The sequence below is a fragment of the Mesocricetus auratus genome, unplaced genomic scaffold (genome assembly GCF_017639785.1).
Source record: "Mesocricetus auratus isolate SY011 unplaced genomic scaffold, BCM_Maur_2.0 Super-Scaffold_100025, whole genome shotgun sequence".
Lineage (NCBI taxonomy): Eukaryota > Metazoa > Chordata > Mammalia > Rodentia > Cricetidae > Mesocricetus > Mesocricetus auratus.
Window position 1 is genome coordinate 6,901,726 of NW_024429206.1, and position 71,204 is coordinate 6,972,929.

At 44.1% G+C, this 71,204-nt stretch overlaps 3 protein-coding genes, 1 long non-coding RNA gene and 1 pseudogene across 12 annotated transcripts in view; 2 read left to right on the forward strand and 3 right to left on the reverse strand.

Moving 5' to 3' along the window:
• Positions 1–751: 751 nt before the first annotated feature.
• LOC106021845 lies at positions 752–15,856 on the reverse strand (annotated as a pseudogene).
• On the forward strand, positions 1,563–7,739 carry LOC101826466 (phospholipase A2, minor isoenzyme-like). The gene is made up of 4 exons (XM_040731625.1): positions 1,563–1,609; positions 5,146–5,343; positions 6,136–6,260; positions 7,536–7,739. Exons 1-4 carry the CDS (start codon positions 1,563–1,565, stop codon positions 7,640–7,642), a joined length of 477 nt encoding a protein of 158 aa, XP_040587559.1. The 3' UTR covers positions 7,643–7,739.
• On the forward strand, positions 3,374–59,500 carry LOC121134044 (phospholipase A2-like). Of its 7 annotated transcripts, XM_040731620.1 has the most exons (7): positions 3,374–3,519; positions 48,431–48,513; positions 53,428–53,858; positions 55,433–55,653; positions 56,634–56,793; positions 57,909–58,036; positions 59,302–59,500. In XM_040731620.1, exons 4-7 carry the CDS (start codon positions 55,620–55,622, stop codon positions 59,406–59,408), a joined length of 429 nt encoding a protein of 142 aa, XP_040587554.1. In that variant the 5' UTR covers positions 3,374–3,519; positions 48,431–48,513; positions 53,428–53,858; positions 55,433–55,619; the 3' UTR covers positions 59,409–59,500. The 7 variants fall into 7 exon arrangements, with proteins under 7 accessions (XP_040587554.1, XP_040587555.1, XP_040587558.1 ...); XM_040731621.1 differs by lacking the exons at positions 3,374–3,519; positions 48,431–48,513 and adding an exon at positions 46,213–46,429; XM_040731624.1 differs by lacking the exon at positions 3,374–3,519 and having other exon boundaries at positions 48,150–48,513; positions 56,637–56,793.
• On the reverse strand, positions 22,795–31,832 carry LOC121134045. 2 transcript variants are annotated; one of them, XR_005871056.1, is made up of 4 exons: positions 31,737–31,832; positions 31,067–31,220; positions 25,590–25,712; positions 22,795–23,298 (listed from the first exon to the last, which is right to left on the reverse strand). It is a non-coding gene; the product is annotated as an uncharacterized LOC121134045 (long non-coding RNA). The 2 variants fall into 2 exon arrangements; XR_005871055.1 differs by having other exon boundaries at positions 31,067–31,202; positions 31,737–31,806.
• Positions 59,501–71,002: 11,502 nt separating the features above from the next.
• Sirt4 (sirtuin 4) overlaps positions 71,003–71,204 on the reverse strand; it is a 7,036-nt gene continuing 6,834 nt past the window's right edge. For both annotated transcript variants that reach the window (XM_040731527.1, XM_040731528.1), the window contains exon 5: positions 71,003–71,204. This exon is cut by the window's right edge and continues 22 nt beyond it. The gene's annotated coding sequence lies outside the window, so the exon portion shown is untranslated.

Genomic DNA, 71,204 nt, shown 5'->3' on the forward strand with positions numbered 1-71,204 from the left:
GGAAAGGCAGAGGAATGGGCAGCTATTTGGTAAAGGAAAAGAGACCGAGAACCAAGTAGCCTTAAACCAGCCAATAAGAGATTTTATTCCTAAATCTGATAGCAAACCACATATTAACTTGGCTTTAGCAACTGAGTCAGGTAATATACAAAGGTAGAGGAGACGACATGTTCTCTTTTGTTTGTTGTAAAGCTAGGCTGCTGTGAACGTTATCGAGACAATTATCCTGTGGTGTGTGTTTAGACGACCAGGATGAAATCCTGCCTGCAGGTCATTTACCATTGGTCCAGTTTGGTTTCTTGTATCCACTACCTGTGAGGAGCACTACAGCACACAGCAGCCTAACGTTTTACAACAAACAAAACAGAACCTGTCATCTCCCCAACCTTTCTCCTCCATGGGACCACACAAGTGAAGCCAGGTTGATCCCTGGTTCCTTGGTCAACCAGATTTTTGAATAAGATGTCTGATTGGCTGGTTAAAGGCTACCTGACTCTCACTCTCTCTTTTCCTTTAGTTAACAGCTGCCTAGTCCTCTACCTTTCCACCCCCACCCCCATTCCAGCTCCTGCCCAAAGTTCCGGCTTTCCCCCTTCTAAGGTCAGGCCTGATGAGGAACAGGTGCACCTAGAGCCACCTGTGCAGGTGCAGTAACCTGTATGACTTGGTAGTGGCTGGTCAGACTCTGGTTGGAAGGGTAAGAAGATCTTGATCATGGAGACAATCAACTGAACTCACCCCTACATGGTTGTCATCCAAGGAAGGTGAAAAGTGGGGAAAAGTATCTGTGAGGGTGTAAAGTTAGAGGGTACATGTCAGATGGCTAAACACGAGGGGATACGGCATTGGGACAGCAGACATTGTTCAACATCCACAATGTGGTTACTGAGAATTGAAACTCCAGTCCCCAGCAAGAGCAGAAAGTGCTCTTAAGTAATGAGTCATCTCAGTACTTATCCCTAGTGCATGGATGGATTTTGGAAGCCCATTCCCTATGGAGGGACAACCTCTCAGCCTAGATACATGGGGGAGGACCTAGATCCTGCCCCAAATAAAGTGTCAGACTTTAATGATCCCCCATGGAAGGCCTCACACTCCCTGGGGATTAGATGAGGGGAATAGGATGGGGAGGTCAGTGGGAGGGCATAGGAGGACAAGAGGGAGAGGGAAGAGGGATTGATATGTAAAGTAAGATAGTCTTTAAGTAAAAATTTATTTGAAAAAATAAATTGTACAAAGTAGCATGATGGACTCCACTCAACTTCCTTTCTTCTTTCCCTGAAGATAAAATATTGCCTTTGACACCTTCATCTACAACTGTGACCACCAGGATCCCATCTTTTCTCCAAGACTCTATATAACAAAGAGTACAAAGGCATTGACTGTTAGACTTGTCACCTCACTTACTGCCAACACCATCCCTGCCTGCCTGGTTGTGTTCACCACACACTGTGCCCTCTAACAAAGAATGTATTGAAAGAACTGGGCTTTGGTGATTGTATTCTCTGTCTACTAAACATAACTAGATCCTCAGAAAACATCATTCAGTTCAGCCCCAGAAGATGAAGATTAATGGAAAAGACATTGCCACTAGGGGAGCACTTGAAAAGTAAGTGATGAGCCCACCCGTGCCTTTCATGTCACCACTCAGGGATGCAGAGACAGAAGAAAAGCACATCTCTTGAGTTCAAGGCCAATCTGATCTAAAAAGTGAGTTCCAGAACATCCAGGACTATTACACAAGGAAACCCCATTTCAGAAAACAAGCACAGCAAAAGAACTCAGCCTAAGATGCATAGTGTGGTAGAGGCAGACAGAAGGGGAAGGGGAAGGGAGAAATGAGGCAGGGATAGGGACAGAAAAGGTGGGGATGGGTGGGGAGGGAAAGAAAGAGAAGACAGAGAGATAGGAGGAGAGAGAAGAGAAAGAGTTGCTGTGTCACATGGGCACTAAAGGAACATCTTGTCCTTAGAAGCACTGGATTCAGAGTGCTTCTGCTGTGCACTCATCATAGGAGGTGGGATACAGGAAACCAAAGTGGACTGAGGGTTAGTGACCTGAAGGCAGGATTACATCCTGGTGGCCTTTAAGTCTTCACTGTGCCTAAACACACACCACAGGACAATTGATCCTCTGAAGTTCACAGTATCCTAGGTTTTTACAACAAATAAAAGAGAACACATTGTCTCCTCTACCTTTCTCTATCACAGGACACAACACATGAAGCCAAATTAATCTCTGGTTCCCTGGTCCACCAGAGTTAGGAAGGAGGTGTTTCCTTGGCTGGTTTAGGGCTCCGTGGTTCTCAGTCTCTCTTTTCCTTTAGTGAGCAGCTGCCCAGTCCTCCAGCTTTTCACCCCTCCCCATGCCCATTCCTGTCCCATAGCTCCAGCCTTGTCCCTTCCTAGACCAAGTATGATGGGTCACAAGAGGACCTAGAGCCCCATGCACAGGAACAGTGACTGGTAGTAGTGGGCTGTGGTTGTCCAGAGTCCTCCTGCTGGAAGTGTAGAAGGAACTTGAACATGGAGACAACCAGCTCAATTCACCCACTATGAGGTCTTTATCCATGAAAGAGGGTAGAAGTGGAGAAAAGGAGGTTCTGGGGTGCTGGTGGTGGAGGGTACGTGAGAGATGACCAAACACAATGTGAGAGGGCATTGGGCCAGCAGACATTGTTCCCCATCTACCATGTGGGGGCTAAGAATTGAACTCTGGTCCCCCACGAGAGCAGAAAGAGCTCTTAAGTTCTGATCCGTGTCTCCAGCCCCTGTAATGGTTGGTTGTCAGCTTCACACACTGGGGAGGGGGAGCCTTGCCTGAAAGATTGTCTGCATCATATTAGCCTATGGGTACACTGTTGGGCATTTACTGTTCTTTTCCTTAAGAATAATTTTTAATGGAGTCAATTATATAGACCCAAGATCAATTCCTGGAACCCATTTAAAGGAAGAAGGAGAGAAGAGAATCAACATAGTTGTCCTCTGACCTCCAATGTGCACACAAATACTCTCTCAGTCTATCTTTCTTGCTCTCTCTCTCTCTCAAAAGTATACACACTTATTTATTAAATAATTAATTAAAGACTGACTCTGTAACTGCATCTACCTCAAAGGCTGTGTCAGATCTTGGGACAGACCTAGCATTTAGTTTATACAGTTAACATGGAGGATTGTTGGGCCCAGCTACTCTTGCCTGGGACCACATGTCACTATCAGCATCCCTCAGACCCAAACCCAGGAACGATATTCTTATGACCTCAAAGCATCCATTGGACAGGGAATTGGCACTTTGACAGTCACTCTATTTGAGCTGCTATGGGGTGTTGAGCTAGCCCTTTCTCTTTGCCTCTGTCACAGAACTGATTCAGGTTATACCAGCACCTGAAGTCACCTTGCCAACCGGACTGTGTGCTGACTGGACACTGTCAGCACAGCTACAGGACTATAAAGAGAGCAATCACTTGAGTCCTCCCCTCACTCAAGATGAAACTCCTTCTGCTGGTCACTCTGCTCACAGGTAGGACTCTTATCCCCCCTAAGTGTCCCACCATCTGCCTTGTCATCAATGAAGAGATACTTGCTGGTCACACCTGAAGTTCTGGCTTGGGTTTTCCACTGGGGTCTAATAGTCTCAGGGTTGGGGTTCCATGCTCACCCTCATCTGCACAACAGCTGGCACCCTTACCCTCAGATGAGTATTTAGAAAAGCCCACTACATAACCTACCCAAGCAAAGAAAGCCCCTCTGCATCCACCATATTGTACCCATTTCTCTGAACCCAAGCTGCCCTGGCAATTTGATTTTTCTTATCCCTTTGAAAATACCCACTTTCATTTTATGTGTATGAGTGTTTTGGCTCCATGTGTGTCTGTGCACTGTGTGTGAGCAGTGCCTACAGAGGACAGAAGAGGGGTCTGATCTTCCAGAACTGTGAGCAGCCATATGGATGCTGGAACCCAGCCTGGGTCCTACACAAGCTCAACAAGTGGTCCTGACTGCTGAGCTATCTCTCTAGGCATCATCATCATCATCGTCGTCATCATCGTCGTTGTCATTGTTGTTCTTGTTGTTGATGTGATTTATAATGCAGTTGAGGATGCCTCCAAATCAATATTATAGCCCAGACTTGCCTCAACATCCCAAGTGTTAGGATTACATACATGCCTGGCTTGTATGTGCAATTCCGTTTTTTTTTTCCAATTTACAAGACAGGGTTTCTCTGTGTAGCCATATCATGGAACTCACTGCATGGATCAAGCTGGCTTGGAATTCATATATCCACTGGCCTTTGCCTCCAGATAGCTGGGATTAACCAGTGTGTGATCCACTGTACCTGGCTTTTCCTTCATTTTAATGGTAGCCAAGTATCCCACTGCAAACTGAATCCTTGCTTATTTACCTACTCCTCAACTGATGAACAGTTTGTTATGTGAAATGCATGTTACACATGATGATATGACCATTAGCCTTGTATATGAGCTGTACATGAACATAAAACAGATTCCTTTTAATTCTCCAGTGTAAAACAATAAGCATGTGTTGGCTGCTTCTCAGGTTCAAGGTCTCAACTAGAACTGTGATGAATCCCACTGCTGGCTAAGGCTCGGGTTTCACCTAGGATTGAGTAGGAGTGGAGCAGGGTTCACACTCAAGAGATGGTTGGATTTTTGTGTTATTGAACTAAGAGGTCAGTCCATCCCTGGCTGATGACTGGAGAGTGTCCTCAGCTCCTCAACACAGGGACGATAGGGTAACTCACACTGTGGTAGCTGTCTGTCCTAACAGTGAGAAATGAGAAGGTAAGCAAGGCAAAAGGCAACTGTCACAGAACTTAACCTCAGAGAAGGGGCCAGGATCACTAAAGTGGTGCTTACTTATAATCCTACCTCTTGGGAGGCTGAGGCCAGAGGTTTGCTACAGACAGGAGTCTAGCCTGGGATACAGGGCAGCTCTCTGTCTCTAAAAATGGAATAGCATTCTGCTCAGTCCTGGTGACTTAAGTTTAGTCTCCAAGATCTACACAGCAGAGGGAGAAAACCAACTCCTCTGACCGCCTCACACCTCTATTCACTGCTCTCCAGATGCAGCAGCTGGTAGCAGTTAAGGAGGAAGCCAGCGGGCAGGCATCAGACCCCTGGTAAAGCCAAGTGGGACTGGTGGAATGTGCGGTGCTTTCTTGCACAGGCGCTACTGCACACAGCATCAGGCGTCGGGCTCTGTTGCAGTTCAATAATGTAATCAAGTGCATCATCCCTGGGAGTCATCCCTTCAAAGATTACAGCAACTATGGCTGCTACTGTGGCTTTGGAGGCTCAAACACTCCAGTGGATGAGTTAGATAGGTGAGTGATCCATCTGGTGGGAGACTGCAGAGTCTGTGTGGGGTGGGGACTGAGCACAAAGACAACATGTCATAAAGCAAGATCAGGAGATGTGCATGTTCCCCAAACATCATATATTTGTTTTTTATTAATTATTCATTTTTATTTGCTTGTTTCCAGACAGGGGATGTCTGTGTAGCCTAGGTTTCCTGAATCTGTCTCTGGAGACCATTGCTGGCCTCTGCCTCCTGAGTGCTGGAATTAAAGGCCTGCACCACCACACCCTGCCTGCATTTTCCCCTCTTGTCATGTAAAAATATCTGTGCAAGAGGACCCTGTATCTAGTAGTCCTGGAAAACAGAATGTATGATATGTAAATAGTGGACAATGCTGTCCTCAGTTGCCAGACTAGGACACAGCCAATCATCACAGCCACCACCAAAATGTCACACTTGGCTTTGAAAAGTCACCAAAACTTCTGAATACATAATTTCACTGTTCCCGCAACTTGGTTAAAAATCACTTTTTTGAGGCAGGGTCTCACTTCTGTATCCCTGACTGGTCTCAAATTCAGAAATGCACCTTCCTCTGCTTCCCAAGTCCTGGGATTAAAGGCCAGCACCTACCACACTCCACAGAAAATGATTTCAATCAACATATGCTTAATACAGATCTAAGATTCTCAAGCCTGGGGACGATTACTTCTGTAACATTGTGTTTCAGTCATCCTCACATGTTTGAGAAAAACTGCAGGTGAGAACTGACCTCGTGTGTGTCCATGCTCCTCCCTCAGCTGTTCCTTCCTTTCTTCAGGTGCTGTCAGACTCACGACTACTGCTATGATCGGGCCAAGGAGCTGAAAAGCTGCGGATTCCTAGACAACCCCTACATCGCCTTCTACTCGTACTCCTGCTCCAGGAATGAGATCATCTGCAGTGGTAGGGTTACCCTCTGGGGACTCTGGATTCTGCTTGGTCCTAGATGGGTTTGGAAGGGACAGGGAAGTAACAAGGACAGTTACCATGTAGTGGACATTTCCCTGATTTTGTTTGACATCACAACCACATTATCAGGTAGACACAAAAATATAGATGAGGTCACTGATAAGGAAGACATGGAAGGTCCAGCCAGTTGCCCAAGGTCAACCAGCTAAGAATTGAGGGCATTTGGTTCTGGAACAAAGGTCTACATCATCCCAAAACCTCTTTCTTAAAAACGTTTAAAGTGTTTATGCATTTCTGGGGAGGCATGACTATGCCACAGCACAGGTGTGAAGATCTGAGGACAATGTGCAGGAGTCTGTTCTCTCCTTCGACCATGTGAGTCCTGGGGATGAAACTAGGGTTCAGATTTGGCAGCATGTGCCTTTATTCCCTGAGCCATCTTGCCTGACCAAAGTCTCACCAAGTAGCTCCTGTGTTATACTGATTCCATATTTACTAAATGATTGCAAGGTGCATCATTGACTATAAGCAAAACAATAAACTAAATGCATATTCAGGACAAGATTTATCGTTCCCATTTAACAAGTGAGGATTCAGAGGGATGGCAGTATGGCTCAGTTGCTAGAGAGCTTGTCTAAGTGCACAGAGCCCTGGGTTCCACCTCCAGAACCCATGCATTGAGTGTGGTGGTGCACACCTGCCATCCCAGCACTTCCGAGGTGGAGGCAGGAGGATTGTCTTAAAGCATATGATTTTAGAAGTGGTGGTTGATGTTTGTACTTTTCCTGGTTTTAGGGTCAAATACACAGGCTCATTTATTTTTATGTTTAGGAATGAGTCAGCATCCAGTGTCTTCTTCAGTCACTCTCTACCATGTCTTTAGAGGCTGGGTCTTTGACTAAACATGACACTCACCTTTAGCTAACCTGACTGACCAACAAGTTGTGGGGATCTGTCCTCCCCACTTCCCAAAAGAGTTGCAGATGCCCAACCACACCTTGCTTTTCACGTGGACTCTGGGCATCCTAGCTCAGGCCTCGTGATTGCATGGAAACCACTTTACCAACTGTGCCATCTCCCTACCACACAATGATGAATTATTTAATTTTTGTATGTGCCAGCAATTTGGGCAACACAATGTCCTTTTGAGTGGCCTGTTTCTCAACTGTAAGCCTGCACCATTGGACAGGTGAATGGTGTCTTTCGGTTATAAATTGTATAGAGTAGGGTGACGGGCTACAGTCAACTTCCTTTCTTGTTTCTCTGCAGACAAGAACAATGCCTGTAACGCCTTCATCTGCAACTGTGACAAACAAGCAGCCATCTGCTTCTCCAATGCCCCATACAACAAGAAGAATAAAGGCATTCACTGTTAGACTTGTCTCCTCAGTTACTGCCTACACCACCCCTGCCTGCCTGGTTGTGTTCACCATACACTGTACCCTCTAATAAAGCATGTATTTAAAGAGCTGGGCTTTGGTGTCTGTATTCTCTGTCTACAGAACATAACTAGATCCACAGAGAACATCATTCATTTAGCCCTAGAAATTAGGGCTGAGGATTAATGGGAAAGACATTGTCATTAGGGGAGCACCTTAAACAGTAGGTGACGAGACCAGCCTTGCCTTTCATCCCAGCATTCAGCAGAGGCAGAAGAAGGCAAGGCTCTTGAGTTCAAGGCCAGCCTGGTCTACAAATTAGTTCTAGGGCAGGCAGTGCTATTACACAAAGAAAACCTGTTTCAAAAAAAACAATAACAGCAAAAAAACAATTCAGCCTGAGCAGGGGCATGCAGAAGGGGTTGAAAGGGAGAGATGAGGCACGGATACGAACAGAAAAGGAGGGGGAGGAGTGAGAAGGGAAGAAAACACAAGACAGAGAGATAGGAGGAGAGGGAGGAGAGAAAGATGCAGTGTCACATGGACACTACGGGACATTTACCCTAGAAATACTGGACTCAGAGCGCTTCTGCTGTGTGCTCATTATAGGAACGTGGATGCAGGAGACCAAAGTAGAATGAGGGTTAGTGACCTGAAGGCAGGATTACATCCTGGTGGCCTGTGAGTCTTCACTGTGCCTAAACACACACCACAGGATAATTGTTCCGCTAAAATACACACAATCTTAGCTTTTGGCAATAGACAAAAACATCATGTCATAGTCTAAACATTTCTCTATCATAGGATACAACATGTGAAGCCAGATAAACATCTGGTCAACCAGATTTAGGAAGAAGGTGTTTCATTGGCTGGTTTAAGGCTACATGGTTCTCAGTCTCTCTTTCACTTTAGTTAACAGCTGTCCTGTCCTCTGTCTTTCCACTCCCATGCCTGTTCCTGTCCCAAAGTTCTGGCATTGTCCCTCCCTAGGTCGGGTTTGATGAGTCACAGGTGAAGCTATAGCCCCATGCATAGGCACAGTGACTGGTAACAACTGGTTGTGGCTTTCCAGAGTAGCTTGAATATGGAGACAACCAGCTCAACTCACCTCCTAAAAGGTTTTTATCCAGGGAAGAGGGTAAAAGTGGGGGAAAGGAGGTGCTGGGGTGCTAAGGGGGAGGAACATGACAGATATTCAACCTAGAGGCAAGACGGCATTGTGCCAGCTGACATTGTTTGGCAGCCACCATGTTGTTGCTGAGAATTGTACCTTGGTCCCCAGCAAGAGCAGAAAGTGCTCTTAAGAGCTGAGGCATCTATCCAACCCCTGTAATGGTTGACTGTAAGCTTCACACAGGGGAGGGAGAGCCTCAGCTGAAGGATTGCCTGCATCACATTGGCCTGTGGGCACAGCTACTGGGCATTTGCTTTCTTTGTTTCTTTCTTTTGTCTTTTTTGGTTTTTGGTGACAGGGTGCCTTTGTATCCAGAAAGTCACTAGTAGATCAGGCTTGAAGTTGTTTCTTTCTTTCTCTGTCTCTGTCTCTGTATCTCTCTCTCTCCCTCCCTCTCTCTCTCTCTGTCTTTTACTCCTTTGGCTCTTTGGTTTTTGGGGGCCCACCACCAAGCTCCCAAATAAATTATTCTTTCTTATGAATGTCTGACCTTAGCTTGGTTTGTTTCTAGCCAGTCTTGCTTAAATTATGCCATCTACCTTTTTTGCCTCTGGGCTTTCATTTTCCTCTGTTCTATATATGTCTTTACTTCTTACTCCATGGCTTGCTGTGTAACTGGTTGGCTGCCTCCTGGTGTCCTCTCTTTTTCTCATTACCCTATCTAGTCGTTCTATCCCTCTCCTTCCTTGCTATTGGCTATCCAGCTCTTTATTAGACCAATCAGGTGTTTTAGACAGTCACAGTATCACAGCTTCACAGAGTTAAGCAAATGCCACATAAAAGAATGCAACACATCTTTGCATCATTAAACAAATGTTCTACATCATAAACAATGCCACAGGTGTTAAAACAATATTTTACAATATTTCCTCCTTTTGTCTAAATAAAAATGAAAGGTTTTAACTTTAACATACTAAAACTATATACAACAGAAAGAGTTATCAAGTAATAATAACATTTACAATATTCGGTCCATTTGTATTTAGCAAATTCAGAAAAATACTCAATTATCTATCTTATCTTAGTCTCTCCAAAGTTTTGTACCTAATTTACTTTCTATCTTAATTAAAGAAAACTATAACAATAACTATCTAGTCTTCAACTCCAGTCAAGTATCCAGAAGGATATACTGTAACCTGAGTTAACAGGAAGTGAATTGCAAACAAGTTCCACAACTCTTGAAATGACAAACAGCTGACTGTTTTGAAAGTTCTCTGCAATGTTGGGCATCCATCTTCAGCCTACAGGCCTAGAGTATCTGACAGACTTTTCAGTGAAGCAGGAAAATTGAAGGGCTGTCATTCCTTGTTTTGGCAAAGTTCAACAGTCACTTTCCTGTGGGTCCTACATGTCCATTTTATGCAACATACTGCCAAGCAGTCCAGCCAAGGTCAGTTTCTTGCAGATTGACATTTTTACTATGTTGATCCTATCTATCCAAGAGCATGAGAGATCTTTGCATTTTCTGATATCTTTCTAATTTCTTCTTAAGACTTATAGTTCTTGTCATACAGGTCTTTCACTTGTTGGGTTAGGATCATCTCAAGATATTTTGTGTTAACTGGCATTAAGGCTACCTTAAATGCCCTCCCATGATGGGTAGAATGATGATTGCCTTATATGCCATCCTAGAACTCTCATCCAGTGGCTGATGGAGGCAGAGGCAGACACCCACAGCTGTGAACCAAATTGAACTCCTGGAACCCACTTGCAAAAAGGAGTGATGACCAAGGGAATCGGGATCGGGCTGGCAAGACCCACAGAGGCAGCTGCCCTAAACAAGGGGCATCACATGGGCCCCAGACTGATGATTGGGGGGGTCAGCATGGGACTGATCCAGACATCCTCCCACCCAACCTGGGTGACAGAGAGGAGGCCTTGGCAATCTGTGGGACCTTGGAGAGTGAAGCAGTATTTAATCCTGGCAAACAGAGGGACTCTGGGAGCCCATTCCATGTGGAGGGACGCTCTCTCAGCCTGGACACATAGGGAAGAACCTGGGCTGTTCCTGGGATGATGTGACGCACTCTGGAAATCCCTCATGGAGGCCCTTGCCCTCCCTGGGGAGCAGAGGGGGAATAGAGTGGAGGTGAGGGGTTGGGGGAACTGGGGGATGGGGGAGGAGGGGAGGAAGAGGGAACTGAAAGTGACATGCATAAAAAGTTAAATAAAAAATATGGAAAAATAAAAAAAAAGATATTTTGTGTTGTTAGTGCCTTTTGTGAAGGGTGATGTTTCTCTGGTTTCTTTCTCAGCCCATTTATCATCTATATAGAGGAGGGTTACTGATTTTTTTGAGTTAGTCTTGTATCCTGCCACTTTACTGAAGGTGTTTACCAGTTGTAGAAGTTCCTCCAATTCTACCCTCTTCCCTGGATAAAAATGTTGAGTTGGTTGTCTCCATGTTCAAGCTCTTTCTACACTTCCATCAGGTATCGGGACAGCTACAACCACTACACGTATCCCTGCCTCATGCCTCTCCTCCCCTTCCCTTTCTGTCTGCCCCTAAGCCCTATGTATCTCAGGCTGAGTTGTTCTTTTGTTGTAGTTGTTTTTTTTTTTTAAACAGGGTTTCATTGTGTAATAGTCCTGGCTGTCCCAGAACTTGTGTTTTAGACCAGGATGGCATTGAACTCATGAGATCTGCCTTCTGCCTCGGCATTTCTGAGTGCTGGGATGAAAGGCACGGCTGGGCTCATCACCCACTCTTTAAGGTGCTCCCCTATTGAAACGTCTTTCCCATTAATCCTCAGCTTCCAGTGCTAGAGGAAATGATGTTCTCTGAGGATATAGTTATGTTCTGTAGACAGAGAATACAGTCACCAAAGCCCAGCTCTCTCACTAGATGCTTTATTAGAGGGCACAGTATGCAGTGAACATAATCAAGCAGACAGGGGTGGTGTAAGCAGTAACTAAGGTGACAAGGCTAACAGTGAAAGCCTACTTACTTTTTCTTCTTTGGATGCAGATGGCTGCCCGACGGTCACAGTTGCAGATGAAGACCTCACAAGTGTTGTTTTTGTCTGCAGGGAAACAGGAAAGGGAGTTGAGTGGAGCCCAGCACCCGACTCTGTACAATGTAACCAATAACTCTCCCAATGGTGCAAACTTAGGGCTGAAAAACAGAGGACTCAAAAGGATATTGAGTTGCTGAAATTCATGGAATAATAAATTGTGAGGCAGGTGTTATGGCACAGTGGGTAAAATGATTCCTATAAAAGCATGAGGCTCTGAGTGAGGATGCCCAGAGACCATGTTAAAAGCAAGTTGTGGTTGGGGCATCTATGATATTATTAGGAAATGGGGAGCACAGATCCCCAAAACTTGTTGGTCAGTCAGGTTAGCTAAAGGTGAGTGTCATGTTTAGTGAGAGACCCAGCCTCTAAAGACATGGTAGAGAGTGACTGAAGAAGACACTGGTGGCAACTCATTCCTACATACAAAAATAAATAAACCTGTTTATTTAATCCTAAAACCAGGAAAACTACAAACATCAACCACCATTTCTAAAATCATATAATTTATGACAATTCTGCCTCAAACTGCCAAATGCTGGTATAGCAGGTGTGCATTACCACACTAAGTTCTGTAGGAGGGTTCTGTAGGAGGTTCTGTAGGAGGAACCCAGAGCTCTGTGTACTCTAGACAAGCACTCTAGCAACTGAGCAGTATTCCCAGCCCTCTGAATCCTTTCCTGAAAACTGGAAATGATAAATTCTGCCCTGCATAGGTGCTTGGTCCAGTGTTTGGCTTATAGTCAACCATGCAGCTTCCAAAAGTTTAGTACATATGAAATCAGTATAACACAGCGGCTAGTAGGAGAGACTTTGGGCCTGCAGGAGCACAGGAAATAAAGGCACTTGCTGCCAATTGTGAACCTGAGCTCAAACCCCAGGATTCACATCGTCAAAGGAGAAAACAGACTCCTGTACTTTGTTCTCAGAGCTCCACACCTGTGTTGTCTAACTGGCATGCCACCCCAGAAATAAATAAATACTTTAATGGTTTTAAAAAAGTGGCTATGGAATATAGATCTGTGTTACAGAACCAAAAGCCATCACTTCTTAGCTGGGTGACCTTGGGCAAGTGACTGGGCCTTCCTCAGTTTCCTTCCTCATCAGTGACCTCATCTATATTTTAGTGTCTACCTGATAAGGTTGTTGTGAGGTCAAATGAAATCAGCGAAATGACCACTAAGTAGTTAATGTCCTTTTACTTCCCTGACCCTTCCAAAACCATCCAGGACCTAGAATAATCCAGAGCCCCCAGAGGGAAACCCTACCACTTCGGGTGATCTCATTCCCAGGGCACAAGTATGAGTAGGATCTGATGTAGGGGCTGTATATTGGGAATACGCAGTCTTTCAGCTTCTTGATCTGCAGATAGCAGAGGTCGTGAGTCTGACAGCACCTGGAGAGAGGAAGGAACAGATGAGGGAGGACCATGGACACACACCAGGTCAGTTCTCACCTGCAGTTTTTCTCAAACATGTGAGGATGACTGAAACACAATGTTACAGAAGTAATCGTCCCCAGGCTTGAGAATCTTAGATCTGTATTAAGCATATGTTGATTGAAATCATCTTCTGTGGAGTGTGGTAGGTGCTGGCCTTTAATCCCAGTACTTGGGAAGCAGAGGAAGATGCATCTCTGAGTTTGAGACCAGTCAGGGATACAGAAGTGACACCCTGCCTCAAAAAAAAGTGACTTTTAACAAAGCTGCAGGAATAGTGAAATTATATATTCAGAAGTTGTGATGACTTTTCAAAGCCAAGTGTGACACTTTGATTGTGGCTGTGATGACTGACTGTGTCCTAGTCTGGCAACTGAGGACAGCATTGTCCACTATTTACATCTCACACATTCTGCCTTCCAGGACCACTAGATACAGAGTCCTCTTGCACAGATTTTTTACATGACAAGAGGGGGGAAATGCATGATGGGTGTGGTGGTGCAGACCTTTAATTCCAGCACTCAGGATGCAGAGGCTGGAAGATCTCTGAGTTCAAGGCCAGCATGGTCTCCAGAGAGGTTTGAGGAAACCTACGCTACACAGACATCTCCTGTCTAGAAGCAAGAAAATAAAAAATAAAAACTTAATAAACACAAGAAATACATGTTTGGTCAACGTGCACATCTCCTATTCCTGTGCCATGAGATGTGCTGCTTGTATCCTGTCCCCACCCCACACAGATCCTGCAGTCTCTCACGAGATGGATCACTCACCTGTCTAACTCATCCACTGGAGTATATGAGGCATAGAAGCAGCCATAGTTACTGTAATCCTTCCAGGGATGACTCCCTTCATGGTGCACTCCATCACATTACCAAACTGCCACAGAGCCTGACGACTTTCGCTGTGTGCAGCGGCGCCTGCTGCAAGAATGCACAGCACACTCCATCAGTCCCACCTGGCTTTACCAGGGGTCTGATGCCTGCCTGCTGGCTTCCTCCTGGACTCCTACTGACTGCTTCATCTGAAGAGCAGTGAATAGAGGTGTGAGGAGGTCAAAGGATTTGGTTTTCTCCCTCTACTGTGTAGGTATTGGAGACCAAACTCAAGTCACCAGGCCTATTAGAGACAGAGAGTTGCCCTGTAACACAGGCAAGCCTCCAGGTCTGTTGTAAGCCTCTGGGCTCAGCTTCCTGAGTAACAGGATTATAAATGAACACCACTGTAGTGTTCCTGGCTGCCTCTCTGAGATTAGTTCTATAGACATTGTCTTTTTCCTTGCTTGCCTTCTCATTTCTCACTGTCAGGACAGACAGCTGCCACACTGTGAGCTGCTCTGTGGTCCCTGTGTTGAGGAGCTGAGAACACTGCAGTCAGCAGTCAGGGATGGACTGACCTCTTACTTCAATAACCCAACAATCCAACCATCTCCTGAGTGTCAAACCTGCCCCACCCCTACTCAACCCTAGGTGAATCCTAGCCAGCAGCAGGATTCATCACAGTTCTAGCTGAGACCTTGAGCCAGAGAAGCAGTCAACACATGCTTATTGTTTTACACTGGGACAGTTAGAAGGAATCTGTTGTATGGCCATGCAAGACTCATATGCAGGGCTGATGATCAGATCATCTTGACATAACAAACTGTTCATCAGCTGAGGAGTAGGTAAATAAGCCAGGAGTCAGTCTTCTGTGGGATATAAAGTCACCATTAAAATGAAGGAGAGGACAGGTACAGTGGATCACACACTGTGTGATCCCAGCACTCTGGAGGCAGAGGCAGGTAGATATCTGAATTCAAAGCCACCCTGGTTAGAGAGTGTGTTCTAGGACCGCCATGGCTACACAGAAATTCCAGTCTTGTAAAAAAAAATTGCAGACACAGGCCAGATGTGTACATAATCCTAACAATTTGGATGTTGCAGCAAGTCTAGCCTATAATGTTGAGTTTCAGGGCTTCATGAGCTGAATGATAACGTTATATCAATAATAGCAGTAGTAATAATAACAAGAACAACAATACTGAGGCTTGGAGAGATGGCTCTGCAGTCAGCATCACGTGCTGAGCTTGTGTAGGACCCAGGCTCAGCTCCATCACCCACATGGTAGCTCACAACTGTCTATGACCCCGGTTCTGGAAGATCAGACCCCTCTTCTGTCCTCTGTAGGCACTGCTCACACAGTTCACAGACACACATGCAGGCAAAACACTCATACAACATAATATAAAAATCAACTTTTTTAAAAAATGAGAAAAATCAAATTGGAAGGGCACTTTAGGGGCAGGGAAATGGGGGCCAGGACAATGTGGTACAGGGTGAGGGTCTGTCTTTCCTTGTGAAGGTGAATGTGGTGAACTTTTCTAAGGAATCATCTCAGGTTAAAGGCTAAAGATGCCAGATGTTGTGGACATGGGATGAGCAGGGAACCCCAAATCCAGAGGTCATTAGTCTCCAGTGGGAACCTAAAACCAGGACTTCAGGTGTGACCAGCAGGTACTGTGCATTGAAGACAAGGGAGATGGTGGGGCACTCAGAGGGGACAAGGGTCCTACCTGTGAGCAGAGTGACCAGCAGAAGGAGTTTCATCTTGAGTGAGGGGAGGACTCAGGTGTCTTCTCTCTTTATAGTCCTGTGGCTGTGCTCTGACAGTGTCCAGTCAGCACACGGGGCCTGTGACTAATGTGTGTAGCACAGAAGTAGAACGTGTCCACCCTCACTGACAGTTCCAGCTGGCAGAGCTACTGTAGATGGTGGCAGAGCCTGAATCAGTGCTGTCACAGAGACAAAGAGAAAGGGCTGACTCAACACCCCACAGCAGCTCAATTCCAGTGACTGACAAAGTGCCAAGTCCCTCCCCCATGGATGTTTTAAAGTCACTAAAAGAAATATACATTGCCTCTGGGGTTGAGTTTGACAGATCCTGACAGTGATGTGTTTGCCCAGGCAGAAGTCACTGGCCCCAACAATCCTCCGTGTTAACTGTGTGAACAAAGTGCTAAGTTGGCCCCAAGATCAGACACAGCCTTTGAGGTAGATCCAGTTGCAATTTCAATCATTAACTAATAAACTGATTAATTTGTGTGTGAGTAAGAGAGATACATGGATAGACAGAGAGAGAGAGAGAGAGAGAGAGAGAGAGAGAGAGAGAGAGAGAGAGAGAGAGAGAGAACACCATGTGTATGCGGGAAAGAGATGACACCTTGTTGGAGTCAGTTTTCTCTTACTGCCTTTAAATGGGTCCCAGAAATCAAAGTCAGTCTACAGGCTTGCATCATAGGCTACATATTACTGCCTTACAGATTCCATTTTAAAACTGGGAATGTAACCTGATGGTCATGGTGGTGTACTGTTGCTAGAGGTTTTTATTTCCTGCCTGGGCCCCAAATGAACACACAGAGACTTACATTAACTATGAATGGCCAGGGATTCTTATTGGCTAGCTCTGTCTTAATTATTAACCCATTTATATTAATCTATATATTTCCCCATGGTTCTGGCTTACCGGAGAAAGCCTGGAACTGTTACTCCTTTGGCAGCCTACATGGGAACTCTGTCTGCCTACATTTCCCAAAATTATCCTCTTCTCCTAGTCCCACCTATCTACTTGCCTTATAGTCCAACAGTGTTTTATTCATCAACCATTAACAGAAACATATATACATAAGGACTTCCCCTCAACAGTGCCTTTAATGTCAGCACTCAGGAGGCAGAGGCAGTCAAATATCTGAGATTAAGTTCAGCCTGGAATACAGAGTGAATTCCAGAACACCCAGAGACACACACAGATATCCTGCATTGAGAAACCAAAAACCAAAATCTAAAGAAAGACATCAAATTCACAACAGCTGTGCCCACAGGCCAATGTGATACAGGCAATCCTTCAGCTGAGGCTCTCCCTCCCCAGTGTGTGAAGCTGGCAACCATACAAGCATGGAGACATGGCTTGGCAGTTAAGAGCGAGCACTTTCTGCTCTTACTGTTGAACAATGTCTGCTGTTCCAATGCCCTCTTGGTTCTCAGTTTGGGTATCTTTCATGTACCCTCCCCCTTAGCACCTCAGTATCTCCTTTGCTCCACTTCTACCCTCTTCCCTGGATAAAACCATGTAGGGGATGAGTTGAGTTGGTTGTCTCCATGCACAAGATCCCTCTACCCTTCCAGAGGGACTGTGAAAGCCACTGCCAACTATCACTGTCACTGTCACTGTGATTGGTTGGCCTCAGCTTTGGGATTTGAGTGGGGTGGAAAGGAGGAGGACTGGGCAGCTGTTCACTAAAGGAAAAGAGACACTGAGATCCTTGTACCCTTAAACCAGTCAATGAGGCAGCTTCGTCCTAAATCTGGTTGACCAGAGAACCAGGGATTAACCTTACTTCACTTATGGGTTTCTGTGATAGAGAAAGGCAGAGAAGAGATTGTATTCTGTTCTGTTTATTGCTTCTGAGTACTTTCTGGAAAATTATCCTGTGGTGTGTGTTTAGGCACAGTGAAGACTGGAAGGCCACTAGGATGTAATCCTGCCTTCAGGTAATTTACTATCATTCCAGTTTGACTTTCTGTACCCCACTTCCTATAATGAGCACACAACAGAAGCTCTTTGAGTCAGGTGTTTCTAGGGCCAAGATGTTCTTTTAGTGTCCATGTGATGCTGCCTCTTTCTCTCTTCTCTCCCCTCCTACCTCTTTGTTTTCCCTTTCCTTGCCATCCCTCCTCTCCTGTCCCCTCCTTTGCTGTCCTTTAATCTGCCTCATCTCTCCCCTCCCCTTTTCCTCTCAGTCCCCCAAGCCTCCCTATGTAATTCGTATTGGCTCCCCTCCCCCTCCTCTTCTTTTGATTTTTCAAGATAGGGTTTCTCTGTAGCTTTGGAGCCTGTCCTAGAACTTGCTCTGTAGATGAGGCTGGTTTGAGCTAACAAAGATCAACCTTTCTCTGGCTCCCAAGTGCTTGGTAAAAGTATGTGCCTCCAATGCCCCACCTTCTTTTGATGTGGAGAGGATTTAGAAGTAGGGTTTCTTTGTGTAACAGTCCCGGCTGTCCTAGACCTGTATTTTGAGACCATGTTTGCTTTGAACTCAAGTGATCTTCCTGGCTCTGCCTCTGCCTCTCCACCCCAGAGTTCTGGGATGAAAGACATACCTGGGCTCATCACCCACTCATCAAGGAGCTCCCCTAATGGCAATGTCTTTCCCACTAATCCTCGGCTTCCTGGACTGAATGAATGATATTCTCTGAGGATCTATTTATGTTTGATAAACAGAGAATACAGCCACCAAAGCCCAGTTCTTTTAATAGGTGGTTTACTAGAGGACTCAGTGTATAATGAAGCAAGGAGGGATGGTGTAGGTATTAACAGATGTGAGAAAGTCTGATAGTTAAACCCTTGCAGTGCTTGTTGATAGAACCTTGGGGAAGCAGATGGCAGTTTGGCAGTCACAGTTACAGATGAAGTCCTCACAGGCATTGTTTTTGTCTGCAGAAAAGCAAGAAAGGAAGGTGAGTGGAGCCCATGTCTCTATTCCTGACCATTCCTAACCAGAAGAAACTGGTGACCCTCCCTCCATTGCAGATTTAGGGTTGGAAGACAAAGCAAACTTAAGTACATTGGGTTGCCCAAATTACTTGAACATACTAATAATTTAAAAATATTTTTTGTGGTGCTGAGGAGATGTCACAGTTGTTGAAGTGGTTGCCATACAAGCATGAAGACCTCATGTAGGATGTTCAAAACCCATGTAAAAATCAGGGGATAGGGCCGAAGGTTTGGTTCACTGCTAAAAAGCACTGGCTGCTCTTCCAGAGGACCCAGGTTCAATTCCCAGCCCCCACATGGCAGCTTGCAACTGCCTGTAACTCCAGTTCCAGGAGGCTGAAACATTCAGCCCAATATACATAAAATAAAGTTAAATGAATAAATAAAAGCCAGATGTGGGCCGGGCGGTGGTGGCGCACACCTTTAATCCCAGCACTCGGGAGGCAGAGGCAGGCAGATCTCTGTGAGTTCAAGGCCAGGCTGGATCGATAGCTTCCAAAACAATACAGAGAAACCCTGTCTCGAAAAACCAAAAAAAAAGTGAGATGTGGTTTGGATCATCTGTATCTATATTTGGAAGTAGAGAGCACAGATACCCAACACTTGTAAGTCAGTCAGACTAGCCAAATGTGAGTGTCCTATTGAATGAGAGACCTAGCCTCTAAAGATACAGTAGAGAGTGACTGAAGGTTACATGGGATGACAACTCATTCTTATACATAAAAATAAATATGTATATTTAATACTAAAACTAGGAAAACTATAAATATCATAAAATTATATGATTTAAGACAACCCTCCTGCCTCTACTTCCCAAGTGCTAGGATTGCAGGTGTGCACCACCATACTCAATGTATAGGTTCTGGAGGTAGAAAACAGAGTTCTGTGCATTCTAGACAAGCTCTGTAGCGACTGAGCTATATTTGCAGTCCTCTGAACCCTCACCTGTAAAATGGGAATGATAAATCTTGTTCTGCACAGGTGTTTAGTCCAGTATTTGGCTTATAGACAATGATGCAGCTTTCATTTGTTTAGTAAACATGGAATCAGTGTGACATAGCAGCCAATAGGAGAGGCTTTGGGCAGGCAAGATGGCTCAGGGAATAAAGGCACTTTCTGACACGTTTGTACCCAAGTTCCATTCCCAGGACTCATATGGTGGAAGGAGAGAACAGACTCCTGCAGTTTCTCCTCAGACCTCCACACCTGTGTCTTCCCACAGGCATGCCTCCCCCAGAATTACATAAAATCTTTCAATGTTTTTAAACAGAGGCTTTGTAATGATGTAGATCTTTGTTCCAGAATCAAATTCCATCACTCCTAACGTGGTTCACCTTGTGCAAGTGGCCAGGCCTTCCTCATCTTCCTTCCTCATCAGAAATCTTGTTGTGTTTATTCTTTATTCTTTGAAGGCCCACCACCCATCTCCACAATAAGTACATGGATTCTCATTATTACTCTTGAAATCCTAGCTTATCTTGGCTTGTTTACAGCCAGTTTTGTTTAACTTTAATTATCCTGTCTATCTTTTGCCTTCGGGTTTTTTCCTTTCTCTGTGTCTGTATACCTTTTCTTTCCTTCTTACTCTGTGGCTGGGCCCCTGGAGTCCTCCTTCTTTTGCTCCTCTATTTCCCTTCCCAGATTTCTCCTCCTATTTATTCTCTCTGCCTGCCAGCCCCACCTGTCCTTTCTCCTGCCTCACTATTGACTACTTAGCTTTTAAGTAGACCAGTCAGCCAAAGCAGCACAGTTTTACAGAGCTAAATATGTGCAACGTAGAAGAATGGAAGACATCTTTGCATCATTAAACATACATTCTAAGGCATAAACAAGTGTAACACATCTTAAAATAATATTCTACAACTTTTCCCCCCTTTGTCTAAATAAAAATGGAAGGTTTTAACTTTAAAATGTAAAACTATATACAGGCCCCAATGTCAAATTTATTCAGTCATTCCCTGTCATCATGGGGGAAATTCCTCCCCAGAGTAATTAAAGGACCTAAGTCTCTGTACAACAAAGAGTATGAAGTCATCCACTCTTAGACTTGTCACTTCTATTACAGCCTACACCACCCCTGCCTGCCTGGTTGTATTCATCACACACTATGCTCTCTAATAAAGCATCTATTGAAAGAACTGGGCTTTGGTCACTGCATTCTCTGTCCACAGAACACAACTAGATCCTTAGAGAACATCATTCACTCCAACCCCGGAAGATGAAGATTAATGGGAAATACATTGCCATTGGGGGAGCACTTGAAAAGTAAGTGTTGAGTCCAGCCGTGCCTTTCATGTCACCACTCAGGCATGCAGAGACAACAGAAGAAGGCACATTTCTTGAGTACAAGGCCAACCTGGTCTAAAAAGTGAGTCCCAACCAGCCAGGACGATTACAAAAGGAAACCCGGTCTCAAAAAACAAGCTCAACTAAAGAAGAAGAACTCAGCCTGAGATACATAGAGTCATAGGGACAGACAGAACCAGAGGGGGAGGGGAGATAAGAGGCAGGGATGGAGACAGAAAAGTTGGGAAGAGATGGTGAGGGAAGGAAACACAAGACAGAGAGGTAACAGGAGAGAGAAGAGACAAAGAAATAGTGTCACATGGGCACCAAAGGAACATCTTGGTCCTAGAAATACTGGGCTCAGATCGCATTTACTGTGTGCTCATTATAGGAAATGAGATACAGGAAACCAAACAGGAGTGACAAAAAAAATGACTTGAAAGCAGGATTACATCCAGGTGGCTTTCCAGTCTTCAATGTGTCTATACACACACCACAGGATAATTTCCCAGAAAGTACTCAGAAGCAATAAACAGAACAGAACACAATCTCTTCTCTGCCTTTCTCTATCACAGGAACCCACAGGTGAAGTCAGGTTAATCCCTGGTTCTCTGGTCAACCAGATTTAGGAAGAAGGTGTCTCATAGTCTTGTTTAAAGCTACGTGGGTCTCAGTCTCTTTTCCTTTAGTGAACAGCTGCCCAGTCCTCCACCTTTCCACCCACACCCCGTGCCCACTCCTGTCCCAAAGCTCTAGTCTTGTCCCTCTCTAGGTCTTGTGAGCCACAGGTGGACCTAGAGGCCCAATGCACAGGCCCAGTGACTGGCAGTAGCTGGTTGTGGCTGTCCAGAGTCCTGATGGAAGGGTAGAGGGAGCTTGAACATGGAGACAACCAACTCAACTCATCCCCTACATGGTCTTTATCCAGGGAAGAGGGTAGAATTGGGGGAAGGAGGTGTTGGGTGCTAAGGGGGAGGGTACATGAGAGTTTGTTAACTTAGAGGCAAGAGGGCATTGGGCCAGCAGACATTGTTTGATGGGAGTCGTCATTCTGTAAATATGTTTCTCTTATTGGTTAATGAATAAAGTTCTGCTCAGTCAATGAAGCAGAATGATAGGTGGGACTAGGAGACAAGGAGGATTCTGGGAAGTGTAGAGAGCATACGAGTTGCCATGTGGTCCTGGGATGAGATGAGGTGAGTGAGGTATTCTCAGGTAAGAGAAGACCATGTAGGAATACTTAGATTAATAGAAATGGGTTAATAATTAAGACACAGCCAGCCAATAAGAAGCCCTAGTCAATGGTGTGCAATGTGGTCTTCTGCACATGATGTGGCTATCACGCTCATGAACTCACAGTAACTGTAGTTACCTGCAAAACAGTAGCACAAACTAACATAACCAAAACCCTGTCAGAGGAGAGTAGAAGACCTCCAGGGGCCACCCCTTACTGAGAAGTGATTGGCAGTTGATAGCTGCTGAGGAAGGGACAATCACTCCGTTTTGAGGAAGTGACCACTGTAGGCGTCCCATGCTCCTGTGGATGGCCCTGCAGCCCAGGATCATATTTGCAGTGCTAACTAGACTATTAATAAAAACAAAAACATCAATCTGATAGTGAAATGGGTTGGAGGTAGGACATGGGAGAAGGCTGAGGAGAGAAATTGTGGATACATATGATAATATTTTATTATATTCATGTGTGAAATTCTCAAAAATAACAAAACATTAAAAATGAAAATGATATACTGTTAAAAAAAAGAAGCCCTAGTCATCAGCTAACAGTATTCTAATTAATGTACGTGTTCATTTGAGGCAATGCAGATGCCATACCAGGCTGGTGGGAAAGAATGCTCATAACAGTTATTTGGAACCCCATGTGGTTTCTTAGAATTGAACTCCAGTTCTCAGCAATAGCAGAAAGTGTTCTTAAGTGCTGATCCATCTCTCCAGCCCCTGTAGTGGTTGATTGTCAGCTTCACACACTGGGGAGGGGGAGCCTCAGCTGAAGGATTGCCTGCAGCGACAGCTTCTGAGCATTTTCTTTGTTTCTTTCTTTCTTTCTTATTTTATTCTTTTTGGTTTTTGGTGACAGAGTGTCTTTGTGTTCTCTGGTGTCCAAGAAGTCACTAGTAGACCAGGTTTGTAGTTGTTGTTGGGTTTTTTGTCTTTTACTCTGGATATTTGGTCTTTGCGTCCCAACACTAAGCTCCTAAATAAATGAAATGGAGTGTTATTCTTTCATTTTCATGCCTAGACTTAGCTTTGTTTATTTCTAGCCAGCCTTGGTTAAGTTATCTCATCCACCTTTCACCTCAGGGCTTTCATCTTTCTCTGTTCTGTATATCTGTCTTTACTTCTTACTCCATGCTGCTGTGTAGCTGGGTAGCTGTGTTCTAGTGTCCTCTCATTTTCTCAATACCCCCATCTATCCTTTATCCTACCTTGTTATTGGCCATTCAGCTCTTTATTAGACTAATCAGGTGTTTTAGACAGGCACAGAAACACAGCTTCACGGAGTTAAACAAATAGCACATAAAATAATGCAACACATCTTTGTATCTGTAAGCAAATGTTCCACAGCATAAACAAATGTAACACATCTTAAAATAATATTCCACATTTCTCCCTTTTATCTATATAAAAATGAAAGGTTTTAACTTTAACATACTAAAACTACATACAACAAAAACAATTATTACATAAGAATTACATTTACAATATTCAGACCATTTATATTTAGTAAATTCGGGGAAAATACTCAATTATCTTAGTGACTCCAAATTTTATACATCGTTTACTTTCTAACACAATTAAAGAAAACTGCAACTATAACTATCTAGTCTTGAACTCCAGTCAAGACCCTAGAAGGATATAATATTACCACAGTTAACAGGAAGTACATTGTAAACAAGTTTCACAACTCTTGAAATGACAGAGACAGCTGACTGTCAGGACAGCCACCCAAAGTTCTCTGCAATGTTGGGACATCCGTCTTCAGCCTATAGGCCTAGAGTATCTGACAGAATTTTCAGTGAAGCGGGAAAATTGAAGGACTGTCATTCCTTGTTTTGGCAAAGTCCAGCAGTCACTTTATCTGTGTATTCTGCATCTGCATTTTATACAACATACTGTCAAGTAGTCCAGGCAAGGGCAGTTTCTTGCAGATTGTCATTTTTTACTATGTCGATCCTACCTATCTGAGAGCATGAGAGATCTTTCCATTTGCTGTTATCTTCTTTAATTTCTTCCTAAAACTTAAAGTTCTTGCCGTAAAGGTCTTTCACTTGTTTGGTTAGAGTTACTCCAAGATATTTTGTGTTGTTTGTGTCTATGCTGAAGGGTGATATTTCTCTGATTTCTTTCTCAGTCTGTGTGTGTGTGTGTGTGTGTGTGTGTGTGTGTGTGTGTGTGTGTAAGGGCTACCGATTTTTATGAGTTAATCTTGTATCCTGCCACTTTACTAAAGGAGTTTAACAGCTATATGAGTTCCCTGGTAGAATTTTTCGGGTCACTTATGTAAACTATCATGTCATCTGCAAATAGTGAAAGTTTGACTTCTAACTTTTCAATTTGTATCCCCTTGATTTCCATTTGTTGTTTTATTGCTCTAGATACAACTTCAAGTATGATATTGAATAGACATGGGGAGAGAGTAGACAGCCTTGTCTTGTTCCTGATTTTAGAGGTCTTGCATTGAGTTTCTCTCCATTTAGTTTTATATTGGCTGTTGACTTGCTGTATATTTCCTTTATAGTGTTAAGGTATGTTCCTTGTATCCCTGATCTCTCCAAGACCTTTATCATCAAGGGATGTTGAGTTTCACTGAAAGCTTTTTCTGAATCTAACAAGATGATCATGTGGGTTTATTTTTGCAGTTTGTTTATATGGTGGATTACATTGATGGATTTTCATATGTTGAACCATACCTGCATGTCTGGTATGAAGCCTATTTGATCATGGTGGATGATTTTTCTGAATATGTTCTTGGATTCAGTTTGCCAGAAGTTTTTTAAATTGCTTTTATCCTTCTTTATGGATTAATTTAAAATAATGAAAACAATGCTTTATTACATTTAAATATTTAAAAATCCCTTCTTTGAAGTACTTCTATATCCTTCCCACTACATATTTGCCATTTAATTTTTTGTCATCACATTTTAGGAATTAATTTTCTTTTTTAAATTAATTTATTTAAATTAAAAACCATCTTATTTTACATACCAATCCCAGTTCCTACTTCCTCCCATTCTCCCATTGCCTCTATCCCACTACATCCCTCATCCACTCCTCCAGGAGGGTGAGGCCTCCCATGGGGAGGAATCATAAAAGTCTGTCACATCATTTGTTGCAGGACCTAGGACTCCCTCCCCTTGTATCTGGTCTAAGAGAGAATTCCTACATAGGGAATGAGCTCCCAAAGCCCATTTGTGACTAGGAATAAATACTGGCTCCACTGCCAGAGGCCCCATAGACTGTCCAAGCCTCCCCATTGACACCTACATTCAGGAGGCCTGGTTTGATCTTCTGCTGGTTGCCCAGCTGTCAGTCTGGGATCTGTGAACTTCTACTTGCTCAGATCAGTGTTTCACCGGCATTTTCTTGGCCTCTTCAACACCAGAGAAGCTAGAAAACAAAGAGGACATTAAGAGAGACATACATGGACCCCCCTGAGAAGGGGAAGAGGTCAAAAATCTTCTGTAAATTGGTAGCAGGGGGAAGAAAGAAGTAGGAGAAAGAGGAGGGGAGAAGGGGAAGGGGAGGAAAGCATGAGGGATCAGGAAGGGCGAGTTAGGGGGAGAAAAGAGAAGGAGAGCAACGAAAGAGATACCTAGATAGAGGGAGCTGTTACAGGCTAATGAGAAACCTAGCACTAGGGAAATTCCCAGGAATCCACAAGGATGACTCCAACTAACAATCTAAGCAATAGTGGAGAGGCTTCCTTAAATGCCCTTCCCTTATAATGAGATCGATGACTGCCTTAAATTCCATCATAGTGCCTTCATCCAGTAGCTGAAGGAAGGCGAGTTTCTTAGTCAGGTCTTTGTGTAGTTTGGGTATCAAGGTAATTATAACATCATAAAAAGATTGGCAATGACTCTTTTGTTTCTATTGAGGATTACCGTTACTAATTTTTCTTTGAATTTCTGGTAGAATTCAGCACTGAAACCATCTGGCCCTGGGCTTTTTTTGGTTGGTAGACTTTTGATGACTACTTCTATTTCCTTTGGTGTTACAGGTCTATTTAAATTGTGTATCTATTCTTGATTTAATTTTAGTGTGTGGTACCTATCCAGAAAATGTCCATTTCCCTTAACTTTTCCAATTTTGTGGAATATGGGTTTTCAAACCATGACCTGATGATTGTCTGGATTTCCTCAGTGTCTGTTATTATGTCCCCTTTTTCACTTCTTATTTTGTTAATTTTCATATTCTCTCTGCCTTTTGGTTTGATAAGGAAATATAACGTACACTTGATAAGGATATAGCTGACTATTTATTGTAGGAAAGTACTTACAAGAGAAACTAGCAACACAGGCTAGTCTCAGCAGCTTTCTAAGACTAGACTGGAACCCTGAAAATAGAGAGAGCAACTCTCTCCTTATTCTTTTATCCACACCCCATATGCACCTGTAGCCATTCTCAAGATGGGCATGGTTAGTGGTATGGGTACCAGGATCTCTCCCCACAACTTCCCTTTAGGTCTAGAGAAAAGATTTAAACTTGAAACAAAACTAAATTGTGTCAATATACAAAATGCCTCAAACATATATAAAGCATATATACATAGAGGATGATAAGGATAGTTATGTATCAACATCATGAATAGAAATAAGACTTTACACAGTATGACAAATTGCAATAAACAAATTATAAATCACCAGAAGCTACAATAATCTACCTATATCCCATCATAAACATATCTATTCCATCTGAACCCTAAACTTATCAGAGAGATGCTCAAGTCTGAACACCTCCTTCCAATCCCAACCTTAAACAAATGAAAATTAACTCTAAACAGGTGTAAATTATCCTCTAATGTCAATAGTAGGGAAAGGGGGCCGGGCGGTGGTGGCGCACGCCCTTAATCCCAGCACTCGGGAGACAGAGGTAGGCAGATCTCTGTGAGTTCGAGACCAGCCTGGTCTACCGAGCAAGTTCCAGGACTGGCTCCAAAACAATACAGAGAAACCTTGTCTTGAAAAAAACAAAAAAATAGTAGGGAAAGGGGTGTAGTATTCTCAGAATTACTTCCTATTGAAATGAGACAATGATAAACTCATGAATCCTGTAGGAAGAAAATATTAGATTAGTGAACATCTTGAATGGACTATCTACAACAGTTGTACCCAGTCTCTGTTTGGTGGGAGAGGCTTGATTGAAGTTCTTAATTGAAGCTCTTGTCTGAGGCTCTGGCCAGAGTGTAATAGGAAGGTGCACCATCTCAGTTAGGTAATCTGGAGTTGTCTAGAGCAATATAGTCCCAAACCAGTTTCACGGTCGACATGTGCTTCTAGTATTCTCTTTTCTACCTATTCTAATTCTTTTCAGCTTCAGATGATAATATTCATGGACTATTTAAGTCCTTGTCCGCCTTTAAGGCCATTTTTAGATGTTTTAAATCATGTCCTTCTACTCCAATAATTGTCTGTAGTTGAGAAATCTCTCCTAGTAGGTTTTGAAGATCATTAAGAATCTGGTAATGATTTCTCCTAATCTGTACTTTTTGTGGTCTAATTTTTGGTAGGTCTATTTTATAACCCAAATAATAGAATCTCCTCTTGGTATTTTTTCACGAGCAATCTGTAATCCCCAGAGAGGTAAAAGTTCCTCTATTACCTCAAACATCCTTTCAAACATTCCTTCCTTCGAATCAGCCAACTATATATTTCCATATAATGGTAAATTATGGATTGTGGAAATTGTTTGTGAATTATTTCCAAAGATTTTTACACAAAATATTGGCATAGGGTAGGACTATTTAACAATTCCTGGGGCAAAAGTTCCTAATGGTATCTTCTAACTGGCTGAGAATTGTTATAGGTAGGCACCGTGAAGGCAAATTTTTCCCTATCTTTTTCTTGTAAAGGAATAGTGAAGAAGCAATCTTTTATATCACTGACTATAATTGGCCATCCTTTAGGTATCAGAGAAGACAATGAGAGCCCATAGGTTGAATTACTTTATTTATGGCTCTCAGGTCTGAAAACATTCTCCATTTACCAGATTTCTTTTTTATAACAAATATAGGGGAGTTCCACCGATTGGGAGATTCTTCAATATGTCCAGCATTTAACTGTTCCTGAACTTTTCTAAAGCCTCTAGCTTCTCAGAGGTCATAGACCATTGCCCTACATAGACAGGTTCATGTTAGCCATTTTAAGGGTAGGGTTTTTGGTTCCTCTGTAGGCTTGGCACTCGTATTTTGTTTATGTACAGCCTGGATGGTTGGCATCTGTTTTCTGTAGTGCCTTACAATATTTTTTACCACCAAAAGCTTGTTTATTATTCATATCTGATACAGGAGGAATGTTAATCTGTGTGTTCCATTGCTGTAATAGATCATGACCCTAGAGATTTATAACAATATCTGCCACATATGGCCTCAGTCTTTCTCTTTGTCCTTTTGGCTCTATACACTCAAACCATTCCATGCTATGTTTCACTTGAGACAGGGTTCCAATCCCTAAGAATCGAATGTTCATCTTTTGAAGGGGCCATTTTGGAGACCAAGATTCTTGTGTTATGATGGTTACATCAGCACCAGTGTCCCAAAGGTCGACAATCACCTAGTTATTCACCTTAAATTCTAGTTTAGGTCTCTAATCCTGTATAGAAGTTTATCAAAATATAAGTTATTTTTCCTCCAGTTACATTTGATTCATCCTCAGTAGTTAATCTATCATCCAGAGTGGTATTATTCTTTGCAATAGGAAGGGGATCTCCAAATCGTTCTGGGAAAGATTGTCCTCCACAGTAACTGGGAATGACTGCACCACTTTTGACATGGATGCCTTCGAGAGGCCCTCCAAAGAGTTTACCAATTATAAAGGGTTACTTTGTCTGTCTCTGGTCGACCCACATTCATTTGTCCAGTTGGCCTTTGCCACATCTTCTATATAATCCAGAAGTCTGAGGCCTTCTGTTTGAGTCATTCCTAGGAGGTGCACTATTTCTAGGAATGCTTTGCCTACAATTTCTTCTTAGATGTCCTGTGCTACCAGTTAAAACATCTCATATTTCGATGTCTTTTTAAACCTCTGGAGATTGCTTCTCCCACATAAGCTTCTGTATCACCACAGTTAAGGCATCTGGCATCTTGGTGTCTCTTCAAATCTTTCGAGATGGCTTCTCCTACCCGAGTTTCTGTGTCATGATCCTTATACTCAAGGTTAGCTGTATACAGAAACCATTTCTCCAATGGCGTTCATCTGATCTTTAATGGCCAAAGTACCTGTTTGCATTGTGGATTCACATTCTCATGAGCTAGAGATTCTATGAGTATTCTCCTAGATTCTGAATCAATTACCTGTGATTCTGCTGCTCTGGACAATCTTTGTAAGAATTCAGTGAACTGTTCTCTTGGTCTCTGTACCACTTTGGTATAGGGTTCTATTCTGTCTCCTGGTTCATGAACCTTATCCCAAGCATTAAAGGCTGCTGTATGGCATAGATACAAGATGTGTTTATCTTATGCAGCCTGAGTCTGTGAGTCAACATAAAGACCCTCACCAAGAATCTTATCTTGGGGAGCTTCATAATCTTTCTTTAAGCCTTAAAGCTCAAGGGCTTTTTCTTCTTCCCTCCGTAAAGCCCTCCATTGTATTTGAGACAAATTTGCAAGCACCGCCAATATTAGATGGCTCCAATCCTTAGGGGTCACCCTATTTGTGCTTGCCCATGAGTTCAGTAACTCTCTAACATAGGGTGAATGTATACCATAAGAAACAACAGCCTCCTTGATTCCCTTTAAATCCTTTAGCTGTATTGGCTCCCGCTGATATGCGATGAAGACATTTGGGTTTTTCCTTGCTGGTTTTCCAGTCATAGATACTGGTAAAACCATAGGAGAGGGCATAACAACCTTAGGAAGGTCTTCCCAGCGTCTGAGAGGTGTAGGTAAACCTCCTTCATGACCTGTTGCTTGTATCTCTGATTCTGATGTATCAGATTGAAGGTCTTCTAAGGCCTGTAATCTACTCACCATTGTTTCTCTGAGTGTGTGAACATCTTAGGTCAAGTAAATTTATAAGGACTTCATAAAATCGGTCACTTTTTCAGATTCACCATTTATACACAATTCCAAGCATTTAATATTCTCATCCTTAGAAATTATCCGAATGACATGTAAACTGCCTTACAGACACAATGTTCTCTCTGCTAGCTTGTCATTATTCTCAAACATGGAACAAATCCTTTCTGTCAGTATTTCAATCTTGTGTTCCAGTCTTTGTATTTCATTAGTGAAATCATGAGACACAGAACAGGTTTCTTGATTAAGTATTTCAACATGATGTTCCAATTTTCCTATTCTGTCTGTTAAGTCAGTAGATACGGTACACATGTTTCCTGAAAGTAATTCGATGTTATGTTATGTAGATATGGAGCACATTTTTCCTGAAAGTAATTCAATGTTATGTTCTATAGTTTACGTCATGTTTGTCAGGTCTTGGTTAGCATTTTGAATATTCTGAATCTATCTCTCTAATGTATCAATAGTTTGCACAAATCTCTCTAATGTATCAATAGTTTGCACAAATTCCTTGTCCTTTTCTCTATTATAAAGCCCTCTCTTCCAAGATATTATATGGATTATGAAGTTAATCATTAGCATTAGATATAAAAATATTTGGGGCAGGTTATAATCCTCTTCCAGGATGTCATTCATACAAGAAGCAAAAAGATCCCTATCGTTCTGCATCCTAAGATTATCTGCCATTGGTATAGAGTAGCTTAAACTACAGGAATGCAATGCTTACCTTCAGCGATTTTCTAGTCTCAGGCTGAGGTGTGGATTTTTACTTGCAGTAACTATGTTTAGCCGGCAGGTGGCGCAGGTGCACCGCCAAACACCGTTCCATCACAGATGATCAATCATTCTATCCCAAGTAGAATCTGAAAAAGTCTGAATAGCTTTTACAGAAATTTAGTCAGCAGGATTTTGTTTAAAGGGAGGGAAAAGAACCCCGCACAAATCGTGGGGACCTGCGAGGAGGAAAGAGCTGCAGCTGTGGGTGGTACTGGGAACAAGGAATGGCGGGAAAACAAGGTAGAGCAGGGCTGACCCACGCCAGAACAGGAGAACCTGACTGAGTTGGGAAAACCACCCCCAGCAACTCAGGAGGGACTCCAGGAGCATTGGGAAAGGCAATGCAGGAGCCGGCAGTTACTCAGCCGTGAGTCGGAAGCGGGGAGTCGGACACGCTAGAGGGGAGCAGGGACTCAGCGCCTCTAGGGCGTGGCGTTGGAGCCGTCAATGACTGCAGCAGTGAGTGCTTATCTCACCAGGCTCAATTGTGTGGGGCTGGGTGAACTTATTTCCCCAAGTCCCGTGGATGTCCCACTTCTAACACACCAGATATAGAGGAAGATTAGCATACATGGGATAGGGATGTGGTATGTTATTTTTATTAGGGAGAAATCACTTACATGAAAACCGAAGGTCAGTGCTCTGATGGTCTCTGCTGCTCTGCGAGACCCGACCAGAACGCCAAGAGAGGGCCAGTTTTCTCCTCAGCACTTTATTCCACGCCTATATGCACCTGTAGCCACGCCCAAAATAGGCGTGGTCAGTGGCACAGGTGCCTAGGTCTCTACCGACAATTATCATTACTTTATATGACCTTACTATGTTGCTCTGGATGTCCTTCAAGTCAAATTATAGCCCAGAGTTGAAACCTTCCTGCCTCAACCCCCCAAATGTTCAGATTACACACATGCATCTCTTGTGTCTCCATTTTTTCCCCCGGTTTTACAAAAAAAGTGTTTTTTCTCAAAGCTATGTCTTCTTAGAACTCACTCTATAGACCAGGCTGACTTTCAACTCAGACATCTGCCTGTTCTGCTTCCAGAGTGCTGTGTGATCCATTGTACCTGGCTTCTCCTTCACTTTATAGCAACCAGGTATATATAACATGGCAGACTGAATCTTGGCTTATTTACCTACTCCTCAGCTGATGAACAGTTTGTTATGTCAAATAGATATTACCCATGATGATCTGACCATTAGCCTTGTACATGAGCCTTGTATGACCATACAACAGATTCTTTCTAATTCTCCCAGTGTAAAACAATAAGCATGTGTTGACTGCTTCTCTGGCTCAAGGTCTCAGATAGAACTGTGATGAGTCCTGCTGCTGACTAAGGCTAGGGTTTCACCTAGGCTTGAGTGGGAGTGGAGCAGCTTTCTCACTCAAGAGACAGTTGGGTTGTTGGGTAATTGAACTAAGAGGTCAGTCTATCCCTGGATGCTGACTGGAGAGTGTTCTCAGAACCCCACTACAGGGACAAAGGGCAGCTCACAGTGTGGCAGCTGTCTGTCCTGACAGTGAGAAATGAGAAGGTAAGCAAGGAAAAAAACAGTGTCTATAGAACTTAATCTCAGACAGACATCCAAGTACCACAGAATAATGCTCATTTACAGGCCTACCTCGTGGAAGGCCGAGACTTGAGAGTTGTTACAAATTATGAGGCTACCCTGGGTTACAGGACAACTTGCTGTCTCAAATAGGTAAATACCTTCCTGCTAAGGCCTAGTACCTTGGGTTTGGTCTCCAAAACCTACAAAGTGGAAGCAAAACAAATTACCTAAAAACTCTCTAAAGAGTGTTGCATGACATTTATGAGTGCTAACAAGTATGTGCTTTCAACCTGTGTTTGGGCAAGCAAGCTCTATCTATCTATCTATCTATCTATCTATATCTCTTTCTCTCTCTGTTCTTCCCATGCAGCAGCTGCTAGCAGGCATTTGACCCCTGGGAAACCCAAATGGGATTGATGGAATGTGTTGTGCATTCTTGCAGCAGGTGCTACAGCCTTCAGCCTGTGTGGCAATTTGACAATGCTTAAAGCACACCTTCCCTTTCATTCAAACTTTCTCAGACTTCAACTACTATGGCTTCTATTTTGGCTACATCATCTGGACCAGCCGACTGGAAATCTTAGACTGGTGAGTGATCCATCTGGTGAGAGATGGGAGTGTCTGGGTTGAGGAGGGGACAGGACACCAGCAGAGCATCTCATGTGACATTAGTAGGAGACAGGCACAGTCACCAAACACCATGCTTTGCCTAGTTCATTTATTATTCATTTTTGTTTGTTTCTGTTTCCAGACAGGGGCTCTCTGTGTAGCCCTATTTTTCCTGGAACTCTCTCTAGAGACCTTGTTGGCCTTAAACCCAGATATCTTCCAGCCTCTGCCTTCTGAGTGCTGAGATTAAAATTGTACATCACCACCCAGCATTATTTTCCCCACTTGTCCTGTAAAGACATTGATCAGAGAGGACCCTGTATCTAGTGGTCCAGGAAAGCAGAATATGTGAGATGTGAATAGTGGACCATGCTGTCCCCAGGCACCAGACTAGGGCACGGCCAACCATCACAGCCACCAACAAAATGTCAGCTTTAGCTTTGAAAAGTCATTGAGTACAAGTTTTCAAAGTATGACCTGGTGATTCTCTGGATTTCCTCAGTGTCCATTGTTATGTCTCCCTTTTTCATTTTTTATTTTGTTGATTAGCATGCTATCCCTCTGCCTTTTGGTTAGTTTGGATAAAGGTTTCTCTGTCTTGTTGATTTTGTTGAAGAAACGACTCTTTGCTTCATTGATTCTTTGTGTTGTTTTCTGTTTCTACTTTATTGATTTCAGCCATCAATTTGATTATTTCCTGGCATCTACTCCTCCAGGTTGAGTGTGCTTCTTTTTGTTCTAGAGCTTTCAGCTGTGCTTATACTTCTCTAGTGTGACTAATCTCCAGTTTCTTCATGTGGGCACTTAGTACTATGAACTTTCCTCTTAGCACTGCTCTCAAAGAGTCCCATAAGTTTGAGTATATTCTGCCTTCATTTTCATTGAATTTTAGGAAGTCTTTAATTTCTTTCTTCATTTCTTCCTTGACCCAGTAGTGGTTCAGTTAAGCATTGTTCAATTTCCATGAGTTTGTGAGCTTTCTGCAATTATTGTTGAATTCTACCTTTAGGCCATGGTGGTCTGATAAGATACAGGGGGTTATTCCCATTTCTTTTCTAATCTGTTGAGGTTTGCTTTGTTGCCAAGTATGTGGTCAATATTAGAGACGGTTCCATGAGGTGCTGAGAAGAAGGTATATTCTTTTGTGTTTAAATGGAATATTCTATAGATGTCTGTTAAACCCAAATGAGTCATAGCTTCTGTTAGTTCCTTTATTTCTTTGTTAAGTTTCTTTCTGGTAGTACTGTCCAGTGGTGAGGGTAGGGTGTTGAAGTCTCCCACTGTAAGTGTGTAGGGTTTTATGTGTGATTTGAATTTTAATAATGTTTCTTTTATGAATGTGGGTACCTTTGTATTTGGGGCATAGATGTTCAGAATTGAGACTTAATCTTGATGGATTTTTCCTGTGATGAGAATGAAATGACCTTCTTCATCCCTTTTGAATAATTTTAGTTAGAAGTCTAAATGTGTTAGATATTAGGATAGCTATACCAGTTTGTTTCTTAGGGCCATTTGATTCGAAAATCTTTTCCCAATCCTTTACTCTGAGGTAATATCTTTGAAGTTGAGCTGTGTTTCTTGTATCCAACAGAAAGATGGATTCTGTCTTCGTATCCATTCTGTTATACTATGTCTTTTTATAGGTGAATTAAGACCATTGATATTAAGGGATATTAATGACCCTTGATTGTTGATTCTTGTTAGTTTTGGATTTGGTGGTGGTGGTGGTACTGTATGTGTGTTTCCCTGGTTTTGGCTTTTGGTAATGTAGGATTGTCTGTTGTCTATGTTTTTGTGAGTATAGCTAACTTCCTTGGGTTGGAGTTTTCCTTCCAGTACTTTCTATAGGGATGGATTTGTGGATATGTATTGTTTAAATCTGGTTTCGTCATGGAATATCTTGTTTTCTCCATCTATAGTGATTGAAAATTTTGCTGGATATACTAGCCACATTATTTGGGGAAGAACCTAGGTCCTCTCCAGGGTATCTAGGCTGAGAGAGTATCCCTCCATAGAGAATGGGCAGACTTTGTATGTGACATACTTTGATGATCCCCCATGGATAGGGGTAGGATGGGGGATGGGGGCATGGGAGAATGGGAGGGAGAGGAAATTGGGATTGGTATGTAAAATAAGATTGTTTTTAATTTTTAAAACTAATTTTAAGTTATTTAAAGAAGTCATTGAAACTTCAGAATATATAATTTCAGTATATTCATGCAACTTTGTTAAAACAAAACTTTTTTCAGACAGGGTCTCACTTACCTATCTCTGGCTGATCTCAAACTCAGAAATATAACTGCCTCTGCCTTCCAAGTACTGGGAATAAGGGAAGACAGCACTACACTCCACAGAAGTTGCTCTCAATAAATATAGGCTTAATAGATACCAGAGATTCTCAGGCTTCAGGACAATGTCTTCTGGAACATTGTGTTTAGATCATTCAGACATGTTTTGAGAATGAGTGCAAGTGAGAACTGACCCCCTGTGTGTCCATGCTCCTCCCTCAGCTGTTCCTTCCTCTCTCCAGGTGCTGCCGGACTCAGGAGCACTGCTATGGTCAGGTCATGGAGCTGGAAAGATGCACATTCTTCAAAGACAAACCCTACTACAGCCCCTACTTGCATGCCTGCTCTGGGAATGAGATCACCTGCAGTGGTAGGGTTACCCTCCGGGACCTCTAGACTCTGGTTGGCCATTGGCAGGTTTAGAAGGGACAAGGAAGTAACAAGGACAGGCACCATTTATCAGTGACTTCTTTGGTCTCATTTGACCTCACAACAACTTTGTCAGGTAGACACTAAAATATAAATGACCTCACTGTTGAGGAAAATGAGAGAGAAAGGGTTTCTCTGTATTGTTTTGGAGCCTGTCATGGAACTCGCTCGGTAGAACAGGCTGGTCTCAAACTCACAGAGTGCTGGGATTAAAGGTGTGTGCCACCTGGCTCTGACTTTTTTAATTTTGGATTTTTGAATTTTGGAGACCTCACTCTGTAGACCAGGCTGGCCTCAAACTCAGATAATACACCTGACTCTGACTCCTGACTGTTGACATTAAAGGCATGCACCACTACCACCATTGTGCTCCATTCCCAGTTTTTAAATGAAGTTTGTGGGCTAGTAAGATGCAGCCTATGAGATATATTATTTATGATTTATTAAGGCTTGCCTGAGGGTACAGACAGCAAAGTTAGCTACAAGCCACAGAGCCAGGCAGTGGTGATTGCACACCCTTAATCCCAGGATTTTGGAGATAGAAGCAGACAGATTTCTGTTAGTTCAAGGCCATGCTGGGCTACACAAAACTGATCCAGTCTAAAAGAGAAACAACTCATACAAAGGAGATCTCAGCACTTACGATACCATGCCTTAAATTCCAGAATTTGAAGGTATAAAAGGAAGAACCAACTGGTCTCATGAGGCAATTAGTCTCCAGCCACTCTGAGGACAGGAAGAGATTTAGTTTCCAGTCAGAGAAGACAGGAGCTCCATTTCAGCCTGGGGTAGAGGTAAGAGCTAGTAACTGACATCTTTGGTTTTCTGATCTTCAGTTTGAAGTTTGAGCCCCAATATCAGTCTTTGGTTTTTATTATTCATGTTGCACACACAGCCTGTTGGCCTGAATTTGGTTCATTTAAAGGTATAAGGACAGAATTGACTCCACAGTTGTCCTCTGACCTCCACATGTGCACACAAGTGCTCTCTCTCTCTCTCTCTCTAGCTCTCTGTCCCTCTCCCCCTCTATCCCTCTGTATTGCTATCTCTCTCCACACACCTATTAATTAATTAATTAATAGATCAAGTTTTGTTTTTTAAAATTAACTTATTTTTTACATTCCATTCCCAGTTCTCCTCCCCCCTCTCCTCCTGCTCCCCCATTTCTTCCCCCCACTCCACCTCTCCTCAGAGAGGGTAAGTCCTCCCATAGGATGGTTACTAAATCTGAATCATCTCACTGAGGCAGGACCAAGGCACCTCTCTCCACCCCCACACCCCTGTGTCTAGACTGAACAAGGTGTCTCTCCATATAGAGTGGACTCCACTAAGTCAGTTTGTGCATTAGAGTTAGATCTTGGACCCACTGCCAGTCACACCACTGTCACCTATACTAAGGGAGTCTAGTTCGGTCTTATGCAGGTTCCCTGTTTGTCAGACCTGAGTCAGTGATCTCTCACTAGCTCAGGTCAGCTGACTCTGCGGGTTTCCCCATCATGGTCTTGACTCCTTTGTTCATATTTTCACTCCTCCCTCACTTTGATTGTACTCCAGGAGCTTGGCCCATTGGTCAGTTGTGGATTTCTGCATCTGCTTCCATCTGTTTCTGGAAGAGGGTTCTAGCTTCTCTGGTGTTGTGGGTTGTAGGCTGCGTATCTTTTGCTTTATTTCTGGTATCCACTTATGAGTGAGTACATGCTATATCTGTCTTTATGATTCTGGGTTACCTCACTCAGGATGCTTTTTTCCAGTTTTGTCCATTTGGCTGCAAATTTTAAAATGTCATTGTTTCTTAGTGCTGAGTAGTACCCCATTGTGCAAATATACCACATTTTCTTTATCCATTCTTCAGTTAAGGTACATCTAGGTTGTTTCCAAGATCTGGTTATTAACAAATAATGTTGCTATGAACATAGTATAGTAAATGTCCTTGTGGTGTGAATGTGCCTCCTTCGAGTATATGCCCAACAGTATTGCAGGATCTTGAGGTAGGTGGATCCCCATTTTCTGAGAAATGGACATACTGATATCCACAGAGGCTGTACAAGTTTGCACTCACACCAGCAATGGAGGAGTGTTCCCCTTACTCCACATCCTCTCCAGCATAAGTTGCCATTGGTGTTTTTAATCTTAGCCATTCTGATTGGTATAACATGGAATCTCAGATGGTTTTGATTTGCATTTTCCTGATGACCAAGAATGTTGAGCATTTCCTTAAGTGTTTTTCCACCATTTGAAATTGTTCTGTTGAGAATTTTCTGTACCCCACTTTTTATTGAATTATTTTGTAGTTTGATGTCTAGTTTCTTGAGTTCTTTGTATATTTTGGAGAGCAGCCCTCTGTCAGATGTGGGGTTGGTGAAGATCTTTTCTCATTCTGTTAGGAGCCGTTTTGTCTTGTTGAGGGTGTTCTTTGTTTTATAGAAACTTCTCGGTTTCAGGGGGTTTCCATTTATTAATTGTTGCTCTCAGTGTCTGTGATACTGGTGTTTTATTTAGGAAGTAGTCTCCTGTGCCTATGCATTCAAACATTTTTGCCACTTTCTCTTTTGTGAGGTTCAGTATGGATGGATTTACATTGAGGTCTTTGATCCATTTGGACTTAAGTTTTGTGCATGGTGGTATGTATGCATATTTGCATTCTTCTTTATGTTGACAGTCAGTTATACCAGCACCATTTGTTGAATATGATTTTTTACATTTTATATTTTTAGATTCTTTGTCAAAAATTAAATGTTTATAGGTGTGTCGGTTGATATAGGGGTCTTTGATTTGATTCCATTCATCCAGCTGTTGGTTTTTATGCCAATACCAAGCTGTTTTCATTACTATACCTCTATAGCAGAACTTGAAGTCAGGGATGGTGATGCACCCAGATGATCCTTTGTTGTACAGGATTGTTTTGGCTATCCTGGGTTTTTTGCTTTTCCTTATGAAGTTGAATATTGTTCTTTCAAGGTCCATGAAGAATTGTACTGGTATTTTGATGGGGATTGCATTGAATTTGTAGATAACTTTTGGTAGGACTGCCATTTTTACTATGTTGATTCTACCTATCAAAGAGCATAGGATATATTTCCATTCTCTGATATCTTCTTTAATTTCTTTCTTTAAAGACTTGAAGTTCTTGTCATACAGTCTTTCACTTGTTTGGTTAGAGTTACCCCAAGATATTTTGTGTTATTTGTGACTACTGTAAAAGGTGATGTTTCTCTGAGTCCCTACTTGACCCATTTATCTTCTGTATTTAGGAGGCCTACTGATTTTTTGAGTTAATCTTGTATCCTGCTACATTACTGAAGGTGTTTATCAGTTGTAGGAGTTCTCTGGTAGAAATTTTAGGGTCACTTATGTAAACTATCATATCATCAGCAAATAGCAAGAGTTTGACTTCTTCTTTTCCAATTTGTATCCCCTTGATGGTTTGTTGTCTAATTACTTTAGCTGGAACTTGGAGTACTATGTTGGATAAATATGGAGAGAGTGAACAGCCTTGTTTTGTTCCTTATTTCAGTGGGATTGCTTTGAGTTTCTCTTCATTTAGTTTGATGTTGGCTGTTGGATTACTGGATATTGCCTTTATTGTGTGTAGGTATGTTCCTTGTATCCCTATGCTCTCCAAGACCTTTATCATGAAGGGATGTTGAATTTTGTTGAAGGCTTTTTCAGCATCTAGTGAGATGATCACGTGATATTTCTTTCAGTTTGTTTATATGGTGGATTACATTGATGGATTTTCATATGTTGAACCATCCCTGCATCACTGGGATGAATCCTACTTGGTCATGGTGGATGATTTTTCTGATGTGCTCTTAGATTCAGTTTACCAGTATTTTATTGAGTATTTTTGCATCCATGTTCATGAGGGAAATTGGTCTATAATTCTCTTTCTTAGTTATGTCTTTGTGTGGTTTGGGTATCAAGGTAACTGTAGCCTCATAAGATGAGTTTGGCAGTGTTCCTTCTGTTTCCCCACTTCTCACCTCTTCCTGGGATAAAAACCATGAGGGTGAGCTGAGTTGGCTGTCTCCATGCTCATGCTCCCCATATCCTATCACCTAGGCCCTGCTCCAAGTGATATGACAGACTTTGAAGATCCCCCCATGGAAGGCCTCACCCTCCCTGGGCAGCAGAAAGGGAATAGGATAGGGAGTTGGTAGGGGGCCGGGGAGGAGGGGAGGGAGAAGGAACTGGGATTTACATGTAAAACAAGCCTGTTTGTAGTTTAAATTTTAAAAAAGAAAAGAAAAGAGATACCTTAATAGAAGGAGTCATCATAGGTTTAAAGAGAAATCTGGCACTAGGGAAATGTCCAGATATCCACAAGGATGACCCCAACTAAGAATCTAAGCAGTCGTGGAGAGACTACCTTAAATGCCCTTCCCCTATAATGAGATTGATGGCTACCTTATATGCCATCCTAGAGCCTTCATCCAGTAGCTGATGGAAGCAGAAGCAGACATCCAGGATAAGCACTGAGCCAAACTCCTGGAATTCAGTTGTAGAGAGGGAGGAGGGACAAGCAAAGGGATCATGACCTTTCTAGAGAAACAGTTGACCTGACACAAGCCCCAGTTGTAAAACTAGGGAACCAGCATTGGACCAAACCAGGCCCCTTGATGTGGGTGTCAGTTAGAAGGCATGGGAAGTCTATGGGACCTCTGACAGTGGAACCAGTATTTATCCCTAGTACACAAATGGATTTTGGGAGCCCATTCCCCATGGAGGGCTCCTCTCTCAGCCTAGATACATGGGGGATGGCCTAGGCTCTCCCCCAAATGATATAACAGACTTTGATGACCCATCATGGAAGGCCTCACCCTCCCTGGGGAGTGAATGGGGGTGGGATGGGGTGGTTAGTGGGAGGCATAGAAGGATAGGAGGCAGAGGGAACTGGAATTGATATGTAAAATAAGATTGTTTCTAAATTTTAAAAAATTAAAAAGAGAGAAAGCTAGCAAATAAGAAGCCTGAGCCATCAGTCAAGCAGTTTATAATTAATATAAGCTTCTGTGTGTTTATTTGGGAGTAAACTGCTACGGGACCAGGTAGGACAGAAACTTCCATTTACAGTCCTCTGCCTTTCCATCCCCACTAACATTACCGCTCCTATCCCAAAGCGCAGGCCTTGCCCCTCCGAATGTCAGGTCTGGTGAGCTACAGGTGCAGCTAGAGTCTTCTACACAGACAAGAGTGTCTGGTAGTAGCTGGTAGGAGCTATCCAGAGTCCCACTGGAAGCGTAGAAGGTGCTTGAACATGGAGACAAACTACTGAATTCACCCCGTACATGATTTATATCCAGGTAAGAGGTGAGAGGTGGGAAATGAGGTCTTAAGTACCAAGGGAGAGAGTGCATGAGAGGTGGCCAAACACAGAGGCCAGAGGACACAGGTCCAGCAGACATTGCTCATCAGTCACCATGTGGTTGCTGAGAATCGAACTCCAGTCCTCAGCAAGAGCAGAAAGTGCTCTTAAGAGCTGAGCCATCTCTCCAGCCCCTGTAATGGTTGATGGTCAGCTTCACACACTGAGGAGGGAGAGGCTCAGTTGAAGGATTGCCTGCATCACATTGGCCTGTGGGCACAGCTGTTGGGCAAGTGCTTTCTGTCTTTCTTTTTAATTCTATCATTTTTTGGTTTTTATTTGAGACAGGGTTGCTTTGTGTATCTCTGACTGTCTTGGAACTCAAATATCTGCCTGTGTCTTTCTCATGAGTGTTTACATTAAATGCATGCACTACCACCATCTACTACATTCCCAGTTTTTAAATGGAGTTTGCAGCCTAGTAACATGCAGCCTATGATGCAAGCCTGAACACCTGGAGCCCATTGAAAGGTAGGAGGAGAGAACTGACTCCACAGAGTTGTCCTCTGTCCTCCACATGTGCACACATGTGCTCTGTCTCTCTCTCTCTCTGTGTCTCTGTCTCATACATACACACTAGTTAGTTAGCTAGTTAGTTAGTTAGTTAGTTTGGGGCAGACTTAGCACTTAGTTTATACAGTTAACCTGGAGGATTGTTAGGGCCTTACTCCTTCCTGGAACCACACTTCACTGTCAGTAACCCTTAAACCCAATCCCAGGAGCACTGTTTCTAATTTAAATTTTAAAAAATCACTTTGTTGAGGCAGTGCCTCACTTATGTATCCCTACCTGATCTCAGACTCAGAGACCCTATTGCCTCTGCCTCTCCGTACTAGTATTAAAGATCAACACCGATCACACTCCACAGGAGTTCCTTTCAATAAATGTGTACTAATAGAAATCACTGATTCTGGAGCCTCAGCACCATTTCTTCTGGAACATTGTGTTTAAATCATCCTCACATGTATGAGGAAGACTGCAGGTGAGAACTGACCTCCTGTGTGTCCATGCTCCTCCCTCAGCTGTTCCTTGCTCTCTCCAGGTGCTGCAGGACTCGGGAAATCTGCTACGCTCAGGTTTATAGCCTAGGAAACTGTGGATTGTTCATAAGAAAGCCCCACACCACCTCCTACTCATACTCCTGCTCTGGGAATGAGGTCACCTGCAGTGGTAGGTTTACCCTCCGGGACCTCTGGACTCTGCTTGTGCCTCTGTAGATTTGGAAGGGGCAGGGAAGTAACAAGGACAGTTACCATTTAGTGGTCATTAGCTTGGTTCCACTTGACATCACAACAGCATTATTAGTTGGATACTAAGATATAGATGTGATCCCTGATTAATAAGATGAGGAAGCCTGGTCCAAATACCCCAGGTCACCCAGTGATGTAACATGGTTCTGGAACAATGATCTACATCATATCAATGTCCTTTTCAAAACAGTTGAAGATTTTATATAATTGTGGGGAAGTTATGCCTATGTGACAACACACCTGTGGATCTCTGAGGACAACTTGCAGGAATCTGTTATCTCCTTGGACCATGTGAGTCCTGGGGATGCAACCTGGGTTCAGACTTCACAGAAAGTGCCTTTATTCCCTGATCCATCTTGCCTACCCAAAGCCTCTCCTGTTGACTGCTAGGTCACACCGATTCCTTGTTTACTAAACAACTGAAAGCTGCATCATTGGCTGTAAGCCAAACACTGAACTAAACACCCATGCAAGTAACATAACTCAGCTGCAAGAGGGCCTGCCTAGCATGCACAGAGCCTTGGGTTCCGCCTCTAGAACACACACATTGTGGTGGTGGACACCTGCAATTCCAGCATTTGGGAGATAGAGGCAGAAGGATTGCCTTAACTCATATAATTTTAGAAGTGGTAGTTGATATTTGCACTTTTCTTGGATTTTAGGACTGAATATCTGTGTTTCTTTATTTTTATGTTTAGGAATGAGTTGGCATCCTGTGTCTTCTTCAGTCACTCTCTACCATGTCTTTAGACTCTGTGTCTCTCACAAAATGGGACACTCATTTTTAGCTAGCCTAACTGACCAACAAGTTTTTGGGATCCATACTCCCCACTTTCCAATAGAGTTACAGATGCCCCAAGCCCACCTTGGTTTTTACATGGTCTCTGGGCATCCTAGCTCAGGCCCTCATGCTTTTATGGCAGCTGGTTCACCAATTGTACCAAATCCCCAGGCCCACAACAAATGATTTTTTATTCTAAGTGTGTTGTAGCAATTTGGGCAACCCCAACATACTTCTGTGTTCTGTCTCTCAATCCGGAGTCTGCACCTATGGGAGAGTCACTGGTATCTTTTGGTTATGAATCATATGAAGCAGAGTCATGGGCTCCACTTAAATTCCTTTCTTGTTTCTCTGCAGAAAAAAAATGAAGCTTGTGAGGCCTTCATTTGCAACTGTGACCATCAGGCCTCCATCTGCTTCTCCAAAGCTCTGCACAAGAACAATATAACCATTCGCTGTTAGACTTGTCACCTCAGTTACTGCCTACACCACCCCTGCCTGCATGGTTTTGTTCACTATACACTGTGCCCTCTAATAAAGAACCTATAGAAAAATCTCAGCTTTGGTGACTGTATTCTCTATCTACCAAACATAACTATATCCTCAGAGAACATCATTTCGACTAACCCTGGAAGCTGAGGATTCATCGGAAAGATGTTTCCAGGAAGCAAGCACCTTGAGGTGTAGATTGTGGGCTTGGCCATGCCTTTCACCCCAGCACTTTGGGATGTAGAGGAAGAGGCAGAGTCAGAGGAAGACAGATCTCTTGAGTTCAAGGCAAACATGGCCTAAAAAGCAAGTTCCAGGACAGCCAGAACTATTAAACAAAGAAACCTTCTCTCAAAGATCTAAAAAAAGAAAAAAGAAGCCAATCTGAGATATACAGTGGGTAGCTGGCACAGAAAGGGGAAGGAGAAGAGGGGAGGGAAGGATATAAAAGATAGAGAGGTAGCTGGGCAGTGGTGGCCCATGCCTTTAATCCCAGCACTCGGGAGGCAGAGGCAGGTGGATCTCTGTGAGTTCGAGGCCAGCCAGGACTACAAACCTACACAGAGAAACCCTGTCTCAAAAATTAAAAAAAAAGATAGAGAGGTAGAAGAGAAGACAGAAAGATGAAGTGTCACATGGGCACAGAGGTAACACCTTGTCCCTAAAAATAGTGAACTCATGGGGGTGCAGGTGGCCCACACTTTTAATCCCAGCACTCTGGACACAGAGTTAGATGGATCTATGCAAGTCTGAGGCCAGCCTGGTCTACAGAGCCAGTTCCAGGATAGGGTCCAAAGATACAAAGAAACATTATCTTGAAAACAGCAACAAAAAGAAACACCGGACACAAATTGCTTCTGCTGTGTGGATCTCACAGGAAATGGAATACAGGAAACCAAACTGGAGTGACAGTAAATGACCTGAAGGCACTTCTTTCATCCTGGTGGCCTTCAGGTTGTCAGAGTGCCTAAACACACAGCACAGGATAGTTGTTCCATTAAAGTACACAGCAGCCTAACTTTTTGCAACAAACAAAAGAGAACACATCATCTCCCTCTACCTTTCTATATTACGTAAACCCGTAGGTAAAGCCATGTTAATCTCTGGTTTCCTGGCCAACCAGATGGGCTGGTTTAAGGCTATGTGGTTCTCAATCTCTCATTTCCTTTAGTGAGCAGCTGCCCAGTCCTCCGCCGTTCCACCCCACTGGTGTCCCAAAGCTGAGGCCTGGCCCCTCCCAAGGTCAGGCCTGGTGAGCAGCAGGTGCAGCTAGAGCAGACTGCACTGTGGTAGTCAGTGGCTGTCCAGAGTCCTGCTGGAAGGCCAGGGGAATCACGAGTGTAGAGACAATCAACTCAACTCACCCCTCCATGGTTTTTATCCAGGGAAGAGGTGAGAAGTGGGAAAAAGGAGGTGCAGGGGTGCTAAGTTAGACAGTACATGAGAGATGGCAAAACTACAGAGGCAACAGGGCATTGGAACAGCAAACATTGTTCACCACACACCATGCGCTTGGTACGACTTGAACTGTGGTCCTCAGCAAGAGCAGAAAGAGCTCTTAAGAACTGAACCATCTCTGCAACCCCTATAACGGTTGATTGTCAACTTCACACACTGGGGAGGGAACGTCTTGGCTGAAGGATTGCCTGCATCACATTGGCCTGTGGGCACAGCTGTTGGGCATTTGCTTTCTTTTTCTTTCTTTTTTTTTTAATGGTTTTTGAAACAGGGCTACTTTATGTATTTCTAGCTGTTCTGGAACTCACTCTGTAGATATTCTGGCCTGGAACTCAGATAGTGGCCTGCCTCTGCCTCCTGAGCACTGACATTAAAGGCAAGCACCAAGAACAACATCTGGCCACATCCCCAGTTTTTAAACGGAGTTTATGGGCTAGTAACATGCAGCCTATGATGCAAGCCTATAGACCTGACTTCAGTTTCTGGAACCCATTTAAAAGTAGAAGGAGAGAACTGACTCCACAGAGTTGTCTTCTGACCTCCACATGTGTGTGCACACACATTAATTAATTAGTTGATTAATTATAGATCAAATTTGTAACTGGATCTACCTCAAAGGCTGTGACAGGTCTTTGAACAGACTTAGCACTTAGTTTATACAGTTAACATGGAAGATTGTTGGGGACAGCTACTCCTGCCTGGGACCACATGTCACTATCAGCATCCCTCAGACCCAACCCCAGGAGCAATATCAATGTCTTCTTATGACCCCAAAGCATCCATGGGGGAGGGACTTGGCACTTTGTCAGTCGCTGCACTTGAGCTGCTGTGGGGTGTTGAGCCAGCCCTTTCTCTTTGTCTCTGTGACAGCACTGATTCAGGCTCTGCCACCATCTATAGTAGCTCTGCCAGCTGGAACTGTCTGTGAGTGTGGACACATTCTACTTCTGTGCTACACACACACAGCAGTCACAGGCCCTGTGTGCTGACTGGACACTGTCAGAGCACAGCTACAGGACTATAAAGAGAGCAGTCACTCGAGTCCTCCCCTCACTCAAGATGAAACTCCTTCTGCTGGTCACTCTGCTCACAGGTAGGACCCTTGTCCCCTCTGAGTGCCCCACCATCCCCCTTGTCTTCAATGCACAGACCCCACTGGTCACACCTGCAGTTCTGGTTTGGGGTCCCATTGATATCTAATAGTCCCTGGGTTGGGGCTCCCTCCTCACCCCCTAACCCCAACAGCTGGTATCTTTATCCCCTAGGTCTGACCTGAGATGATTCCTCAGCAGAGTCCATTACATTCACCACACAAGCGAAGAAAGTCCCTCCACCTCTGCCATATTGCCCTGGCACCCATTTCCCTGGCTCTAAGCTGCCCTGGCAATTTGATTTTTCTTATCCTTTTAAAAACATTTACTCTTGTTTTATTTTATTTTATGTGCATGACTATTTTACCTGCATGCTGTCAGTGAACCATGTGTGAACAGTGCCTACAGAGAATAGAAGTGAGGTTTGAACCTTCAGAATTGGGGTCATAGACAGTTGGGAAATACCACGTGAGCAGGAACAGAGCCTGGGTCCTACACAAGCTCAGCAAGTGCTCCTGACTGCAGAGCATCTCTTCAGCCCTTATTATTATGTTTTGCATGATGTTATTGTATGGCTGAGGATGTCCTCCAACTCAGCATTATAGCTCAGACTTGACTCACCCTCCCAAGAGTTAGTATTACGTGCATGTTTGGCTTGTGTCTGTAATTCTTTTTTCTTCTTCGTCGTCTTCTCCTTCTCCTTCTTCTCCTTCTCCTCCTTCTCCTTCTTCTTCTTTGGTTTTACAAGACAGGGTTTCTCTGTGTAGCCATAGCTGTCCTGGAACTCACTCTATAAACTAGGCTGGCTTTGAACTCAAATATCCACGTGACTCTATCCAGAGTTCTGGGATTAAAATCTGGGAACCTTGAACTTCTGATCCTCTTGACTCAGCATCCACACTGCTGGGATTACACAGTGTGTGTGTGTGTGTGTGTGTGTGTGTGTGTGTGTGTGTAATACACTGTACCTGGCTTCTCCTTCATTTTAATGGCAACCAAGTATCTCACTGCAGACTGAATCCTAGCTTATTTACCTACTCTTCGACTGATGAATAGTTTGTTATGGTAAATTCTGACATTACACATGGTAAGTTGACCATTAACCTTGTATGTTAACTGTGTGTGCCATGCAACAGATTCCAATTCTCCAGTGTAAAACAATAAGCATGTGTTGCCTGCTTCTCTGGCTCAAGGTCTCAGCTAGAACTGTGATGAATCCCACTGCTGGCTAAGGCTAGGGTTTCCCCTAGGCTTGAGTGGGAGTGGAGCAGCTTTCTCACTCAAGAGACAGTTGGGTTGTTGGGTTATTTAACTAAGAAGTCGGTCATCCCTGGCTGCTGACTGGAGAGTGTTCTCAACTCCTCAACACAGGGACCACAGGGCAGCTCACAGTGTGGCCGCTGTCTGTCCTGACAGTGAGAAATGAGAAGGCAAGCAAGGAAAAAAGTAATGTCTATAGAAGTTAATCTCAGAGAGGCAGCCCAGCCTGGCATGGTGTGTTCATTTATAATCCTACCACTTGAGAGGCTGAGGACAGAGGGTTGCCACAGAGTTGGAGGCTAGTCTGGATTACAGGGCAACTCTCTGTCTCAAATAGGTAGACACCTTCCTGCTCAGGCCTGGTGATTTGAGTTTGGTCTCCAAGATCTACATAGTAAGAGGAAAAAACTACCTCACTAAAGCTGTCCTCTGACTTCCTCGTGTGTAGCATGACATTTATGAGTGCTCCCAAGTGTGTGCTTGCTTATTTGCCTGCCAGCAAGCACATGCATGCACGCTCGCGCGCACACACACACACACACACACCTCTATTCGCTGTTCTCCCAATGCAGCAGCTGGTAGGAGTCAAAGAGGAAGCCAGCAGGCAGGCATCAGACCCCTGGTAAAGCCGAGTGGGACTGATGGAGTGTGCAGTGCATTCTTGCATCAGGTGCTACTGCACAGAGCATCAGCCCTCAGCCTGTGAAGCAGTTCCACATTATAATCAAGGGCATCATCCCCAGGAGTCATCCCTTGTTGTTGAACAACGTCTATGCCTGCTACTGTGACATGGGGGCTCAGACACCCCAATGGATGACTTAGACAGGTGAGTGACTCATCTGGTGGGACACTGGAGTGTCTGTGTTGAGGAGGTGACAAGATACAAGCAGAGCATGTCGTGAGGCATGAATAGGAGACAGGCATAGTCACCAAACGGCGTAGCCCTAGTTATCCTGGAATGCTCTCTGGAGACCAGGCTGGCCTTGAACTCAGATCTTCCAGCCTCTGTCTCCAGAGTGCTGACATTAAAGGTGTGCATCACCATGCCCAGGATATATTCACCCCTCTTCTCGTGCAATGAAATCAGTCAGGAGGACTGTGTGTATGAGTAGGTGCTGAAAGCAGAATGTATGAGATAAACACAAGGCAATGATGGCCTCAAGCACCAGAGTAGGGCATGGCTAACCATCACAGTCACCATCCAAGTGTCAGCCTTAGCTTTAAACAGTTACCACACCTTCAGGATGGATAATTTCACCATACTCCTTGATAAGTATTTTGAAAATACCCTGGTTAGTGGGTTTTTCCAGCAATGTAATAAGCCAAATCCAGCCAAATAAAAAAGCCAGGTATAATAAATAGTTAAGCAACTCCTGGGTGACTCTTGGGGAAGGCAGGAGAGAAATCACGCCATGACTCTAGGGGCCAGGTCTTTATTAATGATAGTCAATGCTATAGGAAAACAATATATTCATTTATCAGAGAGAGAGAGTCGCACAAACCAGGAGTTAGAAGCGTGGCTGGCTTCCAGGAGAAAAAAGGGAGCTTCCTTTTCCTTTCACTTCCTTTTATATCTACCTGTGTCAGTTTACATGTCCCCACCCTCATGGGCGGATAGCTTTGTGGGGTTCACTCCTACAGGTCTTAAATACACTTTAGGTGTGGTCTTGAGTGGTTCTGGGGGAGGAGCTAACCCTTAGTGGGCTTTCTGTGGGGTGGGGTCTGGAATAGGAGGAGTGGGACTGGGTCTCCAGGGAACTTCTGGATGGGGTTTGGAATGGGGGAGTGAGACCAGAGAAGAGAATCCCAGCACTCCTGAAACTTTGTTCTTTAAAAAAAATCACTTTTTTGAGACAATGTCCCACTTATGTATCCCTGACTGACCTTAAACTCAGAGATCCATCTGCCTCTGCCTCCCAAGTGTTAGGACTAATGGCAGACAGCACCACACTCCACAGAAGTTGCTTGCAACAAATACATGCTTAATAGATACCAGAGATTCTCAAGCCTCGGGACCATTTCTTCTGGGACATCATCTTTAAATCATCCGGACATGTTTGAGAAAGTGAGAACTGACCTCCTGTGTGTTCATGCTCCTCCCTCAGCTGTTCCTTCCTCTCTCCAGGTGCTGCCAGACTCAGGAGCACTGCTATGATCAGGCCAAAGAGCTGGAAAGATGCAAACTACTCATAAATAACCCCTACACCACCTCCTATTTGTACTCATGCTCTGGGAATGAGATCACCTCCAGGATGTCTGGACTCTGCTTGGCCCTCAGTGGGTTGGGAAGGGGCAGGGAAGTAACAAAGACAGCCACCATTTAGTGGTCATTTCTTGGTCTCATTTGACCTCACAACAACCTTATCACATAAATAGTAATATATAGACAAGGACATTGATAAGGAACATGAGGAAGACTGGACCACTTGCCCAAGGTCACCCAGCTTAGAAGTGATGACATTTGGTTCTGGAACGAAAGATCTACATCATTCCTAAACCTCTTTTTTTTAAGCACTTAAATATTTTATGTATTTCTGGTAGAGGCATGCCTGTGCCATAGCGGATGTGGAGCTCTGAGGACAACATGCCAGAGTCTGTTCTCTCCTTCCACCATGTGAGTCCTGCGGATGGAACTTGGCTTCAGGCTTGGCAGCAAGTGCCTTTATTCCCTGAGTCATCTTGCCTGCCCAAAATCTGTCTTAGTAGCTGCTATATCTACTGATTCCATATTTGCTAAACTATTAGAAGCTGCATCATTAGCTATAAGCCAAACACTTGACTAAACACCTGTGCAGGGAAAGATTTTTCATTCCCATTTTACAGGTGAGGATTCAGAGAGCTGGGATTCAGAGAGTCTCCCGCCCAACTCCACTCACTCCCCACTCTGCTCCCCAGAGAGGGTGAGGCCCTCCCTGGTGGATCTCCAAAGTCTGTCATATCATCCGCAGCAGGGCCTATGCCCCCACAATGTGTCCAGGCTGAGAGAGCATCCTTGCATGTAGAATGGGCTCCCAACGTCCATTCATATGCCAGGGATAAATACTGATCTACTACCCGAGGCCCCATAGATTGCCGAGGCCTCCTCACTAACACCCAGATTTAGGGGATCTGCATAAGTTCTATGCTGGCCTCTCAGCTATCAGTCTGGGGTCCATAAGCTCCCCCTTTTTCAGGTAATTAACAGAATCCCCTCTTTGTATTTTTTCAGGAGCAATTTGTAATCCCCAAGGCAAAATTTTCTTGACTTCTTCAAACATTTTCCTTTAGGTATCTACATTTGAATCAGCTAGTAAGATATCTTTCATATAATGGTAAATTATACATTGAGGAAACTGATTATGAATTATTTCCATAGACTGTCATTTAAAATATTGGCACGGGGTGGAGCTGTTTAACATCCCTTGTGTAAGAACTTTCCTCTGATATCTGTTTGTTTGTTTGTTTGTTTGTTTGTTTGTTTGTTTTTTGGAGACAGGCCTTCTCTGTGTAACAGTCCCGGCTGTCCTGGAACTCACTCTGTAGACCAGGCTGGCCTCGAACTCATAGAGATCCATCTGCCTCTGCCTCCTGAGTGCTGGGATGAAAGGTGTGTGCCACCACTGCCTGGCCCACTGACATCTTTTAATGGACTGAGAATTAGTAGGCACTGTGAAGACAAATTTTTCTCAATCCTGTTCTTGCAAAGGTATACTGAACAGATAACCTTTTAAATCAATCACCATAGTAGATCACCCTTTAGATAATAGAGAAATTTTAGGCTGTAAAGAGCCCATCAGCTAAATTACTTTGTTTATGGCTCTCAAATTTGTTAACATTCTCCATTTTCCAGATTTCTTTTTAATGACAAATACAGGAGAATTCCAAGTACTAGTCTATTCTTCACTACGTCAAGCTTTTAGGTGCTCCTGTACCAGCTGTTCTAAGGTCTGTAAGTTTTCTGGTGTCAAAGGTCACTGTTCCACCAAGACAGGTTTGTTTGTCAACCATTTTAAAGGTAGGTCTGTTGGTACCTTTGAAATATCAGCAGCTGTTCTGCCCTATTTTGTATAGCCTAAGTGGTCACTGAACGTTTTTTATAATACCTTTCATTTTTATTTAGACAAAAAGGGGGAAATTCTGTAGAATATTATTTTAAGATCTGTTACATTTGTTTATGCTGCAGACCATTTGTTTAATGATGCAAAGATGCCTTGTATCCTTTAATGCTGCATTTGTTTAACTCTGTAAAGCTGTGTCGCTTTGCCCATCTAAAATAACTGATTGGTCTAATAAAGAGCTGAGTAGCCAATAGCAAGACATTTGATAGGTGGGGCTGGCAGGCAGACAGAATGAATAGGAGGAGGAATCTGGGAAGAAAAATAGAGGAGCAAAAGGAGGAGGACTCCAGAGGTCAGCCACCCAGCTACACAGCAAGCCACGGAGTAAGAAGTAAAGAAAAGACATACAGACATAGAGAAAGATAAAAGACCAGAGCCAAAAGGTAGATGGGATAATTTAAGAAAAGCCGTATAGAAACAAGCCAAGCTAAGGCTTGACATTCATAAAAAAGAATATGTTTCCATGAATTTATTTGTGAGCTGGGTGGGAGGCCCCACAAAGAGTAAAAAGTCACAAGAACAACAAGTTCACTGATGAGGAAGCCCAAGCCACTTGCCAAAGGTCACCCAGCTTACAAGCGATGGCATTTGGTTCAGGACAAAGATCTACGTCATTCAAAGCCTCTTTTTAAAAACACTTTAAGATTTTATGTATCAGGGCCGGGGGGACTCATGCCCGTGGGACAGTACACCTGCAGAGCTCTGAGGACAACTTGCAGGAGTCCATTGTCTCTTTCCACCATGTGAGTCCTGGGGACGGAACTAGGGTTCAGACTTGGAAGCAAGGGCCCTTGTTCCCTGAGCCATCTTGCCTGCCCAAACCCTCTCTCTCCTATTAACCACTCTGTTTACGGATTCAATATTTACTAAATACTTGTAAGTTACATTATTGGCTATAAGCCAAATAATGGACCAAATGTATACGCAGGGCAAGATTAATCATTCCCATTTTATAGGTGAGGATTCAAAGGGCTGGGAATATAGTTCAGGTTCTAGAGAGCTTAGCTTGTCTTGCATGCTCAGAATCCTGGGTTCCACCTCCAGAACCCGTGACTTAGTGTGGTGGTGAAGACCTACAATCCTAGAATTTGGGAGGTAGAGGCAGGAGCATTGTCTTAAACCAGATGATTATAGAACTGGTAGTTGATGTTTGTAGTTTTCCTGGTTTCGGGATTAAATAGACCTGTTTATTTATTTTTATGTATAGGAATGAGTTGCCATCCTCTTTCTTCTTCAGTCACTCTCTACCATGTCTTTAGAGACTGGATCTCTCACTAAACAGGACACTCACCTTTAGCCAACCTTACTGATTAACAGGTTTTGGGGATCCAAGCTCCCCACTCCCAATAGAAGTACAGATGCCCCAACCACACCTTGCTTTTTACATGATCTCTGGGCATCCTAGCTCAGGCCCTCATGCTTGTATGGCAACAGCTTTACCAACTGTGCCATCTCCAGCCCCACAACAAGCAAATTTAAATAAGTGTGTTGTAGCAATTTGGGCAACCCCATAGACTTTTGTGTGCTTTGGCTCTCAACCCTGATTCTGCACCTATGAGAGGGCTGCCAATTTCTTTTGCTTATGAATCATAAGGAACAAGGGTCATGGTCTCCACTCAACTTCCTTTCTTGTTTCTCTGCAGAAAAGCAAAGCCTGTGAGGACTTCATCTGCAGCTGTGACACCCCAAGCCACCATCTACTTCTCCAAGGCTCCATACAACAAGCAGTACAGAGGCATTCACTGTTAGTCTGTCACCTCAGTTACTGCCTACACCACCCCTGCCTGCCTGGTTGTGTTCACTACACACTGTACCCTCTAATACAGAACCTATAGAAAGAACTGAGCTTTAGTAAATGTATTCTCTGTCTACCAAACATAACTATATCTTCAGAGAACATCTTTCATTTAGCCCTGCAAGCTGAATATTAATAGGAAAGACACTGCCATAAAGAGAGGTCCTTGAAGAGTGGGTGATAAACCCCGCCAAGCCTTTCATGCCAGCACACCGGGGTGGAGAGGAAGAGACCAAGTCAGGCAGATCTCTTGAGTTCAAGGCCAACATGATCTAAAAAGTGAGTTACCGGACAGCTGGGACTATTACAAAAGAAACACTACCAAGAAAACCAAAAGAAAAAACAATAAAACAAACCAAAACCCTGAAGAAGAAGCAGTCAGGCAGAGATACATATGGGGCAGAGACAGAAAGGGAGGGGGAGGGGAGAGACGAGGAAGGGAAAGAGACAGGAAAAGAGGGGAATGGTGGGGTGCAAAAGAAAAAGAGAGGTAGGAGGGAGAAAAGAGAGAAAGAAGTGTCACATGAACACCAAAGGAACATCTTGGACCCAAAAAATACTGGCCTCAAAGAGCTTCTTCCGTGTGCTCATTCTAGTAAAGTGGATACAGGAAACCAAATTGGAGTGACAGTAAATGATCTGCAGGCAGGATTACATCCTGGTGGCCTTTGAGTCTTCACTGTGCCTAAACACAGAACACAGGACAATTGTCCAGCTAAAGTACACAGCAGCCTAACTTTTTCCAACAACCCAAAGAGAACACATTGTCTTCTCTACCTTTCCCTGTAACTGGAACCCACAGGTGAAGCTGGGCTATTCTCTAGTTCCCTCATAAACTGCATTTAAAAATTTGACATCTCTTTGGCTGGTTTAAGGCTACGTGGCTCTCAGTCTCTTTTGCTTTAGTGAACAGCTGCCCAGTCCTCTGCCTTTCCACCCCATGCCCACTCAGGTCCCAAAGCCCAGGCCTCACCCCTCCCAACAGCTGGAGGTAGAGCGCCCTGCACAGGCACAGTGACTGGTAGCACCTGACAGCGGCTGTCCAGAGTCCTGGTGAAAGGATATGGGGAGCATGAGCATGGAGACAGCCAACTCAGCTCACCCCTACAAGGTCTTTTTCCCAGGAATAAGTGAGAAGTGGGGAAAAGGGGTGCTAAGGGGGAGGGTACATGAGAGATGGCCAAAAACAGAGGGGAGAAGATATTAGGCCAGCAGACATTGTTCACCAGCCACTGTGTGGTTACTGAGACTTGAATCTGGTCCTCGGCAAGAGCAGAAAGAGCTCTTAGGTGCTGAACGTTCTCTCCAGCCCCTGTAATGGTTGATTGTCAGCTTCACACACTGGGGAGGGAGAGCCCCAGATGAAGGATTGCCTGCATCATGTTGGCCTGTGGGCACAGCTGGTGGGCATTTGCTTTCTTTTTTCTTTAAAAAAAAAAGCTTAAACGGAGTCAAGCCTCTCTCTTTACTCTCTCTCTCTCTCTCTCTCTCTCTCTTTGTGTGTGTGTGTGTGTGTGTGTGTGTCACACACAGAGCGGGGAGACAGATTAATTAAATAATTAATTAAAGATGGAATTTGTAACTGGATTTGTAACTCAAAGACTGTGCCTGGTCTTGGAACAGACTTAGTGCTAATTTTGTACAGTTAACATAGAGGATTGTTGGGGTCAGCTACTCCTGCCTAGGACCACATGTCAATATCATCATCCCTCAGATCCAACCCCAGGAACAATGTCTATGTCTTCTTATGACCTCAAAGCATCCATGGAAGAGGGATTTGGCACTTTGACCATAACTGTATTCAAGATGGTGTGGGATGTTGAATTGGCCCTTTCTCTTTGTCTCTGTGACAGCACTGATTCAGGCTCTGCCACCATCTACAGTAGTTCCGCCATTTGGAACTGTCTGTGAGTGTGGACACATTCTACTCCTGTGCTACACACACAGTAGTCACAGGCCCCGTGTACTGACTGGACACTGTCAGAGCACAGCTACAGGAGTATAAAAGGAAAAGTCACCTGAGTCCTCCCCTCACTCAAGATGAAACTCCTTCTGCTGGTCACTCTGCTCACAGGTAGGACCCTTGTCCCCTCTGAGTGCCCCATCATCCCCCTTGTCATCAATGTACAGTCCCAACTGGTCACTCGTTAAGTTCTGGTTTGGGGTTCCCATCAGGGTCTAATAGCCTCTGTGTTGCGGTTCCTTACTTACCCCCAGGTCCACAAGAGCTGTCACCTGTAGTCTCTAGGTCTGAACTCAGATGACCCCTTAGAAAAGTCCACTACATTCACCTACCCAAGGGAAAAAGAAGCTCCTCTGCCTCTGCCATATTGCCCTGGCACCATTTCCCTGTCCCTAAGCTGCCCTGGCATTTTGATTTTGCTCATCCCTTTAAAAAGTATTTACACTTATTTTATGTGTGTAAGTGAACTGTGTGAGCAGAGCCTACAGAGGTCAGAAGAGGGGTTTGATCCTACAGAACTGGAGTCATAGACAGTTGTGAGCTGCCATGTGGGTGCTGGAATCCAGCCTGGGTCCTACACAAGCTCAGCACGTGCTGCTGACTGCAGAGACATCTCTCAGCTCTTATTATTTTAGTACATAAACTTATTCTGCGGCTCAGCATGTCCTCCAACTCACCATTATTGCCCAGATGTGAAACCTTCCTGCCTCTACCTTCCAAGTGTTAGGATTGCATACATGCCTGACTTACTTGTGCAATTCATTTCTGTTCTTCTTTTTGTTTTTTGAAATATGGCTTCTCTGTGTAGACATGACTGCCCTAGAACTCAGTCTATAAACCAGGCCAGTTATGAACTCAGATATCCATCTGTCTCTGCCTCCACAGTGCAGGAATCACACAGTGTGTGTGATCCACTGTCCCCGGCTTCTCCTTCATTTTAATGGTGACCAACTATCCTACTGCAGACTGAATCTATTCACTGGTCTCCAGTAGCTGCAGCTGGTAGGAGTCATGGAGGAAGCCAGCAGGCAGGCATCAAGCATCTGGTAAAGCCAAGTGGGACTGATGGAATGTGCTGTGCATTCTTGCAGCAGGCGCTACTGCACACAGCGTCAGCCCTCGGGCTGTGTGGCAGTTCGGCAATGTATTTGTGTGCATCTTTCCTCTGTCTGGTCCCTTCGAGCAGCGCATCAACTATGGCTGTTACTGTAGCTTTTTCAGCCCGGACCTGTTGCTGGAAGACTTAGACAGGTGAGTGATCCAACTGGTGGGAGACTGGAGTGTCTGGGTTGTGGTGGAGACAGAAAATAAGCAGAGCATCTCATGAAGCATGAATAGGAGACAGGCATAGTCACTATACATCATATATCTTGTCTCATTTCTTATTTATTTTTGCTTGTTTAGACATGGATAATCTTGTGCAGCCCTAGTTGTCATGGAGACCACCATGCTAGCCTAGAAATCAGAGATCTTCCACCTCTGTCCCCTGAGTGGTGAGATTTAAAAGTGTGCATCAGCACACCCAGCATGTATTTCCCCCTCTCGTCATGTAAAGAAATTGTCTAAGTGTAGTGGTCCCTGAAAGAAGAATGTGTGAGATTTAAATACTGGGCAGTGCTGCCATCTAGTGCCAGACTAGGGCATGGCGACACATCACAGCCACCATCAAAGTGTCAGCCTTGACTTTGACAAATCATTGAAGTTTTCAAATATATAATTTCACTGTATGCCTGAGGTTTTGTTTTTAAAAATCACTTTTTTATCCGGGCGGTGGTGGCGCACGCCTTTAATCCCAGCACTCGGGAGGCAGAGGCAGGCGGATCTCTGTGAGGCCATGCTGGACCGGCCTCCAAAACAATACAGAGAAACCCTGTCTCATAAAAAACCAAAAAAAACAAAAATCACTTTTTAACACAGAGTCTCATTTATGTATCCATGCTTGATCTCAAACTCAGAGATCCATCTGCCTCTGCTTCCCAAGAACTGGGATTAGAGTCCAGCATCTACCACACTCTACAGACGTTCATTTCAATAAATATATGCCTAATAACAATCGGAGATTTACCGGGCAGTGATGGCACATGCCTTTGATCCCAGCATTCGGGAGGCAGAGGCAGGTGGATGGATCTCTGTGAGTTCGAAACCAGCCTGATCTACAAGTTAGTTCCAGGGCAGACTCCAAATCTCTGCAGGGAAACCCTGTCTCAAAAACCAAAACAAAAAAATCAGAGATTCTCAAGCCTCAGAACCATTTCTGCTAGAACATCATGTTTAAATCATCCTGGCATGTTTAATACAGACAGTAGGTAAGAACTGACCTCCTGTGGGTCCACTCTTCTCCCTCTGCTGTTCCTCCTTCTCTCCAGGTGCTGCAGGGCTCGGGACAAGTGCCTCGCTCAGGTAGATTATCTGGGAAACTGTGGAATGCTCATAAGAAACCCCTACACCACCTCCTACTCATACTCCTGCTCTGGGACTGCGGTCACCTGCAGTGGTAGGTTTATCCTCCAGAACCTCTGGACTAGGCTTGTCCCTAGGCTTGTTTGTAAGGGTCACAAAAGTAACAAGCACAGTCACCATTTAGTGGTCTTTTCCTTGGTCCCATTTGAACTCAAACAACCTTATCAAGTAGATACTAAATATTGTGAGATCTCAGATGAGGAAGATGATGAGGAAGGCTGGGCCACTTGCAGAAGGTCACCCAGCTTAGAAGTGATGCATTTGGCTCTGGAACACAGCACCACATAAGTCCAATATGTTTTTAAACTCATTTACAGACTTTATACATTTGTGGGGGAGGACATGACTATGGGACAGTACACCTGTGGAGCTCTGAGGACAACATGCAGGAGCCTGTTCTCCCCATTTACCATGTGAGTTCTGGGGATGGAACTCAGCTTCAGACTCGGCAGCAAGTGCTTTTATTCCCTGAGCCATCTTGCCTGCCCAAAGCCTCTCCAATCAGCTGCTATGTTGCACTGATTCCCTATTTACTAAACAACTGAAAGCTGCATCATTGGCTATAAGCTAACCAGTGGACTAAACACCTATGCAGGGCAAGATTTTTCATTCCCATTTTACAGGTGAGGATTCAGAGAGCTGGGAATATGGCTCAGTTGCTAGAGAACTTGTCTACTGTGCACAGAGCCCTGAGTTCCACCTCCAGAACCCATGCATTGAGTGTGGTGGTGCACACCTGCCATCCCAGCACTTAGAAGGTGGAGGCAGCAGGATTGTCTTAAATCATAGGAATTTAGAAGTGGAGGTTGATGTTTGTAGTTTTCCTGGTTTTAGGATCAAATATCTCTGTTTATTTATTTTTATGTACAGGAATAAGTTGTCATCCTGTGTCTACTTCAGTCACTCCTTACCATGTCTTTTAGATGCTGGGTCTCTCACTAAACAGGACACTCACCTTTTACTAGCCTGAGTGACCAACACATTTTGGAGATCTGTGCTCCCCACTTCCCAATAGAGTTAGAAATGCCCCAACCACACCTTGATTTTTGCATGAGTCTGGGCGTCCTAATTCAGGCCCTCATGCTTGCATGGCAACTGCTTTACCAAATGTGCCATCTTCCCAGCCCCACAACAACTAATTTTTTTGTAACTTTGTTCCAGCAATTTGCGCAACCCCATGAACTTTTGTGTGCTTGGTCTCTCAACCCTGAGTCTGCACAGATGGGAGGGCCACTGGCTTCTCTAGGCTACAAATTGCAGCCAACAAAGTAGTCATCTTCTTTTTTTGTTTCTCTGCAGACAAAAACAACCCTTGTGAGGCCTTCATCTGCAACTGTGACCGCCAAGCTGGCATCTGCTTCTCCAAGACTCCATACACCGATCAGTTCAAAGGCAATCACTGTTAGTCTGTCACCTCAGTTACTGCCTACACCATCCCTGCCTGCCTGGTTTTGTTCACTACACACTGTGCCCTCTAATAAAGAACCTATAGAAAGAACTGGGCTTTGGTGACTGTATTCTCTGTCTACAGAACATTACTAGATCTTCAGACAACATCAATCTCCACAGATGAGGGGGCTGAAGATGAATGGGAAAGACACTGCCACTAGGGAAGCACCTTGAAGAGCACCATGAACCTGGCCATGTCTTTTACCCCAGAACCCTAGGGTGCAGAAACAGAGGTAGAGGAAGGCAGATCTCATGAGTCAAGGGCAACGTGGTTAAAAAAAAAAGTGAGTTCTATGACAGCCAGGAATACTACACAAAGAAACCCTGTCTGGAAAAAGCACAAAAACAATAAAAAGGAGGAGTAGGAGGAGGAAAAAGAGATGGAAGAAGAGGAGGAGGAAGAGAAGGAGAAGGAGGAAGAAATATCTTGCTTGTACAAATAAAACCTGCCCAAGGATCAGAGAATGGAGCTTGCCCCTAGCTAACCATAGAGGTCTGGAGGTCTGTACAGACAGATAGGAAGTGAGGTAGCTGGGCAGAAACAGGATATAATCAGGAAGAGACAGGAAATTGCTCTCTTGTCTGCTGAGATGCTAAGGAGATAATGTGTTCTGTGGGTTGCCCCTTCTCTCTGACCATCAGACAGGCTTTATTTGTACAAGCAAGATATCACTACAGAAAAGGAAGAAGGAAGAAGAGGAAGAAGAAGAGCAGCAGCCACCCCAAGATAAAAGGGGGATGAAAAGGGAAGGAGGTAGGAGAGACGAGGCAGAGAAAAGAGAGGATGTGATGGGGTGGGGAAGAAAGGAAAGAAACAAAAGACAGAGAGAAAGGAGAGGAGAAGAGAGAAAGAAGGAGCATCATATACATACTAAAGGAAAATCTTGGTCATAAAAATACTGAACTCAAGCCCACCCAGAGACTGCCAGCTTCCAAGTCCCATTCTCCACCCATGGGACAGGTGAGGTAAGCATAGGACTGTCTCCAGCCTGCTTTCCAGTGCCCTGAGCAGAACCACTGGAGACCTGGGGATTGTATACAGTAGATCCCAGCCCAATGGGATTCAGCCCGCCCAGAGACTGCCAGCACCATAGTCCCTTTCTCCACCCACAGGGCTAGATAGGCCTGGGCCTGTTTACAGCCCCAGGAGCCAGCCCACCCAGAGAATGCCAGAGTTCAAGTCCCATTCTCCACCCACAGGACAGGCGAGTGTCCACCCTACCCAGAGATTGCCAAGGCACTGATACTAGGACAGCCTCCATCTACGCAAGGGGAAAGCCACCAGGGTATTGGACCTGCTCCCACCCACTGGAAAGGAACCATGGTCACATACCCACCAGGAGAGGAAGAGACTCCTTCTGCATCCACGGGAAAAAATGATGGGAAGGAAACAAAATAAAAACACACCCACCAGCCGGGCGTTGGTGGCGCACGCCTTTAATCCCAGCACTCGGGAGGCAGAGGCAGGAGGATCTCTGTGACTTCAAGGCCAGCCTGGTCTACAGAGCGAGTTCCAGGACAGCCTCCAAAGCCACAGAGAAACCCTGTCTCAAAAAAACAAAAATAAAAAAATAAAAACACACCCACCAACAGAAAAGCCAATATCACAACACCAGAAACTAGAGAATCTACACCCGCAAGACCTGAACAGCCCATTACAGATGAAGCAGATGAGAAAGACCTTAAAAACAACTTCATGAAAATGATAGAGGCCCTCAAAGAGGATATGAGAAAATCCCTTAAAGACATGGAAGAAGAAAACAAACCAAAAAATACAAGAAATGGAGGAAAAAATACAAAAAAAAATGCAAGAAATGGAAGAAAGACAAAGCAAAACTTGCAAGAAACAAGTCAAACAGTGCAAGGGTTGAAAGCCGAAATAGAGACAATAAAAATAACACAGTCCAAAGGAATGCTGGAAATAGAAAAACTGGGGAAACGGACAGGTACTACAGATGCAAGCATAATCAACAGAATACAGGAGATGGAAGAGAGAATATCAGGTATTGAAGATACACTAGGAGAAATAGGTTCATCGAACAAAGAAAATCTTAAGTCCAACAAATCCCGAACACAAAATATCCAGGCAATATCGGACACCGTGAAAAGGCCAAACCTAAGAATAATAGACGTAGAAGAAGGTGAAGAAACTCACCTCAAAGGGGCAGAAAATATATTCAACAAAATAATAGAAGAAAAATTTCCCAACCTAAAGAAAGACATGCCAATGAAAATACAAGAAGCTTACAGAACACCAAATAGAGTGTCCCCTTGCCACATAATAGTAAAAACCCAAAACATACAGAATAAAGAAAGAATATTAAAAGCAGCAAAAGAAAAAGGTCAAGTAACATACAGAGGCAGACCTATGAGAATCACACCTGACTTCCCCATGGAAACTCTGAAAGCCAGAAGGTCCTGGATAGATATTCTACCAACACTAAGAGACCACAGATGCCAGTTCACACTGCTATACCCAGCAAAGCTTTCAATCACTATAGATGGATTGAAACAATATATATCCATTAATCCAGCCCTACAGAAAGTTCTAGAAGGAAAACTCCAACCCAAGAGAGTTAACTACAACCAGAAAAACATAGACAATAGATAATCCCACCTTACCAACAGCCAAAAGAAAAAAGGTGGAAATCCACATATGTTTCCACCACCGTCAACCATTTTAAAACAAACAAGAATGAGCAGAGGCAACCCTGGGGAGAGCACAGCAAACAGGGCTATAACACTTTTGCTCTCCAAGCAAAACTGCTGCACTGGGCAAACATTCCCAGCTGGAAGACCCTGTCCTGCTGATACACTGGGGAAGCCTTTCCCTGAGGCAAGGCTGTAAGCAGCTAAGCTTACTGCAACCTGTGGTGTAGTCCTTGGCTCCTGACCTCCAGGGTACCTTTCCACCTGAGCTGTGTAACACTCAGTATTCTGTGGATCCTGAGCTCCAGGATACCTTTCCATCTGAGCTGTGTAACACTCAGTTTTCCTGACCCACAGGACACTCAACATGGGTCTCGTGGACACCTAGGGAAAAAATGGGGGGGGGGGCAGGGGATACAAGGACGGACGCCAAGACAAGAGTCTGATCAAGGCGACAACTTTATTCATCCCAAAGGGATTTATACAGGGGAAGGGAAGAGGGGAAGGAATGGGGGATGTGCTATAGCTCCGATGAACCTGGAGGAACGGAAGGTCAGTGGCATGAGTAGGTCATCCTGTGTCCTCTGGTAACCTAACTGCAGATTCTAACTTTATCTTTCACATTCCACCTTCTATTAAGCCTATGCCCTAGATAAGCCGCAGGTCTGTTCCTGTAATTTGGCAGGTAGCAGGGTGGTCCCGAGTCATGTACTTTCTATGAGGGTTGAATCACGTCTTATGAGTACATGAGGCAGCTGTACCTGGTAGATGGCCGAAGGTCCCTGACACTCAGTAGTCTGTGACTCCTGAGTGCCAGAATACCTGTCCCATCCAGATCCGCCTGAAATGCCTACAGAGGATGCTTCTGGGGGAGAAATGACCAACCTTTTAACTGTCAATGTTAACCCCAGTGGCAACTGCCTGGCTGCCTCGTACCCCTAGGAAGCACATGATTTAAAATATCTCAAAAATACGGGCTCAGAAGACAGACCTAATTCCCCCTGGGTCGAGATTATCCTCCAGGGCTTAGCCCACCATCAATGTACCACCCAGGATTGGTAGGACCTTGCTAGGGCAGTGCTTCTCAGATACATATTTCTGAAGTAGAGCACATTTTTTTCAGGACAAATGTCGCATCCAGGCTGAGCAAAATCAGAAAGCCCTCCCTGTGGTTCCAATTACTTTTGGCATGCTTTCGGGCGCCTGTGACCAGTTCTCAGCAGGCCTTCAACAGGCAGCCAACCCTGATCCTTATCAGGACCAGGTCCAAGCACTGGTGCTTGCGGCTTGGAAAAGGCTAGAGGAAGGCCCGACAGAGTCCCCTATTTCAGGAATCACCCAAAGGCTGGGGAGGACCTGGCCTCCTTTATAGAAAGGGTACTGAGGAGTCTACAGAGAAAGTTTCCCCCTGGAGAACTACGTGATAAGTTCATTAGGTCATTTGTCTGGGATGGAATGACAACTGATTACAAGTTAGCCTGTGCTGGGCTGAGGAACCAGTTCCTGGGTAGGTGGATCGTGGCCTCTAAGGACGAAGGGTCCACCACCCATCAGATCAGCGCAATGGCGTCTGCTCTACAAGCTGCCCGCCAGGAGGAAATGATCACCCTAATTAATGCCCTCCAACAGGTCTCAGTGGGGAAAGGGTGAATACGTTTTGGGTGTGGCAAAGAGGGTCATTTTAAAAAGGAATGTCCCAAATGAACAAAAGACACCCCAACAGCCCCTACAGCATCTAACATGCCTCGTACGCCTTGTCCCCTATGTAAGAAAGGGTTTCACTGGGCAAGGGAATGCAGATCCAAGTTCAACCTTCAAGGTGAGCCTTTAAACTCCTCCAGGGGCCATCCCCAGCCCGGTTAAACAAGGGGAAGAAAGTGGTCAGAACACACTGGACCGTAACTTTAATTCCTGATTTAAGACCAAAAATGACCCTAAAGGTCAGTGAAAGGACCTTCAAATTTCTCTTAGACACTGGGGTTGATGGTACGGTGATAAGAAAGGAGGAAGTACCCCCCTCCTGGCAGTTGGTTCCCGGCTCACCCTTGCTCGGTGTGGGCAGATAGTCAACATTATGCAGCTAACTGGCAGCCCTGTACTGATCCTGATGGTAATCGTGGGGAGGTACGCCCTCTAGTGGTGTTGGGCTTTACGGCCAACCTCCTGGGTCAGGACATACTTGGAGAAGCTGAGGCCTATATTACAGGGCCTGATCACAGGGGCTTTTATGAGGAGATACTAGACCAAGAAGAGTATGAACAACAGTTTAAACAAGGACAGGTCAGTCACCCTAACTATAGAAATGATCCTTATTTTGAAAAAATCAGGCAAAAACATTTCCGGGTTCACCCCCAATCCTAAGGGCCACTGCTCACCCCCTGGTACCAAAAATTCAATGGGTGCCTGGAAATCCGATCTGGGTTGAGCAGTGGTCCATAGCTACCCATAAATTACCACGACTTCATATATTGGTTGCACAATAATTAGCATTGGGGCATGTGCAGCCTTCAACAAACCCCTGGAATTCCCCAGTCTTCGTTATAAAAAAGTCCAGTGGTTCTTAGAGGCTTTTACATGATTTGAGGAAAATAAATGAGAGGATAATACTTTTTTGGACCCGGCAAAGGGGACTCCCCTGAATTCCAGCCATTCCCAGCACCCATTATTTAACTATTATTGATATTAAGGATTGTTTTTTCTCTATCCCATTACAACCGGATGATGTAGAAAAATTTGCCTTTTCTAAACCTTCAACAAATTTTTGAAGGCCAGACCTAAGATTAGAATGGACCGTCCTACCCCAAGGCATGGCCAATAGCCCTCCTATTTGTCAGTATTATTATGCTAACTGTATAGCAAGAACTTTGAGTCTTTAAAGAAAAAAATAAAGAAGACACCAGAAAATGGAAAGATCTCCCATGCTCTTGGATAGGTAGGATCAACATAGTAAAAATGGCAATCTTACCAAAAGCAATCTACAGATTTAACGCAATCCCCATTAAAATCCCAGCACAATTCTTCACAGACCTTAAAAGAAAAATTCTCAACTTTATATGGAAAAACAAAAGACCCAGGATAGCCAAAACAACCCTATACAATAAAGGAACTTCAGGAGACATCACCATGCCTGACTTCAAGCACTATTACAGAGCTATAGTCCTGAAAACAGCTTGGTATTGGCACAAAAATAGACAGGTAGACCAATGGAATCTAATTGAACACCCTGACATTAACCTATACACGTATGAACACCTGATCTTTGACAAAGAAGCTAAAATTATACAGTGGAAAAAAGAAAGCATCTTCAACAAATGGTGCTGGCATAACTGGAGGCTGGCATGTAGAAGACAGCAGATAGATCCATGTCTATCACCATGTACAAAACTTAAATCCAAATGGATCAAAGACCTCAACATAAATCCAGCCACACTGAACCTGTTAGAAGAGAATGTGAGAGGTACCCTTGAACAAATTGGTACAGGAGACAGCTTCCTGAACATAACTCCAGTATCACAGACACTGAGATTGACAATTAATAAATGGGACCTCCTGAAACTGAGAAGCTTCTGTAAGGCAAAGGACACAGTCAGCAATCAAAAAGGCAGCCCACAGATTGGGACAAAATATTCACTAACCCCACATCTGACAGAGGGCTGATCTCCAAAATATACAAAGAACTCAAGAAGCAAGTCTCCAAAACACCAAAGGATCCAATCTAAAAGTGGGGTAACAGAACTAAATAGAGAATTCTCAATAGAGGAGACTAAAATGGCTGAGAGACACTTAAGAAAGTGCTCAACATCCCTAGCCATCCGGGAAATGCAAATCAAAACAACTCTGAGACACCATCTCACTCATGTCAGAATGACTTAAATCAAAAACTCCAATGACAGTTTATGCTGGAGAGGATGTAGAGAAAGGGAAACACTCCTCTACTGCTGGTGGGAGTGCAAACTTATTCAGCCACTTTGGAAATCAGTATGGAGCTTCCTCAGAAAAATGGGAATCAGTCTACACAAGACCCAACAATTCCACTCTTAGGCATATATCCAAAAGATGCACATTCATACAAAAAGGATGTCTGTTCCACTATGTTCATAGCAGCATTATTTGTAGTAGCCAGAGCCTGGAAGCAACCTAGATGCCCCTAAACTGAAGAGTGGATTGAGAAAATGTGATACATTTACACAGTGGAGTACTACTCAGCAGAAAAAAAAAAAAAAAACAATGGGCCGGGCGTTGGTGGCGCACGCCTATAATCCCAGCACTCGGGAGGCAGAGGCAGGCGGATCTCTGTGAGTTCCAGGCCAGCCTGGTCTACCAAGCAAGTTCCAGGACAGCCTCCAAAACAATAGAGAGAAACCCTGTCTTGAAAAAAAAAAGCAAAAAAAAAAAAAACAGAAAAGAAAAAAAAACAATGGAATCTTGAAATTTGCAGGCAAATGGATGGCACTAGAAGAAACCATCCTGAGTGAGGTAACCCAGTCACAAAAAGAGAAACATGGTATGTCCTCACTCATTTATGGTTTTTAGACGTGAATCAGGGGAGTGCCAGCCTACAATCCCACTTCGAGAGAGTCTGGGAAACAGAAACTTCATCCAGAGACTGATGAAAGCAGAGGCAGATACACACAGACAAACACTGAACTGAACTCCTGGAATCCAGTGTCAGAAAGAGAGAACTGATGAGCAAAGGAGTTAAGACTGGGCTGGTTTAACCCACAGAAACAGTTGACCTAAACAAGGGGGAGCTCTTGGACCCCAGATTGATGGCTGTGTGGAAAGCATGGGACTGACCCAGACTCTCTGAATGTGGGTGTCAGTGAGGAGGTCTAGGTAATCTATGGGGCCTTTGGTAGTATTTATCCCTGGCGTACAAATAGACTTTGAGTGCCCATGCCACAATGAGGGATGCTCTCTCAGCCTGGCCTCATGGGGGAGGGCCTAAGCCCTGCCCTGGATGACATGACAGACTCTAGAGATCCTCCATGGAAGGCCTCACTCTCCCTGGGGATTGGAGTGGAGATTGGGTAGGGGACTTGGAGGCCTGGTGGGGAGGGATGGGGAAGAGGGGAGAGAGAGGGAGCTGGGATTGACATGTGAAACAAGCTTGTTTCTAACTTAAATTAAAAAAAATACTGAACTCAAAGAGTTTCTGCTGTGTACTATTTCTAGGATGCAGGATACAGGAAACCAAATTGGACTGACAGGAAATGACCTGAAGGCAGGATTACATACATCCTGGAGTCCTTGGAGTCTTCACTGTACCTAAAAAGGCGTCAAGGGATAATTGTCCCACTAAAGTAGACAGAAGTCATTTTGCAACCAAAAAAAAAAAACATAAAATGTGCGGTGGTTGTTCACACTTTTATAGCAGCATTTGGGAGGCAGAGGCAGGCAGATGTCTGTGAGTTGGAGACCAGCCTGGTCTACAGAGTTTTACAGGACAGGCTCCAGAGCTACACAGAGAAAACTTGTCTCAAAAATAAATAAATAAATAACACATCATCTCCTGTGCATTCTGTATCACAGGACTCACAGATACAGCCAGGTTAATATCTGGTTCTCTGGAAAACAGGATGTAGGAATAAAATGTCTCATTGTCTGGTTTAAGACTGCATTGATTTCTGTGCCTCATCATTTAGTGAACAACTGACCAGTCCTCTGCCTTTCTACCCCCACCCCATCCCCACTGCTGTCCCACCCAAATCTCAGGCCTCGCCCCTCCCAAGGTCAGGCTTGGTGAGAAACAGATGCAGCAGGAACCACCTGAACAGGCACAGTGACCGGTAGAGTCTGGTAATGGTGCTGGGGTGCTGAGTTAGAGGGAACAGGAAAGATGGTCAAACACAGAGGGGAGATAGATAGTATTGTGCCAGCAGACATTGCTGGACAGCCACCATGTAGTTGCTGAGAATTGAACCCATTCCTCAAGAGAAGAGCAGAAAGTGCTCTTAAGAGCTGAGCCATCTCTCCAGCCCCTGTAATGGTCGATCGTCAGCTTCACACACTGGGGAGGGAGAGCCTCACCTGAAGGATTGCCTGCATCACATTGGCCTGTGTGCACAGCTGTTGGGCATTTTCCTGGTGATGGAGGAGGGTCCAACCTACTGAGGGCAGTGTCATCCCCAAACTGGATAGCATGAGCTGGATAAGCAAGCATCCCTCATTGTGTTCTGTGAAAAGCTCTTCTAGTGATTTCTCAGGGATGGGTTATAATCTGTACGATAAAATAAACCATTTCTTCCCGACTTTTGGTAGTGGTGTTTATCACAGCAACAGAGAGCAAACTTGGAAGGTGCTTCAGGAGTCTTGCTTGTCAGGTTTTTTTTTTTTTTCAGATTTTTTTTTAATTAATATTTTTTTTATTTTCCATTTTAAATTTAGATAAGAAACAAGGTTGCTTCACAAGTCAGTACGAGGTCCCTCTCCCTTTCCCTCCCCTCCTCCCGTGCCCTCCCCCCATCCCCCCCCCCCGTTATCCCCTCATTCCCCCAGGGAGGGTGAGGCCCTCCATGGGGGTGTCCATAGTCTGTCATTTCATATAGGGCAGGGCCTAGACCCTTCCCCAAGAGTTCAGGGTGAGAGTGCACCTCACATTGTTCTATGGGAGTCCAGAGACCGTGTGTATACTTGGGATGGGTACTGATCTGCTGTCCAAGGCTCAATAGATTCCCTAGGCCTCCTCACTGACACCCAGATTCAGGGGGTCTTGATCAGTCCCATGCTGGATTCCCAGGCTGATGCCTGGAGCTTGTCAGGTTTTTGTTTAAGATGCTGTTGACTGAACCTAGGGCTTTGACCAGCCTAGACAAGCTGTTTACAGTAAGTGTCATCCCAGCTATTGAGTGACCTCATCTTTTAAGAGATTATAGCGTCCATATCATATATCATACAGGTGTGGGACTGGGGTACAAGTGAGAAGATGAATGTAAAATGATGGGTGGTAAATGTTGAATAATATTTTCCTAAGGGGGGGAATCTTCAGTTGTTTTGGCTCTTTCATGTCTGTTATTTTGTAAATTAAATACATAAAAAGAGGGATGGAGAGATGGCTCAGAGATTAAAAACACTGGCTTCTCTTCCAGAGGTCCTGAGTTCAATTCCCAGCAACCACATGGTAGCTCAAAACCGTCTGTAATGATATCTGGTGCCCTCTTCCATCATGCAGGCACACATGCAGACAGAACACTATATACATAATAAATAAATCTTTTCAAATGCATAAAAAGAAAATGAGGGGCCTGGAGAAATGGCTCATTATCGCTCAGGGCATCCAGTGGCTGCTCTTCCAGAGGTCCTGAGTTCAGTTCCCATCACTCACATGACAACCCAAGACCATCTGGAATGGGATCTGTTGCCCTCTTCTGATGTGCAGAGATACATGCAGACAAAGCACTCACATACATAAGTAAATCTGTGCAAAAACGGAAAAATGAGGCTCTGGGGAAGGAAGATTATCAAGAGATATACTCCATGGGGACAAAGGTTAGCGGAATCGATTCCATCTCCCCGTCCATCCCACGTGCTAGTGATTGTGGACGCATTTGCTTATTGTGGGCCAGATACTCTGCTATGTGACTCACTCTTCAAAACCCACTGAAGTAACTGTTATTCTAACTTTTAGTTTTTACATGGTTAGGCTAGCCTCCGACTCACTATGTAGGCATGGTGACCTTGAGCTGCTCATACTGCTGTCATCAACCTGAGAGTTAGGAATGTGTGTATGTATCACCACACCCAGTTTATGTGCTAGGGATCTAACCTAGGGGCTTCGTGTCACCAGGCAGCCATTCTACCCACTTGCTACATCACCAGTCAATGCTTATTTATTCAAAAAAATGCTTGAAAGTCACGCAAAATAACTTAGGTTCACCTGGTTAGTAAGTAGTAAAACAGACCGAAATCCACTTCTATTTCCAAAGTTTCAGTTCCATGCTATGCTCTATTTGTAGTAAGTGAAAATGAGAAAAAAAGACTTTCTGCAATGGGTGGGCTGGAGAAGGCTTTTAATCCCAGCACTCGGGAGGCAGAGTCAGTTGGATCTCTGTGAGTTCAAGACCAGCCTGAGCTAAAAGAGCTAGTTCCAGGACAGACTCCAAAGCTACACAGAGAAACCCTGTCTTGAAGAACAAAAACAAAACAAAGATTCACAACCCTGAATCTCTTAGGAATGAATGACTGGTCAGCCCCACCACTCTGCACAGCCCTGTGAGCTGAGGCTGCTCCGGAGGCCCGGACAGGGCGAGCATGAGTGGAGCATGAGTCTTCCATGTGCCTCACATTTCAGGGCACACTGATTCTTTCCACTGAAGCAGTGATCAAAGGAACACACCAGCTGAAGAACCCACAGGGAATGAACTGTTTTCTCTTTACAAGCCAGGTTCAAGGTAGGCGTCCCCTTCTGAGAGCTAACATCAAGTAGAAATTCTTACAGCACAGTAGCATAAATCTCCTACTTATATTCACAAATGCGCAGGCCACACACTTGGTGTGCTATTAAAAATAATTTATTGTTTGGTTAATAAGAAAATTCATGTATGCTATTACTTACATTGTTCAAAATACCAAATTGCTCCAGTCAGACACAACCATCTGGAATTATAGGTAAATTATAGATGCCCTTCTAGCCATTCCCTGAATTTGTGAGATCGCATTGCTGGCCCTCCACAGACCATTCTGGTTTATTACTTCCCAGCTGTCTCTTCTTCTGGGGGTATGAAAAGGAAGGTGACACAGCTATGCCATCAAGAACAGCTTCTTAGCTGGGTGCTGGTGATGCTGGCTCACACCTTTAATCCCAGTGCTTGGGAGGTGGAGGCAGATGCATCTTAGTGAGTTCAAGGCCTACCTGATCTACAAAGCTGGTTCCAGTACAGCCAGGACTGTTACACAGAGAAACCAAAAAAAAAAAAAAAAAAAAAAAAAAAGAGCAGCTCCTCTTGAAAAAGCCTTTCTTGTGGAGGATGGCAGCTCTCAGGGACCCAGCTCATGGATGCTGACGGCTGGTCTGTAAACAGCACCATGCAGCAGGGGACTGGCTGTAGACACTGCTTTGTCGCCCTCTATAGGATGAAACCCATCAGCTTCCATTAGCCTGAAGG

Coding starts and splice junctions, on each gene's coding strand:
- LOC101826466 (XM_040731625.1), top strand. CDS start 1,563: ATGAAGATTAATGGAAAAGACATTGCCACTAGGGGAGCACTTGAAAA. Junction 1,610..5,145: donor ACTAGGGGAGCACTTGAAAA/GTAAGTGATGAG, acceptor CCCCTGGTAAAG/CCAAGTGGGACTGGTGGAAT. Junction 6,261..7,535: donor GAATGAGATCATCTGCAGTG/GTAGGGTTACCC, acceptor GTTTCTCTGCAG/ACAAGAACAATGCCTGTAAC.
- LOC121134044 (XM_040731620.1), top strand. CDS start 55,620: ATGAAACTCCTTCTGCTGGTCACTCTGCTCACAG. Junction 55,654..56,633: donor GCTGGTCACTCTGCTCACAG/GTAGGACCCTTG, acceptor GCATTCTTGCAG/CAGGCGCTACTGCACACAGC. Junction 58,037..59,301: donor GACTGCGGTCACCTGCAGTG/GTAGGTTTATCC, acceptor GTTTCTCTGCAG/ACAAAAACAACCCTTGTGAG.